The sequence below is a fragment of the Micropterus dolomieu genome, linkage group LG21 (genome assembly GCF_021292245.1).
Source record: "Micropterus dolomieu isolate WLL.071019.BEF.003 ecotype Adirondacks linkage group LG21, ASM2129224v1, whole genome shotgun sequence".
Lineage (NCBI taxonomy): Eukaryota > Metazoa > Chordata > Actinopteri > Centrarchiformes > Centrarchidae > Micropterus > Micropterus dolomieu.
In genome coordinates, this window is record NC_060170.1 from 29,656,429 (window position 1) to 29,728,517 (window position 72,089).

General features: G+C 40.8%; 2 protein-coding genes across 4 annotated transcripts in view; both read left to right on the forward strand.

The window, feature by feature from the left end:
* Positions 1–6,469, forward strand: part of unm_hu7912 (un-named hu7912) — a 6,956-nt gene extending 487 nt beyond the window's left edge. The window contains exon 2 of the mRNA XM_046036020.1: positions 3,033–6,469. Within this exon, the coding sequence (XP_045891976.1) occupies positions 3,085–6,294 (3,210 nt within the window). The 5' untranslated portion in view covers positions 3,033–3,084 and the 3' untranslated portion in view covers positions 6,295–6,469. The remainder of the gene's footprint in view (positions 1–3,032) is intronic.
* A 4,927-nt stretch (positions 6,470–11,396) lies between these two features.
* Positions 11,397–41,623, forward strand: gapvd1 (GTPase activating protein and VPS9 domains 1). 3 transcript variants are annotated; one of them, XM_046034693.1, is made up of 28 exons: positions 11,397–11,547; positions 17,578–17,796; positions 18,123–18,390; positions 18,502–19,074; positions 19,374–19,457; positions 19,545–19,679; positions 21,998–22,190; positions 22,810–22,890; positions 24,567–24,721; positions 25,045–25,174; positions 25,463–25,588; positions 25,732–25,905; positions 28,422–28,559; positions 29,817–29,951; positions 30,657–30,776; positions 31,066–31,143; positions 31,936–32,282; positions 32,442–32,529; positions 34,706–34,777; positions 34,887–35,015; positions 35,104–35,230; positions 35,375–35,487; positions 36,398–36,557; positions 36,717–36,904; positions 37,436–37,649; positions 37,918–37,990; positions 38,105–38,302; positions 38,588–41,623. In XM_046034693.1, the coding sequence occupies exons 2-28, from the start codon at positions 17,612–17,614 to the stop codon at positions 38,726–38,728; spliced, it is 4,425 nt and encodes a 1,474-aa protein (XP_045890649.1). In that variant the 5' UTR covers positions 11,397–11,547; positions 17,578–17,611; the 3' UTR covers positions 38,729–41,623. The 3 variants fall into 3 exon arrangements, with proteins under 3 accessions (XP_045890649.1, XP_045890650.1, XP_045890651.1); XM_046034694.1 differs by lacking the exon at positions 22,810–22,890 and having other exon boundaries at positions 24,564–24,721; XM_046034695.1 differs by lacking the exon at positions 22,810–22,890.
* Positions 41,624–72,089: the final 30,466 nt, after the last annotated feature.

Sequence of the window (72,089 nt, forward strand, 5' to 3'; positions counted from 1 at the left end):
ATAGAACACAGTCTTCGAAGTTGTTTTTATTTACAAACTGGCAAGCAAATCAATATGAGTCCAGATATTATTATTGTGTAGAATCATAACCATGCAACAAAATATAGCGCAGGAAAAAAAAACTAGCCTACAGCCTTTGGTTCTATTAATATGTTCTAATGTCAGTATTGGTGCATTCTTTGATAAGGTTAATATAAAGTCGCACTTGTGGGTTTTGCCCTCAGAGAACATCAAAGCAATTCATACTGATTAAGAGTCCACGTTTTCAGACTGCAATTGTGCCCTCGGTGTGCAACTCCAGGAGTGTTTCATGGTTTCTTTGCTGTGTGCTGTAGCCATGGAGACAGTATGTGGCATGTGGTTTTATACTCGGGCTAGTACGTGTAGTCCCTCCACTGAACAGCCTTAGACCATGAAGATAAGTAGAGGGAGGAATGCATGCACTCAGTTAGTCTAAGCATCTTGTCCTGTCCACTCATTTAAAAAACAAATCTGCTATTGTGTCTTATCTTTAGTAACTACTATATCAGTGGGATCAAACACATTAACAATTTTCTACAAAGAAAGAAAGGGGAAAGAAAGAAAAAACCTAATATTTCTAAAGGGAATTAAAAAAAGCCTGTCTGTGGTGGTCAGCAGTGATGTCAATAGTGACATATTGTAGACTTACATAATTACTTCTGATATTTTATTAATCTCTTGTGGCATTTATATGCTGTAGCATTCCTTTGGGACTATTTTTGCAGTATCCTTGCAAACCGATTCGTACAACAATACAGTGGGAGCTATTGTTCATAACTATTAATGAATTAAAGCTGGGTAGGTGCTTGAGACACATGGATTGTGGTAGTGAACTACTGAATGGTCACCTGTTAGGCTACCTGCTGTACCTTATTAGACTTATTTTTTAATACTGTGTAATAAAATGATGATGACACATCACCTCATTCATTTAAACCCAGAAGAATATAAAATTGAAAGTAAGATGGATTTAAGTAACTTTTTCCCTATGTAGTGGCTTATAGTTTAAATAGTTTCAGTATCCATCCCATCATAATTTACATATTCTTTACTTATAGGATAGGATATTAATAATGAATGTATTCCTGCTATATTGGCACAAGTGACACAGAATTAGTTCCAGATTGGTATTCATATTTTAATGATATTCAGCCAGCAATTAGACATCAGTGACCATACTCCCAATGTTGACAGAACAGCTGATAATAGTACAGTATGTAACATTTATTTTTAAGAACACTAGATTTTTTCAAAAGGTTATTCTTTTTACAGGATTTGAAAATATGGGGAAATTTGCTCTTGAACTACAATGCATTTCTTAACTACATTGTTATGCAATTGTTGAATTTAGTAATCCAAATTGATACCTTGAATTACTTGTTCAGTTGAAACACACACACTACATGAATACACTACTATATAGAAGTTCATAAGTTCAAAATCATGATTAGGGCTGTAACTAATGATTATATTGTTGATTATTTTCTCGATATGGTGAAAGATGTCGATCAGTGTTTCCCAAAAGCCCAAGATGATGTCCTCAAATGTCTTGTTTTGTCCACAACCCAAAGATATTCAGTTTACAGTCATAGAGGAGTACAGAAATAAATCAATTAATAATTTATTAATATAGTTGGTGATTCATTTAATAGTTGATAACTAATATGGATAATGGTTGCAGCTCTAGTCATCATAAATGTAAAGGAAAGCTCTGTTATTCATTTGCATTGTTTTTACCCACTCATAACCCATGCATGTAATCTGGAAATCTAGAAGTTGTTTTAAATTAAATAAATATTCCTTGTATGCAGCTGCTGTGTTTCTTTTTAAGAGCAGTAAAATACATATACAGGTATTCTGCAATATGTATTTGAAACATAAAAGAATTATAAGTAGCCAAGCAAAGCAGTGAATAACAGTGTCTGTCGAGGTTGGTCGTGTGTGAACAGACGTGATATTTAGGTGTGTTGTGGAGACATGACAGGGAGATGGCTGGTCAGTCCTCTCTCTTCACGATGAACAGATGGTAACTCAGGGTTAGCTCGTGGGTGGGTGCCAACAAGAAAGCCCATGTGTGTGTGTGACACATAAATCCATTGTTGAAATGGAATGATTTTGTCCATAATAATTTTTGAAAGCCTTAAAAATAGTTGGACGGCAGTTGTCTATATATTATTTATTTATGACATATGAATAATTCAAACAGTAGAAAGCAGAAATTCTTTATTGCACTGCATTTTTGACAAGATTAGTCACTTACTGAAACTCAAACTGACTTTTTATAGTTAAAAAATATGTATGTTTGGTTATAGGTTTCAGGATTTAATGGTAAACCACGACATGCTATTACTATAAATGTGCCTTTGATTATATTTTCATTAGAAATAGTTTAAAATAGCTTGAATATTATTGCCCGCAACTGTGTTTAATGACTAATCTTCCTGACAAGTTCCATCCATCCATCCATCCATCGTCAACTGCTTATCCTGCGTACAGGGTCGCGGGGGGCTGGCATTGGGCGAAAGGCGGGGTACACCCTGGACAGGCCTTCCAGACAAGATTTTAAATAAAATTAAAAGTATACTTTTTTATGTTTTACTAACAAACCACTGCCTCAAATATGCTAAATGAACTCAAGATTTCTTAAATAATCACTAATTGTCACATTGGTCAGATATAATGTTGTGGCTGTTGGCATGAAATTAACTTGGTTGGTAAATGAGCAACAACAGTACATCCCTTTTATACACACGTCATCATTACAGGTATCTGTATCATGTGGTCAGGTGGTCACTTACATCTGATTCAGCTTTATAGATGCAATTAAACAAAAATCATTAAAATGATTTCGAAATGTATATTGAGATTAGGTTCACAGACTAATGAAATATGAACTGATCCCACTGTAAAAATTACTGACTGTATCTTTTTTTGCGTAACATTTAGCTCACATACTTTAAATTGCATTGAAGTGTATTTGTAAGTGTTTTCTTCTCTCATTCTTTCCACAGGCTGTGTTGATTTTGAATCACACTGAATGGAGAGCATCTAAGTTATTTTAAGATGACACGAACGCATCCCCCTGATATACTGGCATCGACTCTATATCGGGACTTTACTCTAAATCCCCTTACTGACCACTCCATTTCTCTCCACTCCTCCCGGCAATGTGACTTGAAAATGATCGACAAACCAGAAATCATCAACAAAAGACACTGCCGTAGCTTCGACTTCATTGAGTCACTGGATGACCCGCAGTCCTTCTCTTCCTCAATGGAGTACCCTTACAAGAGGGCTGAGCATCAGACATTAAACAAAGATCTAATGTGGAATGGACTAGATCAGCCGGGTCACCTTCGCTTTTCGTCTCCTGATCTGTTCAACACCAGGCAGTTCCAGCAGCACACCACCCAGGACAAAACCACCCATCTTACATGGTCAGATTCTAAAAAGAGAACAAGATCTAAAAGCACTCCAAGAATTAAGGCCACCCTCACTCCTGTGCCCATCTCAGTATCTCCTCCAGGAGCCAGAAAGGGCAGGGATGCGCCTCAAACTGCGTCAGATACCTTGAGGACTTCTGAAACACATCGAGAATCCTACTCAAACAGGGCTTTTTTGAATGATGTGCATCCTATCAAACTGCAGCCTCATTCTCCCCTCTATGTCTCAGACTGTTTTGAGGAGGATAAACCAGATAAACCAGCCCTAACCCCTCATGTTAGGTGCCGTGTGGACATTAAACCAGATGCGGCTGTACTGCAGCATACATCTAGGCAGGTTCCCAATGTACGACCCGAGCATCTTTGGCAGAGATACTCCCAGGCCAGTAGCAGTAGAGGTTTGTATGTACCACGACAGATTGTCTCCTCACCAACGCCCACTCCAAGTGAATGCTACAGTGGCGATTTTAGACAAGGATACCACTATACCACCAGCATGTCTCCCATCTCTTACCAGCATCTAGACATGCACAGAATGCCATCACCAACAGCACCATATCTGAGCCAAGAACAAAGAGCTTACTCAAATCCTAACATACCAACCAAGTTTTTCTATACAGAGGACCCTGTTCGGTATCCAGTCCATCCCTATTCTAGAACATACTTTCAGGATGATCGGTCCAGTTTAACCAGCCATGGTAGTACAATGACTAGTCAGTATGATCCAAGGACTCGTTGGGTGCACACCCTTCCTGTCAGGTCGTATTACACAGACCATCTTTCCAACAGAGAGCCAGCACACTCTGTCTATAGTAGGCCTTACTCCACAAGTGAGGCAGGTTCATACTTTTCGCAATCTCCACTGTCTAGATTGTACTATGGAGAGGACAACCGCTTCAATCCTTACCACACGAGTAACTCAAGGTTGTTTTACCCCAAACCGTACAGCTCTCCTGAGGAGCAGTACCTTCCATCAAGGCCATATCATACAGAGGGTCGCAGACGCCCTCGCATGTCCCAGGCCTTTTCAGATGACTGGTATCGCTCAAGTATATCTGGTTACTCTAACCAGTCCTCTCAGCACACACCACTAAGAGTAAGACAAGACCCCACTATACCCCCTTGGTTTACTAACAGCTGTGTGGAAACAAGTCGACTAGGAGCAGAGGTCAAAAACCACTCCAAGTCTTGGGACAATATTCTATATCCACGGCATGACAGAGAGCAATCGGTGCCTCGTGGACGAAGCTATGAAAACCTGTTTTACCAAGCAAGGCATGGAGCATCCTCTGATGTTACATCTCAACCTGTTATACTTAACCTGTCAAGTTCACCAAGGCGCTACGCTGCCCTTTCGCTCTCTGAAAACTCATTAGAGAGGGGCTCAAGCAATCCGTGGAGGAATACCAAGAGTGGGCACTGGTTTGTAACTCCTGAGATCACCATAACGGATAATGACATATGCGCCGGCAACAGTAAACGCCGGGATGTGCACTCTGTCAGCTGGGATATGCCGGATGGTGAAAAGACACCATCTCCGAGAGTAATGCATCAAAAGCAACCATCCAACACATCGGACATAACCAAAGACAGGAAACACAACAACTTCTCCCTCCAGCAGAGTCTAGAGCAACTGGACGAACTCTTAGCGGATTTGGTTGTTGATTACAAACCACCAACTAGCAGAAAGTCAAGTGAAAACCTTCTAGACCAGCTAAAACAACTAATTACTGAAGATGATGACAAAGACAGAGGATCTTCTGGACTTGAAAACTTGGGATGTCTGAACGCACAGCTCCCTTCCTCTAAATCCAGTCCAGACACAATCAAAGACCCTGATAGTGGGTGTGATGCTTTACAAAGGAGTGCTGAAGAATGTTCTCCAGACCACAGCACAGATGAAGATGACACTATGGTGTGTGCTAACAAGAAGTGCAACCGGATTGAGAGTATGTTCAATGCCTGCTTGTACTTCAAATCATGTCACAGTTGCTACACATTTTACTGCTCACGTAACTGTCGCAGGGATGACTGGGAGACCCATAAAGAGACCTGTCTGTATGGTCGTGTGAACAGTGTGTGTCGACACACTCTTAAGTTTTGCAGAGAGAATTCAGAGATCCACAAAGCCTTCTCTCGCGTTGCTAAAGCTGGCTACCTCTCCAGAGGGAGAGGCATTCTTTTTCTGGGTTTTGCTAATCCAGAGACAGCTGAAAACTTTCTGGAAGTTGGGCTCGAGAGCCTCCTCATGTCTCCCACATACTTATCTCTCAGAGAGCTGGATGGCTTCAAGGACAACCTAGGTGAATACTGCAAGGAACTGCAGCTAGCAGGCAACGAGTATGACCCCAATGAATGTTTCCTTCTGAATGTATCCGTAGCTGTTGGTGAACTAGTGCCTAACAGACCTTCACCAAGAGTCCAAACACCAACAGTTCGAAAATATGCAAAGGTGTCCTTGGCCTCTTCAAGTCCTGACAAAAAGGTACTCAAGAAGGATAGTGAAATGGAAACTCTCATCCTCACTCCGCCTCCAGGCACACCAGACATTGACAAGGAGGGGGAGGAAGGAAGAAAAGCCAGAGAGGTGTGCTTTGTCAACATCCAGCGTGAGCTCAGGACCAGGGGAGTCTTCCTTCGTCACGAGTACCCCAAAATCTATAATCAGCTGTGTGAGTTTGTGGAGAGCAACAAAGGGTTCACTCCAACCACAATTTACCCAATAGATAAGAGAACAGGGAAACAGTTCATGTGCATGATCATGGCTGCATCTGAGCCAAGAACACTGGACTGGGTGGGTACTCCTCATCTCTTGGATGATATTATATAGTATAGCACTAAATAGTAATTATAATGATGTCAACTACACTAAATGTACATACTGTAAATACATGGTGTGGTTTAGCAAATTGAACATTGGTATGGAAATTTGTGTATATATGTGACCAATCTCTTTCTCTCTCTCTTTCTCTTATTTCTCTCTGTTGCCACACACACACACACACACACACACACACACACACACACACACACACACACACACACACACAGAAACAAACACAAACAAACACACACATACAGTATATACACACTGTTTTAAAGGTTGCCCTATGTTGTTTTTGGCTTGTTTTGATTCTGTTGCACTCAGAAGAGTTAATAGCCTGCATGTAGAATAGGCACAAACCCAGTTATCCAGGTGTTTAAGATGTGAACATGTATGATCTGTGCAGTTTCTGCAGACAATGTATGAAGCACATACTATTTCTGAAGTACACATCTCATTGCCACCACATAATAGTAGGCACAGCCAGGTCTCATGTTGTAACAGTCATCCACTATTGATTTCTCCAACAAATGTTATATCAGAAATTTATATGATAACTTGTTATAGTGGTTGTACTATTACAACTGTTTATTAGTACTGAAGTATTATTTCCTAAATATACTGTAGTTGTGTGGATATTTTTTTTATTGCTATATTAGTTACTGTTTGATAGATGAAGAAATACAATCAATTTGTTTATTTGTTTTTCCACTTCATTAAGAATTTTAGCTTGAACTTATTTCATCTTGTGATAAGACTTGATGTCATTCTTGTAAAAATTGCTTTGTTTGAAAGTGGCCTTCAGTCGAAAAAAAAATGCATTTGACACAAAGCAATGTATAGGTTTAGCTATTTCTAAAGGCTTGACAGCTCTTGACATAGGTTGTTTGAACTACCATTGTAAATGAACAATTATTTTGCTCAAAGCATGTTATTTATATTCAGGTATTTTAATATTAATTGCTTATAATTACATTTATTATGTTAATGAGATACCATTTGATGCTTAGAAATGTGAGAGTTATATATATATATATATATATATATATATATTGAATATTAGATAATTTGAACACCATGACCTTGAGACCTTATTGTAACTAATATCACAGTATGTTCTTAAACAATATGCAATAAAAGAGCAACCTTATCATCTATATTGTAAAATCTTATTTTATTATTAATATTAAATAATCCCTTGGAGCCAAGAGCTGCAAAGACTTTGTTTGCACTAAAACAAAAATTATAAAATGAGAATGTTCCTAACATAGCTGCAGCACTGAACTCAGATATGATGAGATGCCTGCTTCCATTGCCAATGTTGACTAATCTAAGGTTGCCCTTTTACCTGATTATATATCTTTGTGCAAGACCTTCCTCAACTTTCTATTTTGTGATGTTTATAACCCATAAATAAATATATAATAAATGGAATTTAACGAGTGACCTTGTGGCTTTGCATTTCTGTTCCAGTACTTCCTTATTAGGCATTTTAACAGAAGGGTAAGAAGGGTAACGTAATACAGTTCCCATCAATGGGATTGTTTTGATCAACATGTCTGAAGACATTAGTCGTCTGTCTCTTAGGCTCTTCAGCTAGGATGTTTAACACTTCCTAAGTTATTTTATGACACACATGCATGAGTATTCAAATAATAAAATCAAAAAAGAAAAAAAACAATCAACCCCTTCCCTTAAAAGGTGAAGAAGTGAAAAAACTATATCAAAATACATAGGCCTAATGCCAGTAATTTGAAATCTTTCAAATTGTATTGATAAAGTACCATTAAGATAATGCTCTTCACTCTAACTGATGTCAAAATATTGATATCATCAGTGTTAATACAAGAGTGTATGAAATGAAAATATTTAGTTTGTATAACTGCCTATAATGTCTGTTTACAGCCATCATTATTTACATTAAATACAGCTTTAAGAGGGATAAGGTGTGGAGCACACTGTTGTAGTTCAAACTTATAATAAGATGTGGCAAACAAGTTTGGAAAACAATGTGAGTAAATTCATTCTGATGAAAACATTGTCAAAACATCAGTTGCTGCTTAATAAAAACTATAACTGTGTGCTCCAAACTTCATCCCTTCATATCCTGTTTGAGTGTCCTTTCTGTTTAGGTACTGATTTGAGTTTCAAATTGGCTGATGGATAGAGATTCCCGCATCCATTTTTTCTTTTTAAATATGAATGTGCTTTAACATGTTACATGTTAACGTGATTAATGTTACTGTAACTTATTGCATTTACATTGTCTATTTTCAGTGTAATTAGACCTCCACCTAGTGGAATAATGCATGTATTACGTTTTGCCAATATACACTCACCATCCACTTTATTAGGTACACCTGTTCAATTGCTTGTCAACACAAATAGCTAACCAGCCAATCACATGGCAGCAGCTCAATGCATTTAACCATGTAGGCGTGATCAAGACAACTTGCTGAAGTTCTAACCGATCATCAGAATGAGGAAGAAAGGGAATTTAAGTAACTTTGAACATGGCATTGTTGTTGGTGCCAGACAAGCTGGTCTGAGTATTTCAGAAACAGCTGATCTACTGAGATTTTCACGCACAGCCATCTCTAGGGTTTACAGAGAATGGTCCGAAAAAGAGAAAGTATCCAGTGAGCGGCAGTTGTGTTGACGAAAAATGCCTTGTTGATGTCAGAGGTCAGAGGAGAATGGGCAGACGGGTTCTTGTTACAACCAAGGTATGCAGAATACCATCTTTGAACGCACAACACGTCGAACCTTGAAGCAGATGGGCTACAGCAGGAGAAGACCACATCGGTGCCACTCCTGTCAACTAAGAACATGAAACTGAGGCTATAATTCACACAGGCTCACCAATATTGGACAATAGAAGACTGGAAAAATTTTACCTGGTCTGATGAGTCTCAATTGCAGCAGCGACATTCAGACAGAAGGGGCAGAATTTAGCATAAACAACATGAAAGCATGGATCCATCCTACCTTGTATCAATGGTTCAGTCTGGGGGTGGTGGTGGTGTTATGGTGTGGGGGATTTTTTTTTTGGCACACTTTGGGCCTCTTAGTACCATCCATCCATCCATCGTCAACCGCTTATCCTGCGTACAGGGTCGCGGGGGGGGCTGGAGCCAATCCCAGCTGACATCGGGCGCAAGGCAGGGTACACCCTGAACAGGTCGCCAGTCCATCGCAGCGCCACACATAGACGAACAACCACTCACGCTCACACTCACACATAAGGACAATGTAGGGTCACCAATTAACCTAGCCTGTATGTCTTGGAGGTGGGAGGAAGCCGGAGCACCTGGAGAGAACCCACGCAGATACGGGGAGAACGTGCAAACTCCACACAGAAAGGGCTGTGAGGCGACAGTGCTAACCACTAACCGTCCCCTCTTAGTATCAATTGAGCAAATTGTTTAAATGCTACAGCCTACCTGAGTATTGTTGCTGACCGCGTCCATCCCTTTATGACCACAGTGTTACCATCTTCTGATGGCTACTTCCAACAGGATAATGTCACAATCTCAAATCTTCTCAAACTGGATTCTTTAACATGACATTGAGTTCACTGTACTCCAATGGCCTCCACAGACACCAGATCTCAATCCAATAGAGCACCTTTGGGATGTGGTGGAATGGGAGATTCACATCATGGATGTGCAGCCAACAAATCTGCAGCAACTGCGTGATGCTATCATGTCAATATGGACCAAAGTCTCAGAGCAATGTTTCCAACACCTTGTTGAAAGTATGCCACAAAGAATTAAGGCAGTTCTGAAGGCAAAAGGGGTCCAACTCGGTATTACGGCAAGGTGTACCTAATAAAGTGGCCAGTGAGTGTACAAGTTTTCTCATTACACTTTTCATAGAGCAGGTCCAGACCGTACTCTTTGCAATATTATTTACAGAGACACAACAGTTCCCACCAAGTACTTGGCAAGAGAGGCAAGGAAAAACTCATTTATAGAAGTTAGAAACCTTGGGCAGAACCTTCACTCAGGGTGGGCGGCCATCTGCTTTGACTGGCTGTGGGGGAAGGATACATTAATATACATACATATATAATTTAGTTTGTACTTTCTTCATGGCTATTATTAATTTCAGCCAGTAAATGTACAGTATAACCACACTATTGATTGACTCAGTGTGCGTCTGTTCACTATAGGCTATATATTCTGATATCTTTATTGAAAAACTTTCCCTTCCAAGTGAAAAATGTGATTTCTTTTAGTTTGCATGTCTTATCATACTGCACTGTAATATTGCAGTACTGTCAGGGGATGAACTTCAGGTAAATGTCCAGCTTTAGTGATCTTTTATTCAGTGTAGATGTAAAAAGCCTTTTAAGAAAGACTCAGTGGATGGTTCATTCTACGGACAGCTATGGACAAGCCTTTGCTGACCGTATTGCCGTTTGTATCAATCTTTTCATTATCTGTAAATGTATAGTTGATATGATTCAGCTGTACTCTTCATACAATTTTTCATTCATTAAAAAATTCATTAAATGATAGGTTTGCAATGTTTCAAGTCTGTCTTAAAACAACATTTAGGTGCCCACATGAACATATATATTAATATAATAATGTGAGATAATAATGGAGTTTGTTAATTCAAGGGGATGTATTCCAAAGTCACATTCTTTTTAGTTTTATAATAGAAAGTATAAACTGCGATTTTGGAAAGAATGTGAAGAAAACAAAACTTTTATGTAACCCTGATGACAAAAATTACAATATGCTATGTCAACTAGTGTGTACACTAATCTGCTTTACAGTTTACACACATTTGGTAGAAAGAAAAACCTTCAACAGAGACTACTGTTATTGAAAGTGGTAATGAATTTGTGACTGGCTCTCTCTAGAAATTAAGTTTGAGAAATTATCCAGTAAGATCCAGTACAGCATACAGAGAGTGGATCTGAACATCACACAGGATTGGGTTTAGTGTGTAGTTTTCCATTTGCTGTGGGATGCGTTAGATATTGAACCTAACTCTTAAAATTACAGAAACAACATGATGTGCAGGCCTGTTTCATATTTTAGTGCGAAAGCTCCCTTTATCACGCCTTTGCGCATGCGAGTTGCGCAGGTCTCCTCGTGATGACAGCAAATGACAGCACTGTTCGCTCCTGCAGAAGCCAGTGTGAGACGGCTAACCGCCAACAAACAATTCCTCTGATTCGAGATATCTCATGATCAGCTGTGTTTAGAGAAACTGTGAACAACCAGTACGCGCTAATTACGTTTGGTAAGTTGCTGAGTGTATGTTAGCATGTGTTGTTGGTGACATTTGGTTACTCAGGAGCTTACAGCCTAAAGCTAAGCTAACGCAGCTAACTAGCTTATCGTTAGCCGACTGTGCTTGACTAGCAAACGGTAGTTTAACTTGGTTAACGTTAGCAGGCTACTGCTAGATTAGCAGTTTGCTGTTCTCCAAAATCAGAGCAAACACAAGTCCGTCTTTGGTATCAGTGTATTAAGACCTGGGTGTTTTGGGTTGTGTCAGTTTCCTTCATCATAGCGTTTAGCAGACCCAACTGGGTTAGTTGGGTTAGTGGTGAAACGTTATTTTATATGATTCTCATCTTGTCAGATGGTAACGTTAATTTATATCAAGTTAACCTAGCTAGCGAGAACAGACATTAACTTACACTAACCCATCTAGATTTGTTGGCTGCCTGGCTAAATCTCGGTTGGCAGCACTGTCATATCAAGGACGTTATAAACTTGCAACTTGACGTTAGCAAAACATTAAAATGTTTCAGCTTTTTGTGTCAACCCACCCATGGAGCCTGTGAAGAGAGAATCTGAAGTTGTTAGCCTAACAACATAACATAGCCGGACAGTATTTCTAAGCTTTATGTTTGTAAGGCCTAGGGATGTATTAGGCATTTAACATCATACATTTTTAAACACTGGATATTACCATTAACTCTTTGTAATTACCTCCCTATTTTGTACAATATTACTATATCAGTTAGTCACAGTTAAAAATTAGTCAGTCAGGTTAAGATAATTCATAAAGTATTACTTTACTAAAACTAAACATTTGCTGGCTACCTCTTGCCAAATGTGATGTTTTGCTGCTTTTCCCCGTTTTCATCAAATTTAATACTTTTTTGTTTTGCTTTTCCAGACAAAATAAGATAACAAAAAAAAGACCTGAAGGCTCAGTGAATTGTCCCTTAAAGCTTAAATGATAATATTTTATTACAGCCAAAATAAACAGTCATTATCTCCCACTTTTACAGTAACTGGTGTTTATAGTTTACTGGTCCTGAATTATCCGAGCTCCAAATCCACTCACCACAAAAGGACTAACATTTTTATCCAGTGCCAATTGTTGCATTACACAGCAAATCATTACTTGACATTATAGTTTCAGGAATCCCACTCACTTCATAGTATGATTAAGTCTTATAATCATACTTAATCATAATCCGATTGAGGGTCAGTCTCAGGACTTTTATTTCCCTGCAATGATGACTACAGATTGCCTGGAAGTGGTCAGTCTACTTCATGGTTTGAGAGTGGAAGGACTTTGTAACTGGATTTATAATAATTCCTAGTCTCATTCATTATTTAGAAGCTTTCCTTGCCAGGATGCACAATGCTGAAAGTTTTGCAGTTAACCGACAACAGCAATGGTAATTGCAGTTCGATAGAGAAAACAACATTAATATTCAATACAACCATCTGTCTCCTCTGGCTCCTCTTTTGTTGGTTAGCTGGTGGTTGGTTTATTTGCGGTACAGTCACTGCTTCATTAGTCCCCGTCCTAATGTAGTACTAAACTCTACATTAGGATGGGAACTAATGAGAATCTGCATTCACTGAAGGAGATGACTGCAATTTGGTTAAGAGAGCTCTGAACTGCAGAGCTGGTGGCACGTGTGTATCTATCTGTGTGTTTGTGTTGTTTGCTTCACTTTGTCATGACAGCTGCTGCACGTTTGTGATTTTATTGTGGGTAAAGTGTCTTCACAATGCACACTGCAGTGTTTTCATAATTTCCTTGAAGCCATTTCACTTAATAGTGGATTGAATGTCTTGGGCAACAAGATATGGTTCGACCACTTTTACCTCTTCTCCAGTTGACAAGGTCCATCCTGACCCTGTCGAAAACAAATTGTAAGAAGTTGCCCTCAAGGCAGCAGATATAGTGACAGTACCTGAGGTAAACTGGGTTAAGTTCCGTTATTACTTAGGTTACAGTACAAGTCATCTTGTGGACAACTTGTGGAAACGGTACTCTATGTTAATGATATATACTTATCTATAAAAAATACATATAACAACACCCTGCGATTAACTGCATATCTAAGCTGACAACAATTACAAACAATGGGATTTATTCAGGAATTCCAGCTTAACAACACCATTTTTCTCAACTGACCATGGAGGAGTAACATGAAACCAGTCTAATCTGCCCTTCATACTCTATTTGGTGTATAAACAAGGATTTAGGAAGACACTGCTGCTGAATCGGAACATGGCTTACGTGTGTTTGGTCTTATTTCTCTATTTGCCACCACTACAGCTTCTTGTGTCGGAGCCTGTGGACATTGTCAAACATTTGTTTGGGATAGTGGTGACATTAAGGTATAAAGAAGTGGGCGTTTGTGGGGGCGAGTCGCTTGCGCCCCCCCCCCCAACCACTTACAGTCCGACCAAAATACTCAATGCCAGCTTTCATTTCTTAACAGTTTTTGATAGTCAGTGGTATGGTGCTTGAAAAGTATTGAGGCTCAGTACCCAGCTCGAATGGTGTATGAAGTAATGTATTTAGTGTACTGTACTATTTTGTTTGCTGAGCAGTGTAAGAAATTATCGGAAAGGGAAGTGTGAAGAGGATGTGGGCTCAGATACATGAATACCTTTTGTAGAAAGTGAAATCCTTTGAATTTCTATAAAAAGCACCTTTTTCCGTTGGGGTGTGTGTGTGTGTGTGTGTCTTTAGATCATGTTGTAGGAAGACTGGGCTGTTTTCTAAACGTATTTACTCTGGTGCTGTGATATTTACTGACATTTTTTGATAAGTGGCATTGTTTTGTGCTTTGCATTTTAAAGATAATTTGAAACTTTTTCATTACATAGCTTAAGTGGTTGGAATTGCCCTGACATTTTAAATCTTCTGCTTTGTCTCTGCCCCGCCTCTTCTCTCTTATGCTACCTTGTTATTATAATTATGTCATTTTAACAGTATTCACTACGATCATTCTCACACAGCTCAGAAGGTTGCAGATTATGCCTTACGTCACGCTGTCTGTTGTTTGGTTTCTCTTCTGCTTTAGAGTTCCTCAGTACTCTCCATGACTGACTCACCAGGTAGCTTTATGCAGCGTATTGTATTGGAGCTGACGGGCACAGGAGGCCATAACAAATGGCAGTTAACCACTCTGCTAGCCACTTAATAGCCTAGTTGCCTTTTCACTTCCTTGCAAGTATGTGAGGAATGTGCTTATTCAAGAATATGAGTGTATAAATGGAAGTGAGCCATGAGCGTACTCAGTTACCTGTCAATTCAGTCAGATCTATTAATCTAGAAAGTCCTAAATGTAGTTGACTTAAAGCATGTGGTTGGTTATAGTGCAGTCCCGTCTGTAACCTGAGTTGTTTGTGTTATGCCCTAAGATGCTTAAGTCAGGTGATATTACTTACTAGTACTAATTGAAAGAGCAGATAAAAAATCATACTCAAACGATAAACAAAATATTCACAATGACAAAACCTTTTCTGAGGATTAGCTTACTTGTGTCTACTGGCATATAATGTACAGCTGAAACGATTAGTTGATAATTGATCCACAGAAAATAAATCAGCAAGTGCTTTGATAATTGCTGATTAATCGTTTCAGTCATTTTTTTTAAAGAAAAATGGTCACTGTTTCTATCCTCTCAAATATGTTGGTTTTCATATCCTTCAATAGTAGTAAACTGAACAGTTTTGGGGTTTTGGACTGTTTTTAGACCAAAAAGCAATATGAAGACTTCACCTTGGGCTCCGGGAAATTGTGATGGACATTTTTCACTGATTTCGGACATTTAATAGACTAAACAAATTCTCGATTAATTGAGAAAATAGTCTTGAGGTTATTCGATAAGGCAAATAATCTTTAGGTGCAGTCCGGGTTAAAACCCATCTTATTTTGCTAACACAAGTCCCCTATTTAGCATTTATAAGCACTGTATAAACATGTAATGGTATAATGATTAAGAAAGTAAAATACAGTGTAGTTGTACGCAGCTATAAGTGTTTATTGATGTAAACACAGTAATTGTTAGCAATTATTGCTCATATTTATATAATTACAACTGTGATTTAGTATATTTTCATGTCTGTTTATTTGTTGCACTCCACTTTTGTGCTACCACAGGACTAATATAATGATGTGAAATGATGAAACGAAAACATTATCTATTCGTTTTGTTTATTGATTGCAGCACCACGTGGCCGTCATGTTTCTCATGTAAGAGGTGCAGCTGTGCCTTTTTTGAAGAATTACTTGAATAACACTATTATGCATTTTTATCTCTAAACCAAAAAATAACATACTGATAGTTTATTTGTATTAGAGTGGTATTTAACTAAGGGTGGAGTGGTGTTGCAGTGGTTAGCACCGTCGCCTCACAGCAAGAAGGTTGTGGGTTCAAACGCCGGTTGCCGGCCTTTCTGTGTGGAGATTGCATGTTCTCCCCGTGTCTGTGTGGGGACACCATCCAAAGACATGCTGGGTGTCTCCAAAATTGTCCTTAGGTGTGGATATGAGTGTGAGTGGTTGTTTGTCTATGTGTGGCCCTGCGAGAAACTGGCGACCTGTCCCGGTGTAAGCTGGGATTGGATGATCTTTAAAGTTGACCTGTTGTTTACAAAAATTATGACAATCTATCACAGTAATTGGAGATCAGTATTATTTAGTACCGTTTATTCTTGCCAAGGGAATTCAATGTAAAACCTATCATTATGGGTTTAAATCTGCATAACCAACTTGATTTGTCAGGCATATCAACTCTAACGTTGTGGTTGTCTGTTAGTTTGGGGCGCTGACACTGTCTTGCAGTCGTTCCCACTCTGAGGCAGCTTTCTCCAGTCTAGTCTCATTCTCCTCCCAGAGCATAACTCCACAGTTAAATCCATGTTTGCTATGTTTTCAACCAGCCACAAAGAGGCTTTTGTGCAAAGGATTCACCAAGAAATCATTAAAATTTCATGCCCTCAGCTTGGTTTGTATGTCTTGGCTGTGTATATCTGGAAAAGGGAGTGTGATTTGCATAGTTTTCTATGTAGCGTCTCCCAAAGCTTGTGAAAAAGCGTGCCTCTGCTGTTGTCATTGGGCCAGTGTGTGAAGCACATGGAATGCAAATGACTCTCCTTGTATGACGCGAGCATCATGCCTGAGTTCAGCCAGAAAAAGAGAACTAGTTCCTGATTCTCCTCTAAATACAATTACTTTTAATATGCAGCGTAACTAACAAATAATGAACACTGATATTATTTGCAAAAAAAATAATTTAAGATTCACTACTAAATATCAACCATGAGTTCAAAATGCCAACTTTTTTGGGCTTATTCGTGTTTGTTTGGTAACGGACAAGTTACAAGTCCCATGCCAGAAAGTTACAAAAATGATGTACTGAATAAATGCTGTTTTTCCTCTCTGATGTGCCTGTGAAAAAAAAAACTGTAATAAACATTAAAGGAATATATAAGGTTGGTGGAAGGAGCAGAATTAAAAAAAGAATAGTCAAGCTTGAAGCAGCAGATGCTGTGCTACCCTGACATTTGGGTCAAGTATGGGTCAAGTTTCAGGACTCAATGCACCAGTTAGGATTTATGAAAATGTTCGTCACACTTTCTCAAAGCGTCTTGTTTCGTCTGACCAACAATACAAAACCCAAATATAGACAGAGAAAATCAATTAATTGGTTATCATTTCAACACAACACAAGGTTTTTGTTGTAAGTGTGTCTTGATGCACAAACTGAGATAACCCCTGATGATGTCATGAGGGGTATTTCCTCATACTTGACAAAGCATCTTTTGGACATTACACAGCTGTGTTCACTGAGCAGTGTGACTATAGTAAGTTGACTTTTAGATGTAAAATTTAAAGCTCCCCTTTAACACAGCTGATTTAAGAAACTTAAACTTTTTTTCTTCCAATGGGACCTTGGTGTAACATTTGAAAAGAGGTTATTTAAGCTTTTGTTTAGTTTCCGTTCCACATATTAACCTTATTTAACTGTTTCCATTGCATGTTGTCCTCTTTGTGCTCCAGTCATTTCCCTCTCTGCCTGTGTGAGCTGGTGAAGATGGTGAAGCCAGACATCCACACTCTGGCCCACCACCTGAAGCAGGAGCGGCTGTATGTGGCATCTGAGAAGCAGCTGATCCAGAGGCTCAACAGTGATGTGTTGAAGACGGCTGAGAAGCTGTACCGTGCCGCATGGATCGCCAAGCAGCAGAGGATCAACCTCGATCGTCTCATTCTCACCAGGTCAGACCTACCATCATGAATAGCCACCAAGGGAATAGTTCAACCTTTTGGGAAGCATGCTTATTTGCTTTCTTTTCGAAAGCAAGATGAGAAGATGGATTTGAATGCATTTAGAACAGAGCAGGAGCCAGGAGGCGATTAGCCTGGCTTTGCATAAAGATTGGAGTCTGCGGGCCAGCCTGGCACTCTCCATGTTTAAAATATATGTCTGCCAGAACCTCTGAAACTCACAAAACTTGTTTGTCTAATCGATACCTAAACAGTAATGTAAAAATGACAACTTGTGGTTTACATGATAGTAGTAATGAAACAACTCTGTTCTACAGTGTGGAGGCCTCTCCGGCTGAATGCTGCCAACATGCCAAAATGTTGGAAGACACACAGTTTGTCGACGGCTACAAGACTTTGGGCTTCCAGGAGACGATCTATGGCGAGTTCTTGGCCAGGTTGAGGGAGAACCCAAGACTGGTGGCATCCTGTCTGGTGGCAGGAGAGAGGCTGAGCCAGGAGCACACCCAGGGGGTCATCCACGCAGTCTTCACCTCACTTTATGGCAACTGTATCATGCAGGAGGATGAGAGCTACCTGCTACAGGTCAGGGGCCCTAACTGTCTCTGGTGTTACACATTGGAAAACAATATAATAGCCTCTCAGTAAGATGAGCTGTTTCTATCTTTTTCAACTTTCTTTCTTGCCAACTCCCAGGTGTTGCGATATCTGATAGAGTTCGAGCTGAAGGAGAGCGACAACCCCCGCCGTCTTCTGCGACGGGGAACCTGTGCCTTCAGCATCCTTTTCAAGCTCTTCTCCGAGGGCCTGTACTCAGCCAAGCTCTTCCTCACTGCCACCCTCCATGAACCCATTATGCAGCTGCTGGTGGAAGATGAAGACCACCTGGAGACCGACCCAGCCAAGGTGACGGAGCGCCTCACTCCGGCCCAGCAGGAACGCTTCGGAGAGAAGGGCTCTGAGGGCTACAAACAAAGGGTGCAGGCAGCTGTGGAGGCCAATGAAGCCAAACTGGTGGCTCTGGTCAACAAGTTTATTGGTTACCTGAAGCAGAACACCTACTGCTTTCCCCACAGCCTGCGCTGGATTGTGTCGCAGATGTACAAGACTTTGTCATGTGTGGAGCGTCTTGAGGTGGGCGAGGTGCGTACCATGTGTACAGACCTGCTGCTGACCTGCTTCATCTGCCCAGCTATAGTTAACCCAGAACAGTACGGTATTATCTCAGACGCCCCCATCAATGAAGTGGCCCGCTTCAATCTAATGCAGGTCAGTGGCACCGCCGGTATTCTACATCATACATGCGTGAATCATTTACATTTATTCATTTAGCTGACGCTTTTACAATTTTTCTTTTTACAATTGCTATACATGTCAGAGGTCACACACCTCTGGAGCAACTAGGGGTTAAGTGTCTTGTTCAGGGACACAATGGTGGATGGGTCACAGTGGGGGATTGAACCCGGGTCTCTCACACCAAAGGCATAGTCTTATCCAGTCTTATTGCGCCATCACCACCAGAATCATTCTACAGTATAGACTGATAATGCATTTTTTTTGTTACACAGGTGGGGCAGCTTTTGCAGCAGTTGGCCATGGCTGATGATGATGCAGACCCAAGGAGAAAAAGCAGTTTGTCCAAATTTGATAAGGTGTGTGAACCATTGTGATGATTTTTAGTTCCAGCAACATATTTCTCCTTACTATACTAAATTACCTTTCTTTGTCCCTGTCTGAAGAGTTGTGTAGCTGCCTTTCTGGATGTGGTGATTGGAGGAAGAGCAGTTGAGACCCCACCCATGTCCTCAATGAACCTTCTCGAAGGCCTCAGTAGGACTGCGGTCTATATTTCACATCATCAGCTGCTCGTGCTGGTAGGCTCTTTCGCGATTGGTATCAAAGTGTAATATTAGTGCTAATATAAACAAGTTCAAGTTATTATGTGCCACCACCCTTTTACAGGGTAGACCACAAGAACAACACTCTAAAACTGCCATGCTTGAATCTTAGGTATTTCCCACAGACAAGATGCTTTGATAAGATTTTGGAGCACCTTGCCTCGTACATTTGTATATTTCCTTGAACATCTGTGCATTCTATTGCCTGCAGCATAGTTTGTTGAGCAAATATCCTGTTACTGCACATGTCCTCCATGGTACGCAATCATAATGCCAGTTGGTAAAATATTTTTAAACGTGTTTTTCTTGCCAACATTTGCCAACTTGCGGGGTTGCTAGCAGCTCGTTGTCTTCCTCCATTAATAAATTCTAATTTATCCTCACTAACATCAACTGGGACTGCTAATTCTACCTTATTTTTTTTGAAGAGATGTAGAATATTGATAAGATATGCTCTGCAGAGAGGACTCATACAGTGCACAGTAAGTGTAGGCTGTACAGTGTAATATTATTTATTTAGGTTAATTTGTAGAGACGAAAAGAAAATGATGTTGACAATTATGCTGAAACGATTAATCGATTAGTTGACTATTAAATTAATCTGCGACTATTTTGATAATCGATTACATTACATTTATTGATTTAGCTGACGCTTCTATCCAAAGCAACTTACAGTTGCTATAGAGGTCTTGCTCAGGGACACAGTGGTGGATGTGTCAGAGTGGGAAGTTGAACCTGGGTCTCTCACACCCAAGGTATGGGTCTTATCCACTGCTCCATCACCACCCCCCACTCACTTCACAACTATTTTGAATGTAAGACAAAAAAATTCAAACAAAAACAGTCGTTATACATTACCAAAAAAATGTTGTGGTGGGAATTCATAAAAGTATGGTGTTACTTAAAGGCAACAAGTTTCCATTACCTAATTATGAAATAAAGTACATTAAACAATTTTATTACATTTATTTATTTTTTCCATTTTCTGTGGAGAGAGATGATGGAGGTGAACTACTTGAGAAAGGCTGCTAAAAAAGGGATTCAACATGACCTCCAGAAAATGAATACACTGCATGGTTTCCTTGGGGCCTGGGTCTTTTTTAAAGTATTGCGTCATAATTGAGGATGTATTATGAGTAAAAGGCCAAAAATAGGTATTTTACCTAGAAGCAACACTGTACCATAGGGGATAATTGTCTTGTTGTATGTGTCTGGTTTAATGTGTCATCATTATTTACCTTAACTTATAGTCACAAGTAAATTACAAGCAGGTACATCACGACTTAGTTCACAATTAAAAAAGGGAACTACACTGTGAGACTGCTAATAGCAGTATATGAAAGCTTTAATAATAGATGTGACAAACACTGTTAAGTAATTTGTCAAGATGACCTTCAGATAGTTACAGAGTAGATTATATGCATATGGTAATACAGTATGTATCAATACATAATGATTGATACACATACATACCAAGTGCCTTTTGGTTTATTTGTGAATGAAAGCTTGTGTTTGGCTTTCGTTTTGATTCTTTCCCTCCCTTCATTGCGAAATACCTTTTGTCAGTGAAATCTAATAACGTGACGTGTAATCCCACATTTTGTACCAGCGACAATTCAGACTCACAGAGAACAGTACTTTGGCAAGTGCAGACTTGTCATCTCATGCCCTTTCCTGAGAAAGCTGTTAACTTCCAAGTAGACTTGGGCGGTATGTATATTTTCATACCTTAATATTTCACCAGGGTATATACGGTATATGACGGTATTTGTCATAAAATGTAGATGGGCTACTAATATGTAATTAGCTTACTTAGACAAGTCTTACTGTGTTTGAATATGTATGACCCATAAAATAATGAGTAGCTTGGGAATAAGTGCCGCCTTCTGTAGATTCTTGCTGGAGAACCCAATGACTCTTCGTGGGCTGAACGGAGGTGATGTTCAAACATCTTCGTCCGTGTTGGTTGGCTCACCTTTATCATCGGGACTAAACCCAATATGCTCCAAAACAGGGGCAGAGGCATTTTTCTTTTACATTAGAACTCTTAACGTTATTGCCATCAAGTAGCTTCATTTTGTGAGAATAGTGAGCGGCAGGTGAATGCAGCGGAGCATGGGAAACGGTGAGCAGTGAAGTTGTCAGTTTAGCTGTGCAGGTTACAGTTTGTCAGCTGTATTTTTGACAGTTTTGAAACTTTCTAAATACCCTGGTATACCATAATACCTTGATACCGCCCAAGGAGTGATTCATTGTGATGGTCTTAAGAATAATGTCTTCCACCTCCTGCATAGGTGGACTTTGTGCGGAGTGTGATGGCAGGGGACCACCTTAGGGAGGAGGAACACATGGCTCTGGAGACCCTGCTTGCCAACGTGCCCCAGTCTCGAACTGTGAAGAGCAACAGTCTGGAGCTCACTCCTTCCAACACCCCCCAGCTTTCCCCAGCTACCACTCCTGCCAACAAGAAGAACAGGCTCCCCATAGGTACTTACCTCCACAGCATCACAGCCTCCATCTTCCTACTGCCATTCAGGGTTTTTGGAATACATGTATTTGTGTGCTTGATATGATGCAACGTCTTTTAATTTCCTTATGTGAGAAGCATATTTTGCTTCATAGGAGTTTCACAATTTGAAACAAGAACTGGAAGATGGAAGTGAAATATTTTGTCTAATGAGAAGCAGAATAAACAAGTAAGAGTCGAGTGGTGAAGGCTAGTGAAAGGCCCGTGTTTTATAGGAAGCTAATGAGCTTCTTCTCAGCTTGTTATAAGGATAATTAGCATGGCCTGGATTGAGGCTCAATTACAGAAATGACAACCAATTAAATTACCAAATATAAATGAACTCATTTTAATTGGAATGGATGGAAAAGATGCATAGACTACCTTCATTAGCATTCTCAAGACAAATGATGCTGTAGCAACACCCCCTTAATTAGAAATGAACCACTTGTGCTTGCTCCTCTGAAATACGATGTTTATACACACAATCTTGACTTGACAGTTGAAATACTTTACAGTTCTGAGATGTACTCTGTATTCTTTCTCCAACTCCCCACCTTGTCCTTCTCCTTTCCTCCTGTGCTGCCAATGAATGACCAGGACAACACTTAGCTGCTATAACATCCTGGGACCCCACGACCACTACACTGTCCGCTCACATTCCATTAGTAACCCCTTTTGGTGGGTAGCCAGTAGCCTGTCAGTCGTGTTAGAGCTGGAGAAAACTTAACCCATATATCTGTCGTTTCCTCCAGTTACGTGTCCAGTCCATGCTCCTAGCTGCTCAGTAACCTCCTTGCCTCGCCACTGTTACTTACAGTAGCACTGCTATTGTCCATGTGCTCTCATCATGCTTGCTTTGGCTTGCACAGTGCTTTGGCTCATTATTAGAGTTAAGAAGTTTTTCTACTCATTTTGTTTTTCCCTTTTTGCTTCCTCATTCAGCGGATTATGGCTTTTCATTACCAGGTAGGGTGGGAAAAAAATATCTATCTTCCACCTTTCCTCGTTCTGGTCTGCCTGACTGACTTGTGTTGAAATTGAATTTCCCCTACAGGGATAAATAAAGAAACATCTTATCTTAAATAAAGGAGACACTAGTGCAATTACTACCCACAAAGATGGTGATTCTGTGATTGCGTGGTTGTGTTTTTTAATAGCACATATGGCATCATCTCTGAGAGTGAGCGCAAAACTATTATATTGGCTCTTCTTGTTTGTGTATTATTTGGATGTATATGGTTTCAGTTTCAGTTCTCTTAAAAAAATTTCCAACTGAGATAATGTGGGTCTAGAAAAATGTGTAATATAACCAGCATCCTTTTCATATTCTTTAAATTGTTGACTCCCTCATTCATGCTTTGATGCAATTGAGAAGGAAACACAATCCAGAGTGTGATGTGGCCGCGTGTCTTGATTGTATTTATGTAACTCTCTTGAGATAATTGGTGAAAACCAGGCAGGCACAGTACCTGTACTTAGTTGTTCTTTTCAATTTATTAATGATGGAGCTCAAGAATCAATGCAATACAGCCAGAAAAACAGTGTATCAGACCCATCTTTAGAGTTGTATGAACGTCTTGTGCTGCTTAAGAGTTTCATTATGTCAGGCCTGCCATTTGGATCCCAGACATGTAGAGGAAGCAGCTCAGTTTGTATTTCAGCTGAGTGCCATGTTTCAGTTACACCAGAAGCTGTCAGCAGTGAACTTAAATCTTATTTCATGTTAATATATTTTAGTGTACAATGTTTTATATGTTTTTCACACTAGCGTAGCTAAAATAACTTTGTTCAAATAATATTGCAGAAAGTGTCTTTTGTTCTCTAGTGACACTGTGAGCAAAGCTGTCAATGTGCTTTTGTGTGTTTTCAGCTTAACCATGGGAATATCATTTTGTGATTTCAAAAATGTTTCAAAAATGTTCATGCTAAAAGAAAGCTCAGCCTTTAATTATTGTTAACTAACTACTGTCTAACAGCTAGAACCGAAAGATAAACTCGTCTTTAATGTCACACAAGTTTACAGCTACATAATGAACGAATGGGAAAATGCTCAACAAATTTTGACTTTTTATGACTCATCACTCATTTAGAAGTGAAAATGTTATTAGCCGCAAAAGTAATTCTCATTTCTCACAAATAGCATTTTCAAGCAATGCATTGGTGTGACATACCAGATGAGAGTCTTAGTTCTCTAGTTTCAAGCTTTGGCCGTTGCTTGGTGAAACATGAATACCTGAATGTATTGCCCAAATCCATTTAACATATGTTGTTTTTTTAGTGCCCTCTGAATGTTACAATCAGTAAATAACAATGATTTCCCTACTAATTCCCTCCAAACTGCTAACCACCAGCAGCTGCTCGTAGCCGCAGCCGTACCAACATAGCCCAGGAGGGGGAGGCAGAGGCCAGCTCCCAAGAATCCCTGCAGGAGCTGATGCCAGAGGAGGTGCTGGTTATTTCACTCGGAACTGGTCCCCAGACTATCCCTGGGATGATGTCAGAGAATGAGGTAATGTGATTTGAATTAATGTGCTCATTTGCAGGAGAGATGATAATGCGATACATTCAATGTCATATTTCTTCCTGTCATTACAGGGGAATAAGACTTCTTAGAGTCGGTGTCATGCATTTTGTAATGCTTCGTGTGTGCTTGCAATGTTATGCAATTGATAATAAACCTTGTAAAACTAACTCCCTGATCCTGATTACTACCACCATCTTTGGTTGTTTTAATACCTCCTGGCAAGAATGTCTCATGGCAAAGCAAGTTTGCAACCAAACATAAGTGATATTTTTGTTATGTTTGCCCTCCCTCTCTCCACTGCGCTCTAGGTTTTGAACCTGCAGATGGCTGATGGGACCCAGGGGGATGGCCATGCTGATGATACTAAGCTGCATGGTAAACCAGACAAAACCTTGCGGTTCTCCCTCTGCAGTGACAACTTGGAAGGCATCTCAGAGGGTCAGTCTGCAGTCTGATGCTGAAACATAACAAAAATATGAATTGCTGCTATTGCTAAATGCTTGTTCGTTTATATTTTCACAGTAATATTAAAAACTTGTAAAGTGGTTTTGGTTTGGGGGAAGCTCATCATTGTGATTGTCCGTCTTCTTTTTTTAATCTTTGTGAGTTATTTGGACAAAAACAAACAAGTAAAAGAGAGAAAAATTTACATAATTAATCTAAGACATGACCGCTGTCTGTCCCATTATCTTGTGTCTGTTGTAATTTTATAAGGTTTTTCCTCAGGTCCATCGAATCGTTCCAACTCTGTGTCATCTCTGGACCTGGAGGGAGAGTCCGTTTCTGAGCTGGGAGCCGGACCATCCGGCAGCAACGGGGTTGAGGCTCTACAGCTTTTGGAGCACGAACAGGGTATGTGTGTGTATTTCTGAATTTTGCCAAGAAGTTGAAGAGTTGGAAGCATAAATATATATTTTTCAGATACAGCAATTTTGTAAACACATGAAAGATGACAAATGAAAGATATTCAGACTAACACTGTGTGTCTCCTTCAGCCACCACTCAGGACAACCTGGATGACAAACTGCGCAAGTTTGAGATCAGAGACATGATGGGTCTGACAGATGATCGGGACATCTCTGAGACAGTCAGCGAAACCTGGAGCACTGATGTGCTTGGCAGTGACTTTGACCCCAACATGGATGAAGATCGGCTGCAGGAGATAGCAGGTGGGACACGGCTTAGTTAGCTGTATTTGTAAATGCTGCACATGAGGACTGCTGATTTAGTATAGTAAGGGAAATGTCATCACCTTGTGGTATGTGGGTGAAATAGCATCAAAAAGCAGGTCTTCAGTTCAGCTAAGGTCCTATGAAGAAATGCACCACATGATATATGGCACTGCTTATACACATGCACGGCCCTTGTTGTTTGATCATGATAGTTGTTTAAAAAATCCTTTGAATTGCATTTTAACATTTAAGTAATTAGATTTATAGGTCAGTGTGTAGGCCAATCTTTCTAGTTGTTTTTCTGGGAACAAGGTTGAATACAGTAATATGTGTTTGGGTTAAGGTAGATGTATGAAATTTGTCTTTTTGTTTTCTAAATTTACTGTCAGTATTTGTGCTTTTGCAATTTAAGTAAGAAACACTTAACAGTTGGTAATATTCATCTTTTGAGTCACAGTTTTAAGGATGAAGCAACAATGATAGATTTCACAATTTGTATCTGTTTTTCATTCTACTGCCACTGACTCTTAGATTTGACTGAATATGCAATTATCTTCCAATTGAGAGAATACACCAGTGAATTAGATGCATTTGATGAAAATATAAAAATTACTCTAGGTGTAAAACAAGTTATTTTCTGCATGTCTCTAGAAGCATACCCTGAAGTTAGCTGGTATTATCACAGTGGCAATACTTAACAATAGTACATGCACAATTATGATATGTTGATATGTAAGATAAACATCAGTAGATAGTGGACGGCAACTTCAGCCTCTGCACTCTGTTAAGCCAAAACTATGATGGTAAGACACAGGTTGTGCAGATAACAGGTTCCTCTAATGTGAAACCAGCTGTAGAAAGATTATTTAGGTCTTTGTGTTTTTCAGACCCCCGTCTTCCTGTCTCCTCTGCTTCAGTCTTTTTCGTCACAGCCTTCCCCCTGCCCATCTCTCTCTCTATCCCTCTCTCTCTGACATTCACTCTGTCCCTGCAGTCTTATTGACCTTGGTTCCTTCTCATTTGCATCCACCATTTTTCATTCTTCGGAATATGGCGTTGGGGGACTTTTCCATCATTAAGTGAATTTACAGCGATTTCCTTATGTGTTTTCTCCAAGGGACTGGGTTATGAGATGCACATTAAATATCCATTAATACCTCATTATCCCACTGATAAGATTACCATGATAATGAGGCAGAAATTCTAATTGTTTCACTTCTTGTTGTGCCACTCATTTAATCATCCACCTGAAAGACAAGTACTCTGCGCCCCTACCTTGAAGACTGTAAACACGGACAGCGGGATAGAGCTCTCCCACCGCCAATGAGAGCCCTGCCCCCGCCAACATCAGCACACATTGTTGCCTGTGTGCTGGCATGCGTGCGTGCTCATGCCGTGCGTGTGCCATGAAGTGGAAGCATGACATACCAGGAGGCACCGCTACCACAGGTCGACTTTTTGGTCTTGAGCCTTGGCCACTGACTCCCACTCACACCTGCTAGCTCGTTTCCCCCTCCTCCGCATTCTTCCGCCTTGTTAAGCCACGGCTTCTCAAATGGAGATGGAGGGACACTGTGCTGAGGACTTTGTGGGGGGGTGGGTGAAGCGTTAATTTGGTTGTGAGTAATGCTAGGCTTAATCAACAGCTCAAAGTCATGGCCCTGGAGGCCAGGGCAGGGTGAGAAATTACCATTAACCTCTAACCTTTGGCGCAGTGGTATATGTGCCTGTGGGTCCCAGCATGAAATGCATGTGACCTCCAACTCTGTGTGTCTCTGTATGCAAAGCTCACCCTCTCTGAAGCCCCGTCCACACAACATTCAGAGAGGGTTTATCTATTTTTGCTTATCTCAGGCCGTTACAGTGTTGTTTGTTTAAAAGTCAGACCCCGAGCCATACTGTAAAAGCAATGGAACAGTTTTTAATTAACATTTAACACGTGAAATCAGTACATTCAGTACCACATAGTGCAGAAATTACTCGCTAAATTGAGTATCAGTATGGATCAGTCATTTCAGTCAGTCAAAAATGCCAAACGTTTGCTGGTTCTAGCTCTCGTGAGGATTTGTTACTTTTCTCTATTTTATGTCATTGTAAATTAAAACTCTTTGAGTTTTGAATTTGAAGATTTCACTTTGGGCTCTCAGTACTTGAAATAGACATTTCTTACTATTTTTTAAAAATCATTATATATACTAAATGATTAAATTTGTAATTGAAAAAAAATGCATTTTATCAAAGGCATAATTTCTGTTAGTGGCATTCTCAAGTTCACATATTGCTCATATTTAAGATCTGAATAATTTATTAGAACTAATGACAGAATATGAATCAACACCAGTACCTTAATAACGCAAGGCTTGCTAAAGTACGAAAAGGTGCCTTCAAGTTGACTTTGCGACTGTAGAGGTGACTTTTTGCTGGTCCGACACTTTTACAGACCAAAAAAAGCTGGTTTGTGCTGTGGCTGTGAGGTTAACTCTTTGTCTTTCTCTCGCTCTCTGTGCTCTCAGGGGCAGCTGCGGAGAATATGCTCGGCAGCCTGCTGTGTCTTCCGGGTTCAGGTTCAGTACTGCTGGACCCCTACGGCTCGACCATCTCAGAGACCACAAGCGAGGCCTGGAGCGTGGAGGTCCTTCCCAGTGACTCAGGTAGGGCTCCAGATTCATTCTGTTGTTGTAGACACCCTTTGACTGTTGTTTTGCTTTTGTTATCGTCTTGATTCTAGCACTACATCTCCATGACAGCCTCAGATGTGTGTATGCATGCACATGTGTCTATGCATGCATATTTATGTTGGATCATTATAGTGGGGAGTGGGACACCAGGTGCAGTTGCATGGCATTCCATACCAAAAATGTGTGTGTGCATCTGTCATCATATTTGTGTGCACTTGCCTGTCTTTCAGGGCAGATCTGCGTGTGCCAGTAAAAGGCAGCTCAGGGTTTCCTTAGAGGGGCCACCAGGTGTGTTTGCACCTGTGGTGGAGCAGTGGGGAGGGAAGCACAAGGACAGCAGCTGTCCTCAGTCAGTTTACATGGTGTCAGTTTTTTATCTGGCTAGACTTAACGTTGCGTTGCTCTGAAACTGGTGTTTACATCTTCCATTGTTATAACAATTATCACACAGGGCATCAACTTACACCTGTTGTGCTAATCCAAATGTGAATACAATCATATAAATCATAGATTTTCTTTGTCTGTTCTTGCAAATTGAACATACAGTCCAAACCTTTTATTAATAAGAGATTATGTGCTTAACTCCCCCTTTTGAAAACCAGTGTTTTGTGAAAATCAGTAGAGTGTTTTATTAACAGCGCAAGTGTTTCTTTGGAAAGCCTGGGCCTTATGTTAATTGAAGTAGTACACCACTTCAATATGTGCAGTGCAGAAATGACATGCATGAGTGTCTTGATTGCTTTTTGTTCCGTTTGCTGCCCCTGTTCTGCTCGGTAATAACACGATCGGCGGCTTGCTTGGAGTACAGTGCTTGTTTCATGGCTAGGCAGCAGAAAACTACACTCTGAAGAGCACTTCACCAACACATTATTACTAACGAGCATGCAAATGAGTACTGCTGTTAGTATGGAGCCTCTGGGTTCGACCCAACAGCTCCATTGGGTAGCCAAAGAATTGGCCGTACTAACTTTATGGTTTGGTTTGGCAGTTATAAGACATGATAATGTATGCTTTGTTTGATTTCATGCATATGTGCACACTTGGTTTCCCAATAATTGTAACAGAGGGGGGTGGAGAGAGAGAGAATGACCATCATCGCTAGTAAACTACCACGAGTACTGTGGATTACGAGTTTCTTTGAAATGGTACTTTGTACATACTTCAAGTGAGAAAAGGATCCATTCTTTTTTGTTTTTTTTCTAAAGAGAAGATTTTTATGTATATTTGCAGAAGCTCCGGACCTGAAACAGGAGGAGCGTCTGCAGGAGCTGGAGAGCTGCTCAGGGGTTGGCAGTACTTCAGATGACACCGAGGTCAGAGAGGTCAGCTCAAGACCCAGCACACCAGGTCTCAGTGTTGTCTCAGGTATAAAACTAATTAACTTCTTCCCCCACCTCCTCTCCCTATCATCTACTTTCTCTCAGAAAAATCTGTTCTATTTCTTTATTTTGATCCTGTAGTCTCTTTTTGTCTTCTATAGGCAGAAAAAAAGTTTTGTTGGACCTGCATTGTTAAATTGTGGTTAAATGAACTCACAAAAACTGCTTCACAAAAACCTGTTTCTCAACCTCCTCGATTCTGTGTAGAGATGTCACGTTGCTGGGAAGTAAAGACTGTTAACCAGTCTAGTGGGGTCATTGTGAGTTTCCCTGTATGACGCAGGTTATTGCTGTTTGCCTTTTCCATGGGCTGAGGTGGACACGCTATGTTGACATGCATGAAGTAGTATCCTAGATTAAGAAGCCGGCTGCGATGTTCCTGGCTCAGCTCACAGGAAAACGTCCCACGAGATCTGGCCGATGGATAGTCTGCATCTGATGATCGCTCTTATCTGTGTCTTTCCCCAAACCCATGGGAGCTTACGCTTCCAATTTAGAGATCCCAGTGGGTTCCCATCTGAGAGAGACCATGCAGTATAGTCCGAAGAGAAAAATATCCTCTCTTGTTTGAGAGACATTCAACATGCAGGTTCTGTTTTTTGACTGCTGCCAAGTCAGCGTTTGTTACTGGATTGATTTGCTTTTGTCCTGAATGTCAACACTGTGGTGTTGTCTTTTTTTCCTGCGACAGGTATCAGTGCAACCTCAGAAGACATCCCCAACAAGATCGAGGACCTGCGGTCAGAGTGCAGCTCAGATTTCGGAGGGAAGGACTCCGTGACCAGTCCAGATGGGGAGGAGTCAGGCCATGGTAGGAGAGTGTCACATCCCTGCTAGGCTAGCTAAGCCATCAGTCTAGTGTCTATCTGGTCTAAACAGCATCAGCCACAGCTATCAGTCCCTGTCACTTTCACAGCTGCCACCAAGCTAAATCACTGTCTTACTTCTGTTGAATAAAGTTATAGCGTAGAGTTAAATATTCTTTGTTAGCCTTACTGGGAAATCACATTTGGAAGCCGTGTGAGTAATGTGCATTTGTGAATCAGCGGTTAATTTAGCAAATGTTCTTAATTGTCTGGTGTTCTCTTGTGTTTCTACAGGAGCACACCATCCGACATCTCCACCCTCACAAACTGATTCCTTACTGGCCATGTTCGATCCCCTCTCCTCCGGTGAAGGTAATTGGCACTCCCAGAATGCTCTACAGCCAATCAGAGCCAGAAATGAGTAGCATTAAATCCCTACCCTAATGTTGCGGGCTCACAGAACAGCTTGAGCTCTGTGAAATGAACCAAAACAGTGCCTGTGCCCCCTCACATAAACCTTACCCCAATTACTAGACATATTATAAGTGCAAGTGAAATGTCACTTCATTTGGCCCATTTAGTATACCAAATTATTCTTAGCGGTCTTTGTTCCTGTGAATTGTTTGTAGTGCAGGCGGAAATTGTGGGAGAGAGGAAATGGTTGTGGCTGTGTCTGTGGCAAGGTGAAGGGATGACAGGTTGAGAGACCTCACCCCAGGCTCTTTGGCACTGTCCCCTTGTCCCACTGTGCTCATGGCACGAAGCTGCCAATGGAAGCTTTTCAGGAGAGAGAATGTACCCTTGGAACAGGTGGCCTACCTTTACCTAAGGCTCATCTCCCACTAATATCTCTCTTTAGCACTCTCCCCCACTTTTGAGTTTTTTTTACCACTGGTTTTAAAATGTTTAGCAACTACCTTTTTAAAACAAGTGAGATTTGGGGTACAGGGCAACACAACATCGTTTACTAATTCCATGAGTATATTTAAGTCTTTAAAAACAATTAAACACAAATATCTACTTAAGGAAAAAAGCATTTGTGCAGTGAGCTAGTAAGAAAGTAGCTTAATGATTAGAGAAAACTGCATTTACAAGGTTCACAGGGATGTTTAAATATTATGTGTTTTTCAACTTACCATCCATTTTCGTTTCTTATTACCTCAGGCTCCACCACTGGAACAATAGTGAGGCCTAAAGTACACTACGCCAGGCCTCCTCACCCTCCCCCGGATCCTCCCATCCCTGAAGCCAGTGCCCTGGGGCCGGAGACGCGCCACTCTCTCTTCACGCCCCACTGCCTGGCTCAGGCTGAGCTGGAGCACACCAAGCAGCGCCACTCCTTCCCTGACAGGCTAGTCCGTAGCCGCAGCTCTGACATTGTGTGCCCAGGCCGCCGGCCCACAAGTGACCCCGGCCTTAACCGGCGGGTAGCAGTTGAAGAGCGCGACCCTACCGGGGCTTTCGCCATAGGACCGTCCTCGTCCCCCAGCAAGGACTCCTTGAAAGGAGAGGTAACTAGCTACAGTGTGCTCTTAGTTATTACCGGTTTATGTTTTTTACTAATGCTGCTGAGGAACAGCTTGAAAATAAATAAATGGTTTCTTTTGTAGCGAGCTCCAGCTGTTGTGGATAATAATCTCTCTGTGTATCTTGGTAATCTCCATCCACAGGCTGAGGACCGGAAAGACAGTGATGATGAGAAGTCTGATCGCAACAGACCATGGTGGAAGAAACGTTTTGTGTCAGCCATTCCCAAAGGTAAGGGTTCCCAACACCTTTTAAGCTCGCCCTCTTTTCTAAACTGAAAAATGAACTTTAATACATTTAAAGGTAATCTGTTTGACTGCAGCGCTCCTTTATTTTTTTTTTTTGTTGTGGAAAAAAAGTTCTCTTAATCACAGCTGACAGGAAATATCACACTTTAAAGAGCAGAGCGAAAACCAATTTATAATGTGCGAAAAGAATGATGATCCATGTTGTCCACTCCATTGCTGACGCTTCAGTTGGAAAATCATGTTTCTTGTTGTTTGAAGTTACTCCAGAGACGTGTCCAGTCCTTTTTCTCTCACATCTCACTGGCTGCAGATTTATATAGACTTTTCAAAGCTAATCAGTCATCAGAGGAGCTTCAGCTGTGTAGATTGTATGGCTGTAGCCCTCCCAGCAGTGCTGTCAGCCACCGGCTAATGGTCATTAGATAGACCTTTCTGTCATCAGCACTGATAGATGACACATCTCTTGTTGCAGTTCTAATCTACAAGCATCTCTCATACATCTGTCTGGGAAATAATGAGCTCTGCCCACACAGAATGACTGCTTATTACTCTTTGAGATAATGATGTTTCTTAAGTAAACATTAAATTGATATTCATAAAATGGAAGACAGTATGCACATGGAAAAGCAGAGAGCTGTGAAGCCTAAACCACCAGTCCCCCGTCCAAATCTCTATAGAGTCCATTGTGTTTGTCCTGTTGCTCTGCATGGTGACGCACAGTCAGTTGTCTAGCAGAGCGGCAGCCTGTGTGTGAAAGGCCAACCCTGTCTGTTGTGTTCCTCACAGTGCTGTATTGGACGGCTGAGAGTGATGTCCCAGGTAATGCTTTCATGCTGTCATCTTTGAGCTAGCTTCACTGCTGGAGCCAGTGGCTGCGTGCCCATGCTGCTTTGTAGATGTCGCCTTAGAGCTGTAGAGCTGTGAAGTGACATGGTGTTGCCTGAGTTCCTACGTAAACACTCCTCATTCATGCATCTGTTTTACCAGTCTTTGTTTTTTTTCCCTTTTTTTTTTTGCTACAGTATGTTACCATTTTACAGTATGGAGAATACAGAATATCAATGTAGATACTCCACCTAATGTCCACTGAATCCGCGTGGCGTTACGGCTCTGCCACAGTTGCCAGAGCTAATTGCTGCCATTCTAGTCAATGCTTGTGAGTGCAGCAGCAGTGCGGCCCAGAAGCGGCGCTCCGCAGAGAATAGGTAGCAGGTCTGTTTTTGACGGAAGCCGCATCGAGCAGCACAGAGCAGATCGAACCAGGCAGGAAGTCAGACAATGAACGGCATAGAGAATCCGGTCAATTTTCAAAATAAAACACCCTGAGGAGACTCCTGATTGTTAAACAACAATAAACCTCCACAAAAAAGAAATAATTTAACTACATAGGCTACTTAATCATAGTAGTTGCACAAAAATCAAACACCAATGACCAAATCAACAAAATCCAAACATGTCAGCAAAAAACAGGCAGGCAAAATGCTCTGATTCTGAAATGCTCCTTGTGGAATATGTTGCCTGCAGACGACGGAACGAATCGGGGTCATAGAGAGCTTTGAAGAAGGTAGTACATGCACAAAAATTACAAATTAGTAACGAGTCAATAGCGTGGGGCAGGGTGCACGCTCCGCTGCTGAACCACTTCTGAGATGGTTTCAGTGGACGCCGGGCTATGGACGATCAAAACCGTGGCGCAGCCGTAACGCTTTGTAGCTGGAGTCAGTGGACTTCAGGAGTAATGTTTCCTCTGTGTCATCAAACTGCAGACTTTGCGTCTCTCTTCTTTGTCCTGTTTGCACCTTCGTGTTAATAGGATAAGCATCAGTAGACTTATTTAAATCTATATTGAATGGACTTTTTAAAATGAGATACAGTGGACCTTTGTGATATTCTAGTATGAACTAATGGTTTAAATCACCATTTCAATCTTCTTTTGCTTCTTTCTGAGTAATATTCTACACTAGACTTTTTTATTTTTGGTATTATATGATACCATACATCCTACACTGAGATTATTTGTCTCAATACAAACCATGGGGAAAAAAAATAAAAAATGCCAAAGATTTACCAAAGTGGCTGTCAACAGGTGACTCATGAGCAGCTTGTCATCCAGTGATAGTGAAAGAGGTGTCAGTCCACTAATCATCTCTCCTCTACAGCTCCGATAGCAGCATTTCGGAAAAGAGACAAGCAGGAGAAAGACGACGTTACCCAGGAGCGTATCCCACAAGGTCTGTCCTGGTTTGGTTTAATTACACTACTAATTGCCTGAATGAGGGATCAACGTGATATTATGGTGGGTTTAACTGTAATGCATCTTCTGTGTTGTGGATTTATCAGACGACCCATTGCCCAGACATAGCTCTCAAGCACAGGCAGCTGAAGACATCCTGGACAAGTACAGGAACATCAAAAGGACCAGCCCGAGCGATGGGGCCACGGGTGGAGCTTCTTACGATGGTACAGGAGGTCAGGAAAAAACACTCATTGTAAACATGGCTCTCACACACACTTGCAGTAGATAAATGGAGTAATGGTGCCTTGTGTATGTTGACAGATCTTTGTGTTGAGGACAACGTGCATGACTCTCCTAGAGAAGACACTCTGCAGAATATTTCTACAGATGATCTCCCAGACTCAGCCAGCCAGACGGCGCAGCAGCATGACTCCAAGTTCTCTTTCAGGTCAGAAATTCACAATCCTGCAGAAACCCACAACACTCAATTTAAAAAAATAAAAAATAAAAAAAAATCACTCAACACTTTCCAGTTTTCTTAGCAGATATGCTTAACCACTGCTGTTAATTAGATATTGTTTTTGTCTTTCAGTGATGCAAAGAAGAAGTTGAGGTTGGCGTTGTGTTCTGCAGACTCTGTGGCTCTGCCCATCATGGCTCCTGCAACCACACGAAATGGACTGCCTGACCATATGGACTCTGAAGGTAGTCAGTCCTTCTATGCTCATTCTCTCCTATATTAGTGTTTGAGTGCACAGAAGCCTGCTCTTTCTCTTGATCTACACTGGAACTTAGCCATTGTTAGAGCTCATTTTGCTTTCTTTTTTCTGAAAAGAGGGACCATTTTATGTCATTTTGCTATCCTCCTTTTTATGTATTTTATTTTTTTTTTAAGGAGAACGAGTAGTACAGCATTAATGCTGCATGCATACAGTTAGAGCTGGGACTGCTTTAGGACTCCCTTAGTGACGAATAACTGATGATAACATACAAACTGATCATGAATTAATTTAAAAACATGTTTAGAATTAGAGTGTGTATTCATTTTGAGCTGTACTTTACGCTACCACTAGACTTAAGGTATCTTTGTCACAACTCTCCATGGGGAGCAGGGTACAAGCCCTTAATGTTGGCAAGCATCCAATCTGCTGAGTGTATCCTTAAGCAAGACACCAAATCTGTACCACCTTCACCTTCTGACTCGCCTTCCAAGGTTTGGGGCAAGGTTGACAGAGTGGGGGATGTTGGAGGAGAATTCCCATATGGTGCCAGTTAACCATCATACACATTAAAAATACTCGCTTAACCACATAGATTAATATCAGAAAGATACACTTTTTCTGCTCAAATTAAAGATGGACATCTTAAGATGTCCATAACAGCAATTCTGCATGCTACCACCTTTATATCTTGAAGCAGGGCGAAAGCAGGCAGAATTAAATGACATCCTCTGAAATGGTCAACAGTTAAAAACCATAATAGTCCAACTTTGTGCCCATCTGTCACATTGTCACGGGGAGGCAGCATGTTGACCAGATTACAGCAACCAGCCGTCCCCTTTGTTAGCGGAGAGCAGTGTTGTGTAATGCTGTCTCCCTATCGTCCTCTCTCTCAGAGAATGAGATTGTCTGCTTCCTGAAGGTCCAGCTAGCAGAGGCCATCAACCTTCAGGATAAGAACCAGATGGCCCAGATCCAGGAGACAACGCGTTGTGTCAGCCGCTTTGACATACGCACCAGCAGGAAGCTGCTGGCTGCCATTGCGGAGGATTACAGGTAACTGTGGAGGCCTGGAGAGACGATGCAAGCTCACTTAGGGTACCCCCACGGGTCTTTCATTTTGTTATCTTTTCTTTGCTCAATGCATAATGTTGTTTTAAGCTTGCCGGTACAGTGGCAATAATAGAATACGATACTTTTTTGTCTTTCCTGTAGAAAGCGGGCACCATACATAGCTTATCTAACCAGGTGTCGTCAGGGCCTGCAGACCTCTCAGGCCCATCTGGAGAGGCTCCTCCAGAGGGTGCTCAGAGACAAGGAGGTGGCTAACCGCTACTTCACTACTGTATGTGTGAGGCTTCTCCTTGAACATATGGAGTCCAAGATGCTTGACTTCATTAAAGGTATCTCTACATTTTCACATTCAGTGCAACTTAACCCTAGCTGGGCAGTCTGACTTGTTTGTTCTTCAGCTGGCCTTTTCTCCACAGTACAGATAATCCTTATCTTCCTGACGTCCTATTTTTGGCATATTATACATAATTTACAATATTTTTCCCAATGTCACTCCTCAAACACAACAAGACACAAAATGGGTGGCGGTGATTCTTACAAGATAAACTGTTTTTAATTTAAAGGCAGTCCATCCCCAAACTGTTACCACACAGATATGAAGGGATGTTTGTTGTCTACCCTTTTAAAGTTTGACAATTTATGCCAGCATTTATGAAATTACAGACCTAGTAGTATAGATGTTACTGTCCTTTTTATATTACACGTTAGAATTTCTAATTATTTGTAATGCCTGTAAGTCTATACACAACATCACTTCCAAGCTCAACTTGACTTAAAAATAATCATATTGTTGCCCAGTAGAGGCTGGAGCTATGTCCTGTGCTGGTTGTTTCATCTGTTGTTTCTCTGCTCCCTTCCAGCGTTCCAGGGGTGCACAGCAGCGGATGACAAGACGGCAGCAGTGGAGGATTTTCTGCGCTACTTGTACGGTGCCATGGCCCGTGATGCCATTTGGCAGTATGCTAGCGAGGACCAGCTGCAGGATGCCCAGATGGCCATCGAGCGCAGCGTTATGAACCGCATCTTCAAACTGGCCTTTTACCCCAACCAGGATGGAGATATTCTCAGAGACCAGTGAGTTGCTGATGTGACACCAGTGTTTCTTGAGGCAGTATTTTATTTCAGTTATTTTATGAAGATTTAAAACCAAGGAACTATGGGGGCAAAAAACACAATGGTCTGAAGTAATATCTGAAAGATTTACCCCAACAATTGTCTGCATGTCTGCTTCCAAATATACTGCTTCACATTTATATTGACCTGTTATTAGAAAAGCTGCATTGTTGGATTGGGCAGAAGGTGTACTCTCTCTGTTGTCACACTGTTGTGTTTTCTCACACAGGCTTTTCCATGAACATATCCAGCGGCTGTCAAAAGTTGTGACAGCCAATCATAAAGCTCTTCAAGTCCCAGAGGTATGGCATTTTTTTCACTCCCATGCATTAATGGAGAAGGAAGAGACTTATTGATGCAAGTAGCCTCAAAAGGTGCTTCACATTGTTTGAATTCTTTAACTTTTCTGGTTGCAGGTTTACCTAAAGGAGGCCCCGTGGCCTTCAGCACAGTCTGAGATCAGAACCATCAATGCATACAAGACGCCACGAGACAAAGTCCAGTGTATACTGCGTATGTGTTCCACGATCATGAACCTCCTCAGCCTGGCCAATGAAGACTCCGTCCCTGGAGCTGATGACTTTGTCCCTGTGCTTGTCTTTGTCCTCATAAGGGTAAGTCTGTTCTTGCGTAAGTCTTCCACACTTTGTTGATACCACAGTCAGGACTAAGCTGTATTTTTAAACAAACGTTTTATAAATGAAGACTAAGAATAATCATCAGAAATTTCCCCCCAAATGACTATACTGTAACTGCAAGGCACCATGACGACTTCTATCTGCTAACTTGTGTCGATATATTTTGCATATTTACATATTTATGATTGTAATCTATACGACGTTGCGTGAGGTTCTTTCAGCGGCTAATGTGGGCCCATCCCCACATCTCCTCCCCTCCAGGCAAACCCGCCCTGCCTGCTGTCCACCGTTCAGTACATCAATAATTTCTATGCCAGCCGGCTGAGTGGGGAGGAGTGCTATTGGTGGATGCAGTTCACCGCGGCGCTGGAATTCATTAAGACCATCGACGATCGCAAGTGAAGCAGAACAGCCACCTGTATGGGCAGACTGCGGGGGAAGGAGCTGGGAGACTGGGAGACTTCCCAACCAACTGCTCCCTCTGCACAGCTTACAAAACCTGGCCCTCAGCCTGCTCTTTATTTGTATAACTTGTACATAGCCAGAGACGTTGGAAGATTACAAAATATATATTACTGTAGGTATGTGGACAAATCCAGGTTTTAGCCATGGTGAAAAAAAACGGCCTTTGGGGAAAAATTGGCAAGATGTTAACTTTGAACCTGATTTGGATTTTTCCTTATCTTTTTGTCTCTTCGGTAATGTTTCACTTTCGAGGTCTGTATTAGGAATTGTATATATATACACGCAATTATTAATGTGATATTAAATCAACCTAAAAGATAATCCTATATAAAGGGACCAGACTTCCTTGATGTTATCACTGATTCCCCACCCACCCCACTAGAGTGAGAGGGAAGTGCTTCCAATTAAATTACAATATAATGTTAATTAAATGCATTGTAACATGGGGAGTTATAGTGCGTGATAGTTACTGATGGGATATAGTGACTCTTAAACACTGAAATGAATTCACAAAAAACATACTACTCATAAGGTTAGTGTATCAAACAGAAAGGCAGCTTATTTCATGAATACTTCATCTTATTCCCAATAAATGAGTGCATCAGTGAGAATTTGGAAATAAGGGCCCACATATTTATATGAAATAAAATGTATTTATTTCTGTAATTCTATTTAATACTTTGTTTATCTCATTAAAAAAAAAGTGTATATCATGCCCATTCAAGATGTCTGAGGCAAGTGGTGGTGTTAAAATAAACTTGTTAGAAAGGCACCTTAGAGATGAGTAGCCCTTAAGTCAGGATGCCGGGCGATTATGATACAGGGTCGACTCATGCACAGAATGGTGGCATTTATGGAAATATGAAAAATAGTGCCTTCGATGTGGGGCGCTCTGTACAGGTAGTGTTTTTTTTTTTTTTTTTTAATGTCCTTTTAAACTTTTTTTTTTTTTAACCCAGTGTAGGCATTATCCCCACCCTCCCCCCTCCCCCCTCCCACACACACACACACACACACACACACACACACACACACACTCAAATGGGCCAACCACATCTCACTGAGAAACTTTTGTCCAGCCCTTGCTGAAGGAACATGAGCATCACTGATTGTCATGGCTCAGTCCCTTTAATGCACTCGAGTTTGAACAAATATCCTCTTTTGGTATTCTAGATCCTACCTCAGAGTTGAAACCAATGAGCCTGATATCATCCTGCATACTGTAACTGTCCTGCATTGGTTGACAACAGAGTACTGGATCATTTTTGCACTGGTTAAACAGAAAAACAGTGAGGGAAAGGTAGGAAAAGTTGGATATTGAGCTGCTGTGATGCCTTTTGTCATCACATAACACTTAATTAACACAAGCCTTTGTTAGCGAACAAAGACATTTTAGTTTCTAATCTTATACCTGAGATGCCACAAGTGTCCGCATGGGCCGACTAGTGAACCTATTGGATATTAGCTCTCTACCTCCTCATAAGTTCAAGAAAGGGACTCGTGTTTATGTGCACTTATATTCCCCCCCAAATTTGGCGTGCTGTGATATCCCAGAGTCATTGTATCTTTCCAGTTATATTACAAGCATGTCTTTAATTATCCAGAAATGACTAAAACTCCTCTTCTCTTGAAATCCTCTGCTTCATTTTTGTGCACAGGCGTGTATTCTACTTTTCAATAATCCATTTCTTTTCATGGTAAATGACCTGACAGCACAATCCACGGTAGGATAGAAGAGCAAATAATCAACACTATTGACTTGTTACTGACTTGCAGTTTATGCTAAAGTGGTTGGTGTTGTACGTGAGTGTGGTTTTTATCTAGTGAGTGTGTGTGAGATGATTGTGTGATTGCTTGACCCTCTGCCTCCTCTTGCATGAAGTCATTGGATGGTCTGTACATTCTCAATCATGATAAACAGTAGAATAGGATTAGTATCTGCCACAGGCCAGTAATTGAACCTGCAAGAGGATGCAAAGCTTCTCTTTGTGTCCGTGATACTTGCATATCAGAACTCGATGATTTATTTTGCACAAAACGGATGTGTTTTTCTGAACAAATTGACAGGGAGCAGTGCATTTTGAAATGTCATTACTTCTGGCCTTTACAGTCATTTAACATAAACATATTGTGATGAAAATAATATTTGAGTAGCTAAGTAAAGAACCTGACTGTTACTCATTCAAGCTGATGCACATCCACATTTATGGGCAACGTCAAAATGCATTTTTATATCCGTCGACAGTAGCACATGCACCGGATTTGTATGTGTCTGTGCAGTATACTTCCTTGCCGAGTCTGCGTAATCAATTTGATGAGAAACCATGCACTGGAAAATCAAGTTGCAGGTTGCATCTATACTAATTAAGTTTATTTGATGTCACTTTAATTGGAAATACATACTCCACAAATCTGATGAAATTATTTGGACCTGGCTTATGTTTCCTCAGATAGCCGGTTGCAGCAGCTACAGACAACCCCAGTGAAGTACTGACCAAAACCAAAATGCCACATTAGTAACACAAAAATACATATGACTGTGATAGCAGCTGCAATTTTAGCTCTGATTGTATGCAAACCACTGGGCAGTGGTGTCAAGTAAACAGACTACATAGTTGGTCTGTTCTTCAAAGCTTTACTGCTCTGCTCCCTGTGCAATTGAGTTGAAAGGATGAGCAGAGGAGGGGAAAAAAAAGTGTTTCACATCTTACATCTAATTTTACATTTAATTGTAAGCTTGCACAATTATGACATGCGGGAAAAGCCGGTTTGTCTTTACTGTGATTAATGCATTATGTAATTCTTTAAAAACAATAAAAGAAGCAGACGTTTTTTTCTTTTCCCCCTCCTATTCTTCTTCTGTGGCTCTTGCGGCACATTATGCATTTCCACTGCAGGAGAGGAGAATGTCGAAACATACTGTACACACGCAATATGTGTTCCGTTATTCTGCGGCTGCTTGGACAGTTGTAGGTATATCTGGCCGACAGTTCACACAATAGAAGAGGTGGTGGGGAAATTTATGCATGGAATATAATTGTTAGTGGGGGCAGTGGAGCAGCATCATCCAATCTAGCAGCCACAAATAGCAACCTCTCAGCAAACATTTCATTACTGCTGACAAGTGTACGGCGGATTGTAATTGGAGATATCCCCTCATCTAAAAGCCTTCCTTACTTCACCGATTGCCTTCTCTAATACTCATCTTTCTTTCATCATAAACTTCTTCGTGGGGTTCTTTGTGTCCCCTGATGATATCTCGCAATTGTTAATTTAAATTCAAATTTTGGTGTGTGAAGTTAATTAGTTGCATAAGCCAATGGCTGCATAAGCCAGTGGCTACATAGGCCAGATTTGGAGATTGGATCTTTTGACTATGTGGCACTTAGCTGATTTGAGATATAAGGAGGCTTAGTTTTGTTTTGCATTATGCTGCTCCACATACTGTTGTTATTATTGGCTAAAACCCTCTTCAGTGGTGAACTATAGACGATGTGAGGTTGTGTAGATATCAGAAACATGAGTTTTTGGTATCAGAACAGTGGAGTTTGTTTTACAGGTGATGGCAGATGGATCAAGTGAAGAGGAAGAAGAGTGTATTATTGGACTCATCTGAGTTTTTATGTTGATGTCAATCTGTTGCTTGAAGACATGAACAGGCCTGAGGTCTCACCCAGATGGCTGTGGAATGACAGATGATCAGTCCAGCGGGGCTCGTGCATGACTTCACACTTCCTGGTTGTAGGGGAGCAGTGGAGTAGAGAGAATAAAATAATGCACAACAGGATGAATAAAATTCTCTCCTGTAACATTACCGGGAATATCTCAATAATTTGGCTTGATTTCAAGGATTCGGTATTTTTAAAGCTGGGATCCAGGTGTTTCCATAACACCGTGCAGCTGCAGGAAGAACAACAAACATGCGTAGGCTACTGTTCTCGTCGGTGACTGTACATGATCTCCACTGTACAACTGTATGCTTCACCCTTGGTGTCCTGCAGATGGCAGACGCGCCATTCCCGACGACGGTCTGCCGGTCTGATCTGAGAGCGGCTCAGACAAAGAACACCACGGGGCACGAATACTTGACATTTAAAACCAGTGGGATTCGCTGTCTGGAACTGGATCTGTGTATTGTAGATTTCCGTAACCCCCTCACCACCCACCCCCATTATTATTAATGTTATTCTTATTCCTATTATCATCTTTTAGAGTTATTACTTAACTCATAACAATGGTCCTCATGGCATTTGGGGCACGGTGTGAAAAGTGTTTCCGGAAAAAAAAGTGCATTATCCTGCATGGTACAGATCCATATAGGCTACATATCTCCTTGGACTAATCTGCAGGTGGCGGCGGGAAATCTTCACTAAGGACAGAATAAACAACACAAGGCAGCAGCACGTCGATTAAATTAAATGTGGTGGGGGACGGCGATGGAGGAGGGAGGGGTGGGGGTGGGGGGTGGTCCAAATGAACAAAAATGTCAAATACACATATTAAAACTTAAATGAAATAGCCGCAAGGATGCAGGCAGAGGAGGAGATTAAAACTCAAAGGGATACCAAGTTTCTGCCCTGAGGTAGTGATACTGTAAGAGATGCAAATAGTAAAAGTGAGCAACATTCTCTGTAATAATTTCAGTTTAAACTACAAAGACTATGAAAAGGAGAGCTGTGTCTTGTAACAGAACAGAATAGGCTGTGGTTCATTATGGTTGCTATAGAGTCAATATTAAACCATGGAAATGCAGTAAATGCTAACCCATATCATCATTCCAAAGGACATCCATGTGGACTATTTCATCCCTTTGCACTTTTACTGTGGCATTAAAGCTACTGGGTTTAGGCTAGTCTGAAATAGTAGACATAGGAATAAACGACATTCCCCATGTTTTCCTTTATAGATCACCACAAAGGATATCAATTAGGCAAAGGTGTCAGTTCCAATGGTGCTTCTGAGACTACTGCTCCTTTCCTCATATTGTGCTTATATCATTAGAAAAAGAACTATTTTCACATGCACGGCTAATCACCTATGCGAGAAAGAGTGGGTGGTGACATCAAATTGAACCGTGGAAATGGAACAGGAATTAGATGCACTTAGCCATCACATGTTAATGGCAGCAATCAACAGCCAATTACCCAGCGTACTTGAGTACCTTGACAAGTGCAGGTGTACCCTACAACTAACACAGGCCCCTTTCATGCATTTCCATAAATTCGACAGTAAACTCCCTCTCTGATTGAGCGTGCATGTTTCATTGAGGTTGCAATTAAGCACTATTGTTAGGGAAGTGTCAAGTGTGGATCGTAAGGAAAGAAATTCCTTAAGGGCAACAATAACATATATTTTACCTGGATGCATGTGAATAAAGATGTTATATGTTTATATTAAAACAACCTTTGTTGTTAAAGCCCAGAGAAATGTTAATATTGCTTATACATGTTTTGCTGATTAGAACATTTCTAAATCAATATTCAGATATGTGTTGGCAGGCAGCATTTTTTTTTTTTTGTTCCACTGGACAGTGCAGTGGTGTCACTGCCTGGCACAGATCTCATTGTGAACACGATCTAGGCTGAAGATCTGCTGCTGATGCTGATGATCTCTGTCACTGGGGTGGATTTCAGGGCTCAGCTCCGACTGCTGCCCTGACAAGGAACAAGGAACACACACACACACACACACACACACACACACACACACACACACACACACACACACACACACACACACACACACACACACACACACACACACACACTAATGCATGCATGCATGTGTGATGAACACATCAGCCCTGCACACACTGTGAGGCCAGCATCCTGATATGACCCACTTTGATTATTCTGTCCTTAAGCAACAGGTGATGGGCTTCCCCCGGATGTCATCTGTGTCGTTGGCCTCTGTTCAGAGACAGCATTCAGGACCCAGGGAGAGCTGGCTGGCAACATGCCCGATCTACAAGTGAGCTGTCCTATCATTGACATCAAGTAAGCTGAAGATGTCATGTCTTCATCTTGTGAGAGTTCAATCCCCCTTTCAGGATGGATCAAGCTCTCAGTCGCTGGAGAGAGGCTGTGCAGAGAAGTGTAGCGGGTCATACAGTGCTTCCTCCTGGGAATGTCTAGAAATAACCCTTGGGATACAAACATGCGTAATAAAGGCGACTTTATTGGTGATCATGAAGCAATAAATTGCACCAATATGTGTGTGCACTCTGTACAGCACTGGATTTTAAATGTACAAATACATTCCCTGATCGAGAGTCAGTGTGCTTTTTCTGCATGTCCAGGTAGAGAAGTGTGTTTTGTACGAGCCCTGCATGGCCCGGTGTTCAGGCTACAGTCCATCTGGTGGACAGCACTGTAAGCTGCAGCAGTGGCAAGTTTGGATCTCAGCAGCTGTTAGGTAGACTCCACACTGCAAAGATTAGATATAGGAAATAGATGTAAAATAGAATGTGTGGAGGCGTATCAATAATGATTTATAAATGTAAAAACTTAAACCAGCTTTTTGAAAAGAAAAGCAATATTAGGATTTGAAACTTACTGTTGTGAGGTTGTAAAATTAACATAAACTGAAATTTGTAAATTTAATTCTGTTTTTATTATTATTGGTCAATAGTCTCAGTTAAATGATAGCAGTCAATGACTAATAGCACAGTCTTCACGTGAAGCAAACATATTTTACAATATTTGATATAGTACAATATGACCATTGACAGTCCATTAGCTTTTAAGAATGACCTGTTCTTTCCCTCCTCTTTCTCTCTCTATTGTTTGCCCTCCAGCTACTTGACTTGTTCTACTTGACTCCTGAACCATTTTAATATCAGGCTGCCATGGGTTTCCTTCCTGTAAGCCAGCATCTTCATATTTCTGTTTCTGCCCTCCCTGAGCGAGAGATAAAAACTGGAGTACTGGTGTACATGCTGTTGGTGTACTCTACCAGTGTATATTAATGGATTAGTGACCCTGTTAATGGCCTTTTTAAACACCACGGAAAGAGTGCAAGGAGCACAAAGGTTGAGAAAATATTTTGGATTACTTAGACTTTGATTATATTTGTGTAAATATATTTGTCCTCCTGCTGCTTATGACAAAATACAAAAATGTTGATTTCCTAAAAGAGGGCATTAATGCACTCCAGTCCAGAACACCATACTAAGATTTTTTTTCCTGCTCACTGAGCAATTGCAAAACATACAATATAGTGTAATTTCATTGTACTTCAGCAACAAAATTTTTAAATAAGTTTTATGTATGTACATAATCAAAGAAATCAATATAACTCAACATGCCAGTTCCATTTTGTTTAGTGCTAAATGCAACAGCTACTTAACAGTTCATATTAATCACTTTTGAAATGACATCAATAAAGCAGCCCAATGGAAAAATGGCAATTAAGCATTTATTGGCCCAACGTGATCAGTGTTGTCAGAGGTCATGTGCAGTCATCAATGGAAGCGTGCATGTGTTTGAATACACACACAGTTTGTGTGTATGTTAAATCTGGCTCCAACTTTTTCTTGACAAACAGCCTCTATAAAAGATGCAGCCTGTCTCGCTGCAGCAAACCTCTTAAGCTCCGTCTCACTGTCACTGGCACTTCATTGCTTACTCACAGAGGAGTCCACAATGCTATATATTAATTAAGGGTTTCAGAAACAATAATCATGACAATAAAGACAGTCCTCCCTCTTTGTCCTCCGCGTTCTGCCGTCAGATGACATTAGGAGGCATTTGAGAGGAGATAGGGGAGGAGGAGGAGGGAATGAAGGAGAGATAGAGCTCCTTCTCTCCAGAATGTAATCTCCCTGATGTTACATGGTGCAGCCTAAACTGATAAATTGCAGATTAAATGGCGGCCACACTCCACTTCACCCTACAGGCTACACCGCACCCCCTTAGCTCCACACATTTTTGCTATTCACCGCCTTCTTGGCCTGTCAATTCTGCCTAATCGTGAGAGGCACTAAAACACCAGGTCTTGACAGAGCCAGATCAAGAATGATGAACATCTCTCAATGGCAAAAGACTCGTGCTCCTAACTCTACTAGAAGGCTCGCATCACTTATGCAGAAATCAGTGGCGTGCCAGCATCCAGGAATTATGCCTGCTGACAGGAGATGCATGAGGTGCGCATTGTGCGGCTGGAGCAGCCTTGACAAGTTATAGTTAACTGCAGCAATGGCGACCCCGAACACAAAGGATACAGCGGCTTATTAATGGTGGAGCATCCATGTCAATAATACCTGCTTTTGGGTTGTGTCCAGAGTCATGCATCTTGCCACTACAAGTGGCACACACACTTGGTTTCACAGCATATATACACATACAGAGCACACATACCCTCAGTGTGTATTCTCTCTGGAGTTATGGGCTGGAAAGCTTTCTTTTTTCTATGGAATGAATGGCACTGCAACTGGAGGAAAAAAATTAAAGGTGAATATAAATATCAATATATACACCTGTGTTTAATTATTTATCTGTTGTCTCAAAGGCCCAGCTAGGGGGAGGTGCCCTCCCAACCTAATCCAAAAGCATGAATACAAAGAAATAAGTCATTAAATTCCTAACCGCATGTTGCTGATGTCGTCTATGGAAATATTTGTAATGTATATTCTAATTTTTCTGAATAAATTAGGCAGTGATGCATTTCCATGTAAATTTATTCAAAGCGAAAGGAAGAGGAGTGTGGGGGGTGCGGTAAGATCTGCCAGATTATGCATAATTGTAGCATTGTATCCCTCATTTCTACATCTAGCTCCGTATTGCGTGGTCATTAAATTCTAAAATAATGGCAACCTCACAGCTTCTCTGTCCTAATTGCCCCTTCCATACAATTGCCTTCTCAAGACAATATGATGAAGTGTGCTGTAGGATGTGTTAATAAGATGGCATTTCTAACTGAGGAGGACAATGCTTTGGAGTCGTACTCTCAGTGTACACCAAGTGGAGTGACTTCACTCACTCACTGTCTTTCATACTTGCTCACCTTTTTTCCGTTTGATGTCTTTGAGGCAGCAAACCACTGAGCTCCCTGTAGCCCTGACATATCAGGAGGAAACTGGGATTTCAGCTTGTCTCCACTCATTTCAATATGTGGAGAAATCAAAGAGGGGAAAAAGGCTCATTAATAAAAAGACATGTCTCTAATCCACTCAGTGGTTAGGAGGAAATTTTTTTAATGAAATGCAACACGTTACCTAATTGCGCGGCTGCATGAGGAACACACTATACATTTCAAAGGAAAATATGCATGAATTTCAAATGTAGTATCTCTCAATTGAGACCAGATACGAGTGAGAGGAAGGGAAGGAGAGCTCAATCTCCGAGATGATGTGTGAAAAAGGCAAGCTCCTCGCCCAGCATGTACTTTTCCTCATTACATTTCATTTGGTAACTGAGCATCTTCAGCTTGATACAAAATATATACCGTGAATACAGTGTGCTGATGTTCTGCCGACTGTGGCCACAGTGGAACCTGCACGTCCTCATCTCTGCATATTTGTAAACACACATTTCAGACTGAAAGCTTTAGTTGCACTTGCATGATAGAAGGTTATTATAATGTGTTTAAAGTGTCCCCCAGTGGACATTTTGTCCACGCCGAGACTTGGTGGACTCACCAGCAGTTCTGTCTGTGCCGCAGCCCCTCTCTCTCACACACACACACACACATCCCCACACCCAAGAGTGCTCTCCTCGTAGCCTAACCCACCTAAACGTCCTCTCAGCTCACTCTGACGTTTAACCATGCTTCATCTCTGCATCCTTAAAAGCAGAAATTAATGACAAGCACAAAGCTGCTCATTTATAATTGCTTCATTATACTGTTGTGTTCTCCTGACAATAATGGTGTTGCTGGTGTTTTTCTAATTATATGGCATTTTTTTTGCTCGTTATCAAGGACTTCAGGTAATTGTGGAGAAAATAATGACTGCCTGCCTGCTTCCTCTGTCTCTCATGGATTGCACATCACAAACAGTCTCAGTGCAGCCAAGAGCCTTATCAAGGAGGCTGTTGGGTTGCCTTTTAAAGCCGACTCCATTTACACTGCTAGTCATCAGTGGCCCAGTGGCTCAAACGTCTCTAATGAACAACTTGTATTCAAGTGTTTAACTCAAGGTTTATGACAGATTACAATTAGCTTCTGTTTTTTTCTTGTACTTAAATAACAGACTTTCTTACTAATTCTCATTTCATACTTGCTCTCCTTGCCAACACCTCTCTTAAGATTTGAGGTGACTGGGATAACTCAGAAAAGAATAGTCGTCTTAAACTATTTAAAGCACAAATGACTACTATGACGCTAAAAGGCCGGGCATCAAACCCAATTCTGTGACCATATAAGTCTCATATAAGAAATCTCAAATATGATTTGCAATAGTGACGATAACATCACTAATAATGCTGTCTTTGTAGTGTGATTTCATTCAGCTGTGGGGAGGTTAGTGATTTGCATTTAATACCCGGTGTGCTCTGCTTTTCCTTTTTCATGCAACAGTGCCAGATATGGATGATGACATTATAATAATTAAAGAACATTACGGACAGAGGGCGCATTGCTGGTTGCGACTGTGCGTAATGGCGGCCAACACTGTTATTTCTATTTGAAGAATGCATTCATGTGTGAAATAATAATGCTCCCTCTAGGAATACCATTGTCATATTTTATTCGTCAGTACAAAAAGATGAAACAGACAAACATAATAAAAAAATAAACTCTCATTCTTCATTTCCATCCTTCTTCCTTTTGTTTTTTAATTCTGCTGTTGCAGCATCCAGCACCACTGCTGTCTGAAAACCTCAGAGGCGGACTTAATTAGTTGCTAAGAGAAAGCTGCCAGTGGTGGGGAGCTAAGAGAGTGGGGCAGATTTTAGTTTGCTCTGAACTTTGCTAATTATCAGGTAGGATGTAATTTTCTCCATTCCCAAGAGGCACTTAGCAAAGAGCTGCACCAACTAAAAGGAGAGAAACAAGGCTGAGCCCAGAAAAAGTATGAAATATGGAATGTTCTGAACAAATCCTTTTGTTACCATTTCTTCTTCCAGATCACTAAGAGTTATTCTTTTTCTGCCATTTCTGGAGGTGTGATTATAGTCTAATGCTGTGACACATCGCAAACGCTACCTGAGAGGGTGTGGGAGAGTGCATTTGCACAAAGTAGTGATCACGGACAGGTGGAAACAGGATGTAGTATTGCTCAGAATGGGGAAGGCAAGCGCAGGGCAGATATCATTTATATCCAGCAATGTCTGAGCAGTGACAGGGACTGTGTTTAGCAGGTTCCTATCCCACATGCATCACATTATGATTCTGAAGTGCCTCAGACGAAAGAGGAGGTTGAATTGCCGTTGACCTGAGTGAGCTAAAATGACATAGATTCAGACAAATAGAGCACTGAGCTAAGCTGGAAAACAAGATGGATGTCTAGTGGCAGCACATCTGCACAGGCCCCCTCTCTCTCGCTGTGTGTCTGTGTTTGGTGAGCCCAAACTTATGACATTTTCCCCTGATACACCACATCTAAAGATATCTGGATGCAGGCTTAATAGGCTTGCATGCATGCAATTTAAATGACTCAAAACTACGCAATTGTTTGATTCATAAACACACATTTCTTTGTGCGATGTTGCCATGACCCAGAGAAGATGTTTTAACTGCACACAACTTGACATTAAATTCAAGGACTTTTAAGACAGATTTCTCTGTGTTCTAAAATGTCAACGTGAAGTTTTCAGAGCAGCTTTTACAAGCTTCCCAGTTAAAATCTTGGCAGACCCTTCTGTGTGTGAGTGTATCACCATGGTTGCGGCGTCTAATATGCACGCCCCAGTGCATTGAGAAAAGAGAGTACTTCTTCCTCACTTGGTTTAATTGTCCCTCAGAGACCTGTGGAATTGGAATCTAAGTGGAATACCAGTCTCTTTCTCCAGCCTCAAGCCCCCCCCCCCAACCCCTACACCCCCACACCCCCTTTCTCTCTGTCTCTCTCTGGGGTTGGAGCAGGGCATTTGGAAACTCTTGATTTGGTCCTGTCTTTATTTCATCACAGGCATCTTCTCGGCTTGCTCCTCGTCGTGGTGCTTTAGCGCCACAGCGTTCGGCTTTATTAACCCCCCTAAGCAAGAAGTACCTAAGGGAGGTCAGACACTGGTCGTTAAAAATCTATTGTGACTTGTCTGAAAAATGAATAAATGAGCACATTATTTCCCCCCTTTCTGCAACCCCGGTGCGCTGTTTGTCTAATCAAGTGCGAGAGCAGGCAAAGTCAACCAGGGTTGACATGCACATTTTATTTAAGTTTTTGTCTGTCAGAGGAGTTTAAGTGTGTAATGAACAAAGGAGTGGTGATTTGAAATATAATCCCATTACACTGATGAAATTACAAAGACGGCGAGAGTTCACAAATCATGCTCATTGTTTTCTATCATGAGCGATGCCCCTGTTGAGGTTGTGGCGCGAGGAGGAAGGGCAGACCATGAATGAATAGTGACAGCACTGTAAGGGGATTGGGAGTGCAGCGTGGCCTGGCCTCGGTGCACCTCCCCGTACTGGGAGTTGCTAAAGGGCTTTGTTCTTGCCTCTGCCACGGCTCAGGATGAACCCATTAGAACAGGCCCAACACAAAATTACAGCACAGAGCTGTGTCTTGGTCAGAGTAGGTGTGGACATATGGAGTCTTTTTCCAAAAGTTGTGCTGACAAATGACGTGAAATAGCTTTGATCTAGTGCGAGCAAAATAGGATTTTCAGACAATGAATTTTGTTATATGTATTCCACAACATGGAGTGAGTCTACAGACGTGCCTGTTTTCAGACCTGCTTTATCTCTACCTGTATGTTTACAATAAGATATTCCCCCTAAACATTGTAACCTAATGCTTGAGTGTGAATAGGGATCTTGTTGTTCATACTTGGCCTGTCACCACTCAACATAACTAATTCTGTATATGGGAGAGGCCGGCATTTACGAAGCTACAGCAATCGTATCACATTAATGTAATTTTTTTGTGACGGGAAGTTAAAGAGAATAGTGTTGTGTATTTCTAACGCTAAGATTTAGCATTTTGTTTACATTTACACAAATGATACCTTCAAGCAACTTTGAAGATGGACAACATCAACAAATCACGATTGAACTGATTGTTTGTCTTTTTGAGTCAAGCATGTAAGATTTTGTCTTAAGGATTAACAAAGCTGTGTGTACAGAAGCTGAAGAAGTCCTTTGATGTCTGCCTTTGATAAGGAGAGTGCTAAAAGTTAGGCCTATGGCTTAGAAAAAGTTGCATCTCAATGTGGGAAAAAAAATTAGAGAAACTTCTGTTTTAGTTTTCTACAGCTTTAATTGGAAGCCTCATATGCCCCTTAAACAACATCATCTGAAGCTAATAAGACTTAAAAAGTACATCTGGCTCTAAAATGCTTACCATTTTTAACACTAATGAACTGAGGCGTGCAGTAGAGATCACCAAACTGCGGGAAGATGTACAGTATATTCTGGAGAATTCCCCTGCTGCACAGGAGCTCATAAAACACATCTGAAGACAGGAACTTGTATCTGGTTATTCGTGTTTAATTGGAGGCGCTGAGTGATGCAAACTAGGTTTTAATGCCCTCCCCTGCTGCCTGACTACAAGTAGCATCAGTGTTGCCACCTCTCCTTTTCCATCTATCGTTGCAGAAATGACCAAACATACTCCTAACAACGTCTGAAATACACTCCCTACAAACTCCCTTCTAATGTGGCAACCCAACATGCAGATATAAGATGCTAAATGCATCTAAATGCCACAGTTTTGCTCCATTTCCTGGCATGTAAAGAAGTGCAAAGGTTTTTGTGACAATCCTGCCAAAGATACAGTCTCATGACTCATGTGGGAACTTTATTGAATCATGTTTGTTTCTGATTATTTTTGGTTTCTAATGACTGGCTATATTATAGTGCTGGGATTTATAATGTGGTACTTACATCATCAGTCCCAGGAAGTTGAGCCTTGGCTGCTCTCTAAAGCTTGTGGTGAAAAACCAACATGTGAGAAAGCTTGGTGTCATCCGTGTGATGTATTAAATCTAGACCCAATCGAGTTGACAATTACATCATTCAAAACAGAATGACAGGGAGGCTCTGCTGAACCTTCTGACTGTAGGAGCCAGTTGATATGAATTTTCTGCAACTGTCACATGTGTTCTCTGGCGGGCTTTGTCGAATGTCCTTTTTTTGTTAAACGCTTGACACAACGTTCTGTCTCGCACTATTATGTTCTCTTCCAGGCTTTGATCTTCTCCATGTACAATATAATAGCTCATCCTGTAAACACGAGAACAGATTGAATAAAGAATACTTTGCTTTCCCTTGGCCCTGGAAAACAGTTCTGTCATGTGCTGTCCACGCTGATCTCAGCTCTGGGCTGGCTGTGGCGCCTTTATTCAATGTGACAGAGGAGAGCTGGGGACTCTTTCTCCTGGCACCCCGGTACGCGCCACACTGACACTCTCCTCTGAAGTGCCACATTAATTCTAATAAAGCGCTGCCTTACCAGGGCCCACGAAGACCATGGCTGATGGGGGAGGGAGTGAGGAGGGGGGGGGGGCAGACGCTCGTATAAATACCAGGCTTAATGAAGGGAGGCAGTGGTGGCGCAGGTGGTGTGGCAGTGCAGGTGGCACCTCTCGCCCCCAGGCTCCTGGGTGAGTCCGCTGCCACCGCCACTCCAGGGGGCACAGCAGCAGAGATTGCATTTTAATTACCAGGTACACCTTGTCCTCCTGATGGGTCACCGCCTTGGTGGGAGTGAGTCTGCAGACGTGCCTGTTTTCAGACCTGCTTTATCTCTACCTGCATGTTTACAATGAGATACTCCCCTAAACGTTGTAACGTAATGCTCGAGCGTGAATAGGGATCTTATTGTTCATGCTTGGCCTGTCACCACTCAACATAACTAATTCTGTACATTGGAAGAGACCAGCATCTTCCCTGAATTATGTGCACCTCTCTCCCTGTGCGGAGGCATCCATCCAGCCCCAGTCATTGCTAACCCTCCCCTTGAGGAGCTCTATCCACAGGGAGGTCCACACCTGTTCCCCCCCACTCCCTCCTCACTTTGGAAAAATCATCTCTCTCCCTCTTCCAGTGGTAACTCAAAACTCTTGACATTTCAAATGCTTCTTTAGTTGGGGATTGGAGTTTTGTGCAAGTGGCGTACCTAGGTGAGAGATGGATCATAGTTTCTCAGCACCAATCCCCTCTGTGTGTCGAGACCCTGTATAGATGGGTGATGAGAGGGTTTGGATGTGGGTAGGGGTAGAGGGAGGGAGGGAGGGATGGAGGGTTGTATGTCCAGGACATGTGAAGACACCCCCCCCCCAACCACACACACACACTCTCTCTCTCTCTCTCTCTCTCTCTCTCTCTCTCTCTCTCTCTCTCTCTCTCTCTCTCTCTCTCTCTCTCTCTCTCTCTCTCTCTCTGGGGATGCTTCTGTCAGCACACACCAGCACTCAGCAGCACAGATGTTGTTGCATTGTCTGGAGCACCAAAGACTGGATCAGCCCAACTGGGAGCTTCTACTCATTAGCTATTGTCTCTGTGTCTGACTAGGCCTTTGATGAATGCAGCAGTTAGCCGAAGATCAGACACAAGACAGAGAGAACAGAAAACAAACCATCTATCCACCTGAAAGATACAGTACAAAACGATAATACCCCACTATGTTCAACATGTTCAAATGACCATTGCTGATTTCATGTTTATTTCACATTCATAATCGTATAATGAATATAAATGTGAAATAAACGTGTAATCAGCAATGTTCAGTTGAACAGTTTTTTTTCAGTTTATGCAAACCATAGTTTAGGTGCATCTTGTCCTTGATCATACAGTTTGTCTTTTCACTTTTTCCGCTCTCAGCAAACATACTATATCATCTTAAGCTTTGTATTTACCATAAAGAGCATGGGCTCTAAGCTCCGGAAAATAAAAGGGCACCGTGTCTGCCACTTGGATACTCTGCTTCCCTCTTTGCTTACTCACCCAGAGAAAGGCCATGCTATTATTTATTTAATTCCCCCTCTTTCCCTTCTTCTCTCCTCCCCTGCATATACCCAGCCAGCCAGCCAGCCAGCCAGTCAGCCAGCCAGCCAACCGGGCTATGAACACATTGCGGGGCCTGAGGGCAGTACTGTGGACAACCTGCACTGTGTGCACATGGCTGAGCAGAGAGCGAGTGAGGAAGACTGGCACGCTGAAACCAAACAGGTGTATGATTCAGAGGCGTGAGCTGTGAAGGGTGAATTTCTTATACAAGTCAATGTTGCTTTTGGAACAAACAGCGGATTGGAACTGTCCCAAGAAACATTTACACACATTGTGACTATTTCTGTTTCTTTTTCGATTGTTTTATGGCAAGCTTTACAAAGGCTGTGTATTTTGCATTACCCCGTGTTCATTTATTACCACTCAAGGATTTAAAGTAAATATTGGCTTAAATCAGTAAAATCAAGTAAAATATGAGTCACCTAGAATCTGCACGATGTTAATAAGTGGTCAGTGCTGTGCTGTTTTAAAACAGTGATGTCGATCCAGCGATGTCAGTGGATTTTCTCAGTCAGCATGAGTTCTCACTTTGTGTAGGTGGGCCTCTTCATTTAGACAACATCACTGGTTTTGTCACAGTTCTATTTCTTTGTTTCACACAGACAAATAGACATCACTTCTTGTGCATCAGTGAATTATTATTTGGAAAGAGCTGGCCAACACTGAATACTGGAGAATTTCTATTTTGTTATCAGAATGTCACACAAGTGTTTTTGCCATTTTGTTAAATATTGCCAAGTGATTCTGACTGCAGTTACTTCACTGTGCAGCTCTATGCGCAGCACAGCAAAGAAGTTTCATAGGGACCTTGCTTGACAATGCTGTCCCTCATTTCACCTTGCTGCACAGCTGGATCTGAACATCATGGAAGTAATGTTAGTATCATGACACTAGATGCTCCGCAATTTTTGCTGTACTTCAAGGGCAACAATGTAGGAAGATGCAGATTTCATCTTTAAATGACCAAGCAGTTATCACACAACACTTCTGTCTATGTTTTAGCATTGCTCACACAATTCTTTCTTCCATGTGATGGCTGTTGGTTCTCCGTGCAGCAGAATATGAGCAGAGTATGTGTTGATGTATTAACATAAATATAACAGATACTTTAATTCTGCCTTGGACAGCTAACATTGGTGCACTTCCTGTGTTTGTGTTTGTGCTGTGTTTACCAATTGAGCTATTTGAAGTCTGCATTATTTTACAAATCCCAGCCTGTAAAAAATTCCCAGAGACATCCTTACCTGAAATGCCCTTTTTCTTTAGCCCTTGATTTTAAAGTAAATCTAAAATCAGCATCACAGTCCTCGCCTCTTAGCCTGTAGAATAATTAGAATAGAATAAACTTTATTAATCCCACAATGGGCAAATTCATTTGTTGCATCAACTCCAGTACAAAAACAAACCAAAGACAGAAGCAAACAGTAGACAAATAAAATAGACATTAAGTTACTATAAAAGAATTAAAATTGGAGTATATATGTGAGCTATTTACAGATGCAGGTATGTACAGGTAGGACCGGGGTTAAACATTGCACAGATTGTGCTAGATAAAGTGCAGTAGTGGTAATGAGTATTGCAGTTGGTGTATAGCAGACAAGCATACAATACTAAACAGTAGTGCAATATGATGGTCACGTTATGTTGCTTCCGAGTTAAAAAGTCTGACTGCAGCTGGAATGAAGGACCTGCGGTAGCGCTCCCTCTTGCACTTTGGGTGCAGCAGTCTGCTGCTGAAGGAGCTGCTTAAAGACATCACTGTCTCATGCAGGGGGTGGGAGCTGTTTTCCCTGATGGGCTTGACTAGCATCCTCTTCCCACCCACCTGCTCTGTGATGTCCAGAGGACAGTCCAGGACAGAGCTAGCCCTCTTAACCAGTTTATTTAGTCTTTTCCTGTCCCTCTTTATGCTGCCAGCTCCCCAGCAGACGACCCTGTCTTTGTCCCTTCTTGTAATTACCGTTTATCACAACTTAGATCTTATTTTTGTACTTTTACTATATTTTTTATTGTGATCATCGCAGGATTGCTGAGATCAGAATCTGAATCTGTGTCAGTGGGGGCCCAGGCCTTGTTGATGAGGCCAGCTGCGAATGGGAACATGTCAACTTTGCTACGACAAAGTCTGATTGGGAAAGAATGAACATTTAGACAATCTGACAGGTTAGCTAGCTTATCCACGGTAAGTATGTTAAATCAAAGTTTAACCAGGGGTAAACTGTGATGGATGTTTATAACAGACAGGAATAGTGAGTAACAGTGGGTAATAATTTAACAATTTGGCTTCTTACTCTTCCAAATTAGGTTTTTCTAACCTGGGGGATTGTTAATAATCGTCTTATTGAATTTCTTTTTAGTAATGTTGCTGCATTCCTAGATCTCTGCAATTACCTTTGTTAATACAATGTGATTATAAAACTACTTCCTTTAAAGGTAACCTATTCCAACTTATGTAATACTGAAGTATAGGCTATTTAGGTTTCATGCAGATACCAATGTATACATTGTATCTGAGTCTTAGAGCTTCCATTAGTTCTGTAGGATTGATTTTCAGAGCATCAGTCTCTGTGATCTGGAGCTACGTAACTGGAATTATCATTTTGAACAGCAATAAAGTCATGCAGTTTTAATGCAGCCGTTTTACAATCTAACTCATAATCAATGACAATCAAATAAAGTTATAGAGCTTTTCACTGCACTTCTACAAAAAGATTTGACCTGTAAACCGGGAAAGCACAGTATTCAATAATGTGGTTTAACAAGAAAAAAACAGACCTCTCCGCATTTTGGAATACAGAAATGACACAATGTCCCGGAGGAGTCACTAAGGAAGTGGACATAAATCTCTGCACAGTCAGTCCTTGAAGGCTAGACCTTGAGGTTAAGATAAGAGACCATGTTAGTGGTTATTAAGTGAAAGTTTCCAATCGATAGCCAGAGAGACGTAATCAGGGAGGGTTTAATTGCAGAGGGGAAGACATTTATTCCTGTTATTGCAGCAGCTGTCCAGAAAAGCTTAATTCTTTGCCCAAGAGGCTCCCTCCCACCACCTGACTCCAAGTGACCTCCTGAAAGGGTACTGCTCGCACCGTGTAGAGGTGTCAGACATTTAGTAATATCACTCCAGTTTTATTTTGTGACATTTCTATGACTCATCTCTCTACAGTACCACATTGCATTACTGACGTCAATGCAATGCAATAAAGACCTGTCTTTTCATTGAAATCATCACCATTAACTACACGGAGAATTGTTCATTTTGCATTTGATGCTATGATGTGTATGATGATACTGAATATACTGCAGACAATTACATTTTATTTTATACCAAATAACACAAGAAAAAGAGGAAAAAGACAGTACTTATATTTATCACAAAAAAAGAATCAAGTGAGCACATAGGAAAAGTTTATCAGCAGAAGAAAAAAGGAAAACTTATGAATACACCTCCTTTTTTATGACTCCAAATTCTCTAAAGCATTAACCTTTAAAAATTAGATTTACATCTACATTTGTCAACCTCTACCGGGTAAACCTGGCAATAAACACCTTAGAGACTCCAAACATCTCCAATGACCTCAGAAAATATTTGACTCTCGTTATATATCAACCATCAATTACCACTCATAAAATGAATCACTGAATACAGCAGTTATGCCTTTGTTACACACTGTCCAGTGCATCCACAAAGAAAATAAAGTACTTTCATATAGTACAAAGTGTATAGATTGTTTAACAATATTCCAACATTAATCACTGGAAAATTAATTGTATTTTTTTGCTAATCAGGCTCCTAAATATAAGGATTCAACGTTACAGATAAATTGGTTTCTCACAAAGAAAATTAGGCGCATTATTCAGTGCAGTGGTTGTCTCCTTTCTTACTTAAAGAGAATCTGCTACATTATGTTGCATGATCAAAATAAGCATAAAAACCCATTCATTTCTACATCAGCCCCGTTCCTTGTTCTGCAGCAGCCTGTTCATTTCTGGCTCCATGTGCTGCTTGATCACCAAAATCCAAAGGCGACTTATTGCTGGGAATTTCATGCCATGAAATGATGATGATGATATGAATGGATGGCTGATGCCGTGTCAAATCCAGTAGATGTCAGTAAATTGGAACATATGTTACTTAAACTATAACATCATGATAATTCTCCACCAAGATGGCTCATAAAACTGGAATTTATTAGCCTAAATCTAGGGTGATGATAACATAGATAATTTTTAATGGAAGGTTAATGTGAGAATCAAAAGATAAAAATGGACCCTTTGGCCTTGTATCAGCTGGATCCTACAGTGCCGTGCAAAAATCTGAACATTTTTTATGCACCGTGGGGTGTTCCCCTTTCATTACATTTTATAGCTTAAAGCATAAAAATATACGGAACATTTTCATGGCTAATAAAATCCCAGATCTTTACATGATAAGCAGAATGGAGACACAGTGTAAAGGAAATCTGGCTAGAGTGAAGCTTCTGCAGAATATTCCCTCTGCTATTTGTCCAAGTGCTGTCCCACCAGAATGAGGAGTGTGTTCAGCTGCTCGTGAGCCATACCTCCTCCCAGCGGGGACCTGGAGTGCCTGTTCTGACACAAGCACAGAGCGCTTCCTCTATTCCCACAGACGCACTTTTAAAATAGGCCACATTGGAGAAAACATGACTTTTCACTATTCTAATAAATGGGAGCCTGCCTGTTTATTATTAATGACATCCCAGCACACTTTTCAGATTTGGTTGGTGTTACGCTATGTGAGTAATTTATATTCATGCCAGCGTGAGAGCCTGCGTGTGTATGCTTACTGTCTTTTTACTGTCAGCTATGTGTAGTTGCTCCATGAAATTTTAATGTTTACCAGGTCAGTCCTGACCTTCTTAATCCTCCTGGTTATTAATATGGTAAAGCCAACACAGAGGAACAATTAATCAAAAACACCTCTTTTCTTCCCTTTTTCACCTTTCATACATATTAATTATATTCAGCTGCCTTGGGCTGAAGAGAGCATTAACATGTATGTACCAGCGCAGAGAAATAAGTCAAAAAGCAGAGCGACTCTGCCCCTACAGCGTGAGGTAGTTCCCCAGGATTAGCCTTATAAGGCTGAGTGGCAGGAACTTGAACATGACAGAGCACTGATACACTTTCTTGTCCAGACAATTATCTGTGCCCTACTTTTAAAGCTAATTCTACACAGGCCCCCCAGGTTGTGTGTGAAGCATCCTGGTGGGGGGGCAGCAGTAGAGGGTGTCAGTCACAGGAGAACCAGACTGCCCCGGAGCAAAGCTGCGGGTCCCTTCTCAGAAGGGGGGGAGGTGGGGGGTTGGGTATGATTGAAATAGAAGTTGAGATGTAGGACACATAAATAAAGCGATTTTTTTCCCTGGAATACACTTCCCTCTCCTCACATTTACATAATACTCTACCATGTGCACCATCACTTCTATCAGCCCCAAGGTTTATGGAGTCATGTGATGATGCATATAGCAGCGGGATTGGCCAGTAATTCACAACAGCTTCCTAAATATGAGCTGTATTCAAAACATCATGTTTATTGCCGGCATTGTTTATGTTTCTGTTGCAGTACCTGCTTCTAATTTCTCACTATTTGTGCTGAATCTCATCATTTTAACGCTTGCTGCAAAGGCTATTGTACTTGCGCACTGCATGACCTCCAAGAAGAGATGGAAGACAATGCAAGCATGCTGGATGAAAGGGCATCGGAGAGCGGCCGCGTCCATGGGTGGGGGAACAGGGAGGATGGGAAGCAGATGGCAGTGGCTCCGTCCCATCAGCACAACAGAAGGGGGACTCAAGATGGCCACAGGCCCCCCTCACATTAACAGCATTCAGGGAGACGCCTTATCATCCCGCCAGCGTGATACGTTTTTAACAACATCCAACCCCCCCCCCAACCCCTAATCACACAATACTGGAGATGCTGAATCAATCATCTGGGTACTTACAGTATTACATTAAAGTCAAGGGTAGAGCATATCGCATATAGGCTAAAAATGGGATCTAGATGAGGAAATATATTCCTCAAAATGATACAGAATAAAATCAGGCTTAAGATGACGGGGCACGACCTGCCTGACGCGCCTTGTGGTCGACTATGAATGAGGCTGCGGCGTCTCCGAGCAGCTTGTCTGGGAGATAACCTTCAGCAGCCTCCCATCTCTCGCCTCTCCTCGCAGTGTGAAGAGCATGTACTGAATAGGTGCTAATTAAGCTTTGTGAATATAAAGAAGATGCCATACTGCTGCAGCCAGGAAAAAAAGAACACACACTTACAGTACTGCACACTACCTTTTTCTCCAGTCAAGACATCTCAGTTCACTCAGAACATCCAGTAGTAGTGATACATTTATTTGAGTGAATTTCCGTAAGTTGCAAGAGAAAATTTTGCTTGAGAAATGTATATGTTTATAGCCACAGTAAATCAGAGGTTGAATCTAAATTGTTCATCTGATGACTTTTCCCCACGCAGCATAGTTCATCATACAGGCCAGTGACAGAGCAGCAAAAAACCAAAAGAATCATGCATCTTTGCGAGTAGAAATTAATAAAAACACTATGTCAAGGAGCCAGGAAAAATGGTTTCCCCTAATGGATTCTCCACAGAAAACAGCTTTTAGATAATCAATCTTTTCTTTGAAAGCCCAATTATTTAAGTAATTGTTCCTTACAATTGCCACAGGAATTTGTCCTCTGCACGCTGTAAAAGTAAGCATCTTTTGTCACTTGTAAAATGTGACCATTTTTATTGTACTCATTTAATTTCTTTGACACAGCTCTACTTAACACCCTTTGTCTACATTTATAAAACTGTTCATTCTCTATTTGTCAAAGAAGGCACACACACACACACACACACACACACACACACACACACACACACACACACACACACACACAAAGGGTTTGTGGTATTATGGCATAATCGAAAGTCATACAGAGAGCAGTGTCAATCAGAAGTGGAGCTTTAGTTAACATTCTGCTATGAACACCTGTTGACTGACATGTCATTTCCACAGTATATGGTAATGATTATACAGCATGACATCCTATTGGTAAACTGGCAGTGTATGATTTAACAGTACAATCATTCATTCAGCTTTAAAACCCTGAAAGCCTTAAAATGAAATGATGATTCATGAAACAATTGGATATTATTTTACACAGTTTCAGCCTCTTACAGTTTTTCTACAATTACTTTTTTAAAAACATTGTTCACTTTTTAAATCAAGCTAGTTTACAAGCATGGAGCATCCGTTTATGTCTCATCCAATATGTACCAAAACTCTGTGTTAGAGCTGTTATTAAATTACTAAAAAATAATCCCTAACTCCCATATCTAGCGCTAGCAACACAACTTAATTGCAGAACACTTAAGTGGTGCACTGAGTAGTTCCTCTCAGAAATCCAGGTTCAACAGGTGCCCCGCAGCACATTTCTTCCCTGTTAAGTCTAACAGGTTCGTCCGGCCATGAGGAAAATTCTGTCCAGGCTGCTGCCATTCGCTGAAACCACAGGGGACATCTGTCCATGTGGTCAGAAAGTGTCAAACTCTGTGAGGATAGCCTCTACAGGGTTAAAGAATGGAGTGTAGTGAGAGGACAAGTGTCACTCACTTGTCTTTCTTTGGCAGTGTCCATGTATGGTAATGAAACAAACAAAAACAACAACAACAACCACAACAAAAAACACATCAGGAATCAGCAATGGTTGATGGATTTTTGTAAGATCTAGAATCTATTCACAATATTGCAGCAGAAACATTTTAAATATATATGTCTTGTTTGTGTTATGTTATCCTTTGGAGCTATAAGAGTAATAAAGTAAAAAGACTGTGTGTCGCATAGCATTTTGCTGATAGTAAGTAAGAATAGATTCATGCATTTGGAGAGGTGTGTTTTCTAACAAAGTGGCAAAAATCATCCATGTTATTCACGAATCTACTGCAAAATATGCTGCTGTGCTAACTGTTTTGGAAAATTGAAATGGAAACATATTGAGAAATCCATGTAATACTAAAGAAAAACTTTCATGTACTGTACATGCACACAACTATCTGTAACGAGCAGATATTACACAGACAATTCAAACTGGTTTAGCAAGTCAAACACGAAAGATATAATTGCAAGCCAAATACATTTTACCTCTTCCAGAAATATGTAGTACAGTATAGGCCTACAATCTTCTAAAAGACTTCACTTGCATCATTATTATAATTTTGTTTTGCTTGTTAGTGTCCAGGTTACTGACAGCCTGCAAAATACTATTACAATTAGGCCTGGCAGCAGTACCAGATGTTTCTCTGAGAGGAGAGAGGGAGATGTCAAAACACCTGTCTGATCACCATGGTGCACATGCTGGTGCAACCAGCAACAGTGCAACCAGTCCTTGTTAGTTTACTCTCCTCTTCAAGGCCCAGTCTGTGACTACACAATAGACACCTCTGCTGACAAAGACTGCAGATTTTGTTTCAGCATTACTGTACATGTACAGGAGCCAGAATTTCTTCAAATAGTGTAGCATATATATAGTGTGTATATAGTGCATATATATAGTGTGGACTTAATACCTTTTCTCACTTGAAATGTACTTTGTGGGTGTGTGATACTGTAATTGACATATACATAGTTCAGGGTAGCATATCAAATTAGATATATGCCATTATAGCTCAATGTACCATGGCAGTTGCACATTGACATTGAATTCATTAGTAAACAATTAACAACGAAACTAAAAATATGGTATGTAAATAAAGCTAAAACCAAGTTCTCTACCTGTCACCAACATTGTCATCACTCGAGTAGAGTGAATAGAGTAGAACTGGTTAAGGAAACAGTATTTGCTCACCATCTGCTCATTGGCATCTTGCATCTTTCTTTTAACTACCAAGGACCACACCTCAACAATGTGTCATTTAAAGGTTTAATGAATTTTCTGAATGTGAGGACAGATTAAATGGATGTAAAGGGGAAGTTTGGTGGTGGAAAAAGGATGCCATCTGATAGGCCGGTCTGGGAGGACGTAGGAAGAACGGGCGGAGGAGACACAGAGTGGGGTTCCTGTCTAGGAAGTGGTTTCACCCGAGCAAGTCACTGGCCCCCAAAATGGAAGCCAGATGAGACATGAGAGAGGTGTGCACCAGGCTGAATATGAAGGGATGAGAGAATGAAGGGGTAAGTGGATGGGGGTGAGGTGAATGGATGAAGGGGGGGAAAGGGAGGTGGGGTTGAGCAATCTGATACAAACGAGGCCGGCTGAGTAGCACAGGTATAGATAGGTGATTAGAGGTGTGTTTGAGGCGTGGTCAGGACTCACCTATTAAGTTAACAAATTAACTTAATTTCTGTCCTGCAGTACATGAATCGAGTGAAATATATGTACGATTATTTCATTTATTATAAATGTGGTTGTTGACATATTTAGAAATCCTATCACTGCTCTTTTGTGACGATGTTGTCTTTTAATCACAGGGTGCGGAAGATTCTTGAATCTGCCACCATAACTGTGGGTTTCCATGTCACATCTCTTAACCTTCATATTTCTCATAAAAATAGTATAAAAAGTACAACAGCAGAGTTGTTTTGCATTATTGCAGCTGTTTTAGCTGAGGAGAAATTATAATTGTAAAAACCGTAATACTAAGAAGTGAACATTAAAACTACATTAACCCAACATTACGTCAGGCTTTTATTGGTATATGTGTTCAATAAATTCTTTCAGTAGCTTGTGGGCCAATATATACTGTAGTGTTAGTGCTCATCCTTTCAAGTGTTCAGGTCAGTTACTATGGCAACCTGCACAAACTGGGGATGAGATAAGGGCCGGAGCCGTGGCCTTGAGGGAGTCGTTAAGCATCTGTCTCCTGACTCCCCCCTTCAGTCTGTGTATGGAGGAGGCTGCCAGGGAGGCAGCACATAAACAACAAGGTGGCTCACCCTTGCTCCCTCTCCAAGGGCTGACCATCATCACGCTGAGTTAACCGTGCCACCCATCACTGCCGACTCTGACTGGGATGAAGGCGATAATGTTGAGAAATCAAGACAGTTTCTGTGTTAGATATTTCCAGTTTAAACTGAAGGTGCTTTTTACAGGTTTACCTTTGATATCACTCAAATAAACTCATTCATTTTTCCAGCTATCCGAAAAACAACAACAACCAGAAATGCAGAAGGCAGAATTCTCTTGTTTTCTCACTCACATGATGTGGGAAAAAGTATGACTTTTCAGAGGGGCACCATTATGGATACTTCGGATGGCCAGGATTGGTGGTTAACTGTTCGTGAACCCGTGCCGAGGTATCCATACTGAAAAATGAAATATTGCTTTAAATTATTCTGACTCTATGGCTGTACAAGTGTGAAGACAAGAGAGATGTCAGAGGCTAAGTTCATCAGTGGATTCTGATGAGGATGGTGCTGCTTCTGCAGCGAGTGAACACGCCTCACTGAGTTTCAATGCAGCTGCGCTTTTCAAGATGTTCCAATCAAGATGTTACCGTCTCCTTTAGAAAAGTGGGTTTTGAAATGGAATACAATACCCCGAATATGTGCAAAAAAGTATTAATAGAGTGTTTTTGACAAAAGAGACTGAAAGTCTTTACAAATTAATACAGGATGTTTTATTTGAGTCTCACTGTCCTCTTTGTTATAATTCTGTAGAAATCCCACCAATAGCATTTCAACATCAGAGAGGAAATATATTTTATTTTTATTTTTATTTTTGACATAAAGGCAATGTATACTTGTGCTCACAGCCTTTCTTTTTCACTTGTCAGCATCTGTTTGTGGACTGAATCCAGCTTTTCTCCCTACTGAATGAATTAATCATTCTCTAAACACACAAAACAGCAAGAGTCAGCTAACAAGAGGCCCCTGCTGGTTGACCACAGCATGTCAATGTCAATAACAGCAACATTTACTGGACTCAACACCACCTCACAATGAGGACAACAATTTTGAGGCCTGATACTCCTTAAGATACTGCCACTCAGGGTCTTATAGGGGTACCTCTTATGTTAAAGTGTCATGTTGCAGCCTCACTGCTGTTTAAACTCGGAGCATAGAGTATCAAGGCTACAGTCCACCTACAGCCTCACCTAGCAGTGTGTGGACCTGGAGCAGCCAGCCTTGCTTTAGAAACAGATGATAAATAAATCAAAGTGCACTAAGCACTGCTTCCACATGGCAATCGCCTCCTTCATAGCGTCTGCACCTCATCAATCACACCATTGTCTGCTTGAAAGGCGAGCCTTGTAAATGTCATATCCACTCAAACCCAAGGAGAGGCGGATCAGAATGTGGCTCAGTTTTTTTTTTTAATTGGATAGTGTAATTAAACTAAAAAACCCTGCTAGGCTGCCTTTTGACAGGACAGATGAAGACCCCTTTTAATAGGGCTATGAAACATATTTGTTAAAAGGATGAGGCAATATGTACCATATGATTGGGTGCCCTTATGTGTCATACTTTTCATTTATGATTAAAATGGAAAAATGGTGTCTTTATGAAAAAAAGGAGATTCTTAAAAGGCCTCAATATATAAAAAAAATTAATGACATTTGCCACCCAAATTATAACATTTCTTGGAACGAATTGAAAAGGAAAGCCCTCGTATATTACATACACCAATCAGATGCATATATCAAAGCATATGTTCATTTGTAGCATTTGTGAAACATTCATCTTGGGACCAAACGATTAAGAGAGGTAGAGCTTGTTCTTGATTAAAGTAACAACCGAGAGAGGCCAAGCTATAATATTGATTACATGCACAAACGGGATATGGGTCACTTTGCTACCCACACATGCTTTCTATTTAATTTCATTAGCAGCGTTCTTTCCTGATGTACTAATGTTACAAAAACACCAGAAGAATACATGCACGCATACACTAAGAAAAAAAAAACCCCAGCCACTTGCTGTCACATGTCCGAGGTGATAAAAGCAGTGACACACACACACACACACACACACATTCAATACCCTGGTGCTTTAGAGTTGATCTTGATGGTTGCCGGTGAGAACCTGGCTTGAGAGGTCTCTCTTGAGAGGCAGAGTAAGGCCTCTGTACGAAAGATCGATAGGACAGGGGTGCACGAATAAATCAGCATGCTCTAGTGACGTCTGTCATAAAGCTCCCGCCACAGTTGCAGCTCTTAGGTTTATGGCACCGTTGAGTGTTATTGCAATCTTTTGATAGCTTTGGTTAATTTATCTGATTACAAGAGCACACAAAGAACAAGCTGCAGTCAACCTTTCACAAGTGTTGCATCTAAGCAGTTCTGAGGTTTTAGTGTATACGAAACAGTCAGTGTGGCGTGGTCATTGTTAGCAATGAGGTGTGCCTTTCTCTCTTTTTTTTTCTTAGGAAAAGGACACCATATTCCTGATTTGGAAATGCACCTACGTTTTTGAGGTTTCTCTGCTTTAATCAACATTCTTAGATTAACAATGGATCTAGTGACTATATGTAATGTGAGAGGTCAGGGAAATAAATTTACTAATATATTATGATATCTACATCACTGGCACCCAAATAAAAAAGGCAAAAAAGAAAAGAGGATTGAGGTCAAAGTGAACATTTTTAACACAAGTCTACTATGATTCTATGTTGAATGGGTTTTTTACCCTTGGTTTCTCATGGAAAACACAATTTCTGCTTTATCATTTCACTGTATTTGTGGTTCAAGATCAGCAATGAAACACTCTCAGACAATACAAAAGTGAAGACTGTAGACCTTATCCAAAGGGGCATTTGCCAAAAGTGAATGAACACGTCAGCTACCTCATGGTTTTAAATGAAACTGCATAAAGGGTTGCCCTGCCATTCTATCTACTGGCAGCCTGTGTGAATTGTGCTGGAAAATCTATTTTGGAGAGCCGGGCCTTTCAATTCAAAGGCAAAAGACTGACTGCTGTAGCAACATCAATCAAACCAGGACGCCGTGGTGGCTTTGCTACACAAGTGGAAGGTCCAGAGTTCACAAGTTAAAACAGGCAATATAAAAAAAAGGTGTAGGGAAACGGCTGAGCTGGGGGCAGACTGTAGTTGGTCTCTCCTATCTCCTTGGTGGAAGTGTTGGAGAGGTACCCCCCTCCTGTATTATCTGGACTTCATTAATCTTCATGCCATCTTCTTTAACTAGTCATGTAGAACGGCTCAATAGAAAGCCGTATAATGGGGAAGGCCCAGTGCCAATTACTAGGTTAACATAGTGTTCAGCCCCAGTGCAACAAAGGAATGAGATGGAGGAGGAGAGCTGGCTCACAGGGAGAGATGCAAAGCATTTGAATTGACAAGAGGTGCAAAATGGAAGTTCTTGCTGTGCCTGTAGAAGATGCCAATAAAAATCACACAAGTATATATTTGTGTCACTCCTTTCCAAGAAATCATATAACTAATAGAATGTCAAACTAACAGGGTAGTTTGACATTCATGTTTCACATCACATTGTTAAACCAGAGTTGATGATTAGATCAACTGCAACATAATGTAAAAATCACTGACAGATTTGAGTGAATCCACTGCTCTTGCATTTGTGACTGGTTGGACAGTTTACACTGGATTTGCCAAATACTGTGCACTAGTTGTTATAAAAGCTGTTAAAGCAGCAGTGATGTAATTGACAGTGGCTTGAAACTTCACAGTATAAAACAGCATACACAGAGCCCCCCCCATATTAAAATATAATATGATTAACATATAATTTCCCATGTGTCTAATTGAATAATCACCTTGTCTTTTACACCTTCCATTTCAATCTTTTTTTCCTCATGTAAGTCATTGAGTTACATTTTATTTATTGAATATCATAGGCTTTCTAAATCAATGTATTTTCATCATTATAATAATTACTACTACTAATAATAATATTAACAAAATATTTTTAATCAAATGAATCAATTTTTTATTGCCTGTGTGTGAATGGGGTTGTAACCCCACATAAAAATGAGCAGTTGCTAACATTATCTGGTACAAAATAGTATTGTTGTGTGGCTTTCCACATTACTTTACCAGCTAACATGATCCATATTACTATCCTGTGTACCACCGGTATTATGTCAAAGTGTTGTTTTATCCTGCAAGACAGGATGACTTGCAGATGAAAAACTGCAAAAAGCAAAGTGGGGTGCTGATGGTGCAATGGATAAGACACCTGCCTTTGGTGTGAGAGACCCTGGTTCAGTCCCCCATGGTAATGCATCCACCATTGTGTCCCTGAGCAAGACACTTAACCCCTAGTTGCTCCAGAGGCGTGCGATGTCTGACATGTATAGCAATTGTAAGTCACTTTGGATAAAAGCATCAGTAAAATGTGCATTTGATTTTGGTGATGCAAGGCAGGAGCTGCTAGCTACCTTAGCATGGATCCGCCACTGTTTGCTTTCTAACATTTAATTTAGATTTATTGTCGTTTTACCGATTCTCAGTACATCAGGGTCTCAGTTAAACCTTTAACTTTAGTTCAGTTAAGTCACATTTTTTAGTCAGTAGGGGAAAATACATTTTTAAGCTAAGCCGTATTTGACAGTGCATGTTCTCAAAATAATTTTGGCTATGATGATTGGTAACTCTGCACTACAAAATAAAACATATTGCAACTGTATATATTACAAAAACAAATAATAAAAGATTTACATGAATCTAATCATAGAAAATCCTGATTTCTTTTTAATGTTTTCTTTCTTTCACTAAAGTTCTCAGTAATAGTAAGTATCAGTCCCGCCATCTTCAGTCTAAGTTTACTTTGTCTTTATTCTTTATTTGGCTAGAGGGGAAGTTTGCTATGCAAACTACTTGTCATGACTGCTGTCAGAACAAGTACAGTGTTAAACTGTAGTTATTTAATTCCATGTGATTAAAATGGGACTGGGTCCGTTTGGGAAGGGCCTGTAGGCTATGGTTTTATTTAGAGGACCAAGATTAAACTCGAGTAAAATGGAAATGTCACACCGTCATGGAAGATGCTGCGGGAGTTGTGAGAAGGATAATATTATTGTGATGTGAAGTGATAATTCCGCCCTGTCCACCCTCATTATCCAGCAGCCTAGTGTATTTCTGGCTTGCAGCTGTATGCTTGTGTGCAGATGCCCTTTCCTTTCTCCACACACTCACTGCAAATTCGCAAAACAGGAAACATGGGGGAAAACATTTGGCATCTTTGCGTTTTATTGTTGTCAAGGCGCTCAAATTGGGGCACAGGGAGGACACGGTATATATGTGTGGCAAAATGAAGGATGTGGCCTTGCATGAGTGTGTCTGTGTGTGTTTGGACTTGTGATCATGTTGTGTTTGCATACACTCAAGTACACTCACTATCAAAAGTATTTCCCCATGCTCCCCTCACCTCCACCGACAGCAACAATGACACAAAACAATAGAGAAGATCCCATTCTGAATTACATGCAGAGGAGCAACCCAGCAGCAAAATAACAAACAGCAACAACCTATCCAGATGCAACACAAAGAAATTGAACAAGAGGATGATCTGGAGAGGCTCCACATTCATGCAGACCCCAGCAGTCTGAGATAAGGTATATTTTTGTCTGGCAAGATAAGGGAGAGAAAGCAAACATATTACAGGGCTCAAAATTCTATATCTATAGCTCCTTTTCGGGAGTCCAATAATTCATTCATTCATGGCCTCTGTTTCCTCTCCCTCTTGGAACATCTGCCTCATACATACATCACTGCACTGATAAAGATCACAGACAGAATTGGTAATACACTGTGAATGGGAGACTGCAGCACTGATTAAATAACTTTGGTGGCACACTAAAATTGAAGCGGCCATGGGATGAAAGGGGACTTATCGGGGGCTTTATTAAAGGCAGTGGAGGATGATTTTAGGTTTAGGGTGATGTACACAATTTAAGACATAATGTCCTGCAATACTGCCAAGGGATTTAAAAGAAAAAACAAAAATGGCCTTTTTGACCTCTGTCAATGTGTTTTCCCGCTACACACACATAAAGGAGCAGAAAATATTATCCCTTGTGTCGAGGCCGAAAAGAAATGTAAGGTTATGACATGTGAGGGAGGATTTAAAAGTTTTTGTAGAGTACTTTATAACATCAAAAAGTGTAGAAATTTGCTATTGAGGGTGATGTTTTATTATTTATTATTACTGTATTTTCTCAAAATTAATCTCGAAATCATATTTTTCTGGTAAAATTTTAAAATCTACAGTGGTTTACTATCTGATGCAACGTTGTTTGTGTACTATTCTTTACTTTATGTCTTATGGTGTCAAAAGTAAGGGGCCCTTAGATGGGTAAAACTGCAACTGAAATCAAGTCATATTATCTCTCCTTAGTGGTAGATACCTCCTAGCTTGTATCGGCCGTCCAGACATCTTTTAATAGGCAGGGTTGACCAATAGGACTCTTTTAGTCAGTCCCATTGTTTTTTCAGTGCACCTCTATCTTCACATGAAACACTACCTAGTCGTCAGTAGATTTAGCTTCCACATATAACAACAAAAACACTGCAGAAAGATTACTCTAATAAATATGTTTCTAAATATTGTTTTAAATAGGCTTTAAGTCCTCATTGTTTGGGTCTCACAGCTGCTGTATACAGTATGTAAAACAAAAAGTACTCCTTTTAATATTTTATTATTTTCCTCTGACCACATTTGCTGAAGGTGAAAAAAATAGGTTCAACATCTTTGAAACAACATTTAAGGAAATATTTCATGTTTAATATGTTACATGTGCTATGCAAACACAAGTCACAAATAAAGAAATGTAAAAATTACTTTTGTCAATCCAGTCAACTCCCAGTCAGAGGTCTTACGAACAACTTGTTATAAAAGTTCAATAACAGAAATCCAAATATACTTATTTGGGATTTGGGAGGGTAGTGCTGTATAAAATGTCATTACCAATCACAGAGCAACCAAATTAAGTCATTGTGTTTAATCATGTTCGGCAGCTGGATTCTGTGGGAGCCCAAACAGAGGTAATATATAATTTTTTGTAGTGGATTTCTTAAACATGTTATTAGTTCAAAATCATGTTTATAATCACTTTTCACAAAAACAGGTTGTCGTGAAGTATTGAGGTGATAAAACAGCTGTTCAGCTGTTAAATAGAAACAGAACATTAGGGTTGACATGCATTGATTTCCTTTTGTTTCCTATAGCCTATAGTGTATGTGCTGTAAATGC

Excerpts from the sequence above, each read along its gene's own strand:
- gapvd1 (XM_046034693.1), top strand. The coding sequence starts at position 17,612 with ATGGTGAAGCCAGACATCCACACTCTGGCCCACCACCTGAAGCAGGAG. Across the intron at positions 29,952-30,656 it reads AGGTCTCAGTGTTGTCTCAG|GTATCAGTGCAACCTCAGAA; the intron begins GTATAAAACTAA and ends TTCCTGCGACAG. Across the intron at positions 35,488-36,397 it reads TGACCATATGGACTCTGAAG|AGAATGAGATTGTCTGCTTC; the intron begins GTAGTCAGTCCT and ends CCTCTCTCTCAG.